This window comes from Neolamprologus brichardi, chromosome 14 (assembly GCF_056152115.1).
Source record: "Neolamprologus brichardi isolate AB-2024 chromosome 14, ASM5615211v1, whole genome shotgun sequence".
Taxonomy (NCBI): Eukaryota; Metazoa; Chordata; class Actinopteri; order Cichliformes; family Cichlidae; genus Neolamprologus; species Neolamprologus brichardi.
Window position 1 is genome coordinate 2554413 of NC_142117.1, and position 72089 is coordinate 2626501.

Here is a 72089-nt window from a genome sequence, read left to right on the forward strand (position 1 = left end):
TGTGGGTGGAATGCGGTGGGGCTGACTGGCTGTGATTAAATCAAATTAATCAAGTAAAACAAAGCAGTGACCATGACTTGCTCATGTTCTCGGGAAGATTACATAAGAGATGATGGGCGCAAGATGATCTTCTCACCTATAATTGCTTAAGGCAAGAAACCAAAGAGCAGTACACAGAATATTTTAAAAGTGTGAGCCACATGAGGCCTTTTTACTCTAAGATGGCCTTAAATTAAATATTTTTACTACTTCTGACGGTCTAAACTTAAGTAACTACATGGCCACTCAGGGTGCTGAGTCAGGATGCCTGACTCACATCCTGTTATTTTTATTATTAGAAATATTTTAAATTATAGTGTTTTTCAGCATATTTCTCCAGCACGCATTGGTCTGCAGAGACAGAAAACCATCTCTAGTTTTTTCTCCATAGTGTCTGACGATTTAGAGCACTCTCTTTTTCAACTGGGAGGGGCGGGGCCATCTGCTGTGATTGGTTGGGCTGAGGGAAGGAAGAAAGGATAAAGACATGCTGTGGAAGAGAGACAGAGGTTAATAACAGACATGAATCAATGCAGAGAGGTCTGTTAACACATAGTGAGTGAAGAAGAAACACCCAGTGCATCATGGGAATCCCCCGGCAGTCTACAACTATTGCAGCATAACTAAGGGAGGATTCAGGGTCACCTGGTCCAGCCCTAACTATATGCTTTAGCAAAAAGGAAAGTTTGAAGCCTAATCTTGAAAGTAGAGATAGTGTCTGTCTCCTGAATCCAAACTGGAAGCTGGTTCCACAGAAGAGGGGCCTGAAAACTGAAGGCTCTCCCTCCCATTCTACTTTTAAATACTCTAGGAACAACAAGTAGGCCTGTAGAGCGAGAGCGAAGTGCTCTAATAGGGTGACATGGTACTACAAGGTCATTAAGATAAGATGGGCCTGATTATTTAAGACCTTGTATGTGAGGAGCAGGATTTTGAATTCTGGATTTGATTTGATTTGATATACCTTTATTAGTCCCACAAGAGGAAATTTCATAAGGCTGCCGACCTATTGCCCGCAATGGCGGCGCCATCTTACCCCCCGACCATACACACATTACACAAAACATCACATGGGGAAGACAGGTCAGAGAGGTATAACAATGGGAAATGCACCACATGAGGAAAGATAAGGAGAAAAAAATAACTCCCCCCAGACTGAGCTCACACAGGGAGATCAGTTTGAGAACAGAAAAACACCTCTGCACATGAAAAACTCTTAATACACCAAAGAAACACATGACAAGCAACAGGGGCGTATCAGTATCAGTATGTGTATGTGTGCGTGTCCATAGTTCAGCTGAGACAGTGTCCTTCGCCCTGCCAGGCTAAGTAAACAGTCTTCCAGCCAACCCAGGATGCCTTGCATAGAATGGGAAGAACAGACTAAACACAGTCGTTATCGGGGTGTTGTTGTTCAGCTCCAGCCTTGCAGCTGGCGCCAAACGGGTATCCGCATAAGTGATGTTGGTTTTTACTTTAGTGCGAAAAGCTCATATGAATTTCAAAGCAGTTCTACAGTCCAACACTGGTCTCTCAATCTCCTGTTGGAGAGCCGCGAGCTTCGCCATACTTGCATTCTGTGATGTTGTCATTTCTTGTGCTCAAGGAGCCGATTCTGAGAACTCACGGCAGTGTGCCTCCCCGAGATGTCATCCAATTTTGCGCCCAGAGATGTTATTCCGGGCTAGCCCTTCCGAGATGTATCCAGTCTGCAGTCAGAGATCTTATTCTGAGTATTCACAGCAGCCGTAGCCTCTCCAAGATCTTATCCCTGCTGACTCAATGAGCCCATTTTGAGAAACTCACGCCTCTCCCATCGTTTCAATCCCAGCGGGCAGCCTTGTGGGGGTTTGAACAGCCGGTTCTGCTTTCTTAGTTCTTCGATAAGTCAGAACCCTGTTACCATGGTTCCGAATAGGTAGATATCTTCAGCACTCAGGCTCACCCAAGCCCAAACTTCTCGTTGAGAAAGGGGTGTCGATTGCATTTAGGGACCAGTTGATCCAATCCATAATTCCTCTTTTAGGTTTTAGAGAACAGACTGTGAGAGAGTGTTCCAGGGAAAAGTAATACAAAAAACACGAGACTGGACACAAGAGGCTAAGCAGGGAAGATAAGGGAGAGGAGGAGGAGGAGGAGAAAAGTGCGACCGCCTTCATCAAGAGCAGGAATTTAACAGGAAGCCAAAACAGGAGAAATCTGCTCTCTCTTTCTAGTCCCTGTCAGTACTCTTGCTGCAGCATTTTGGATTAGCTGAAGGCTTTTCAGGGAGTTTTTAGGACTTCCTGATAATAATGAATTACAGTCGTCCAGCCTGGAAGTAATAAATGCATGAACTAGTTTTTCAGCGTCACTCTGAGACAGGATATTTCTAACTTTAGAGATGTTGCACAAATGGAAGAAATTCCAAATCTTACATATTTGTTTAATATGTGCGTTGAAGGACATGTCCTGGTCAAAAATGACTCCAAGGTTCCTCACAGTGTTAATAGATTATAGATAATACTATCCATACTATCCATCCATTCGCTTCTGCTTCTCCTTTTCAGGGTCGCGGGGGGCGCTGGAGCCTATCCCAGCTGTCATAGGGCGAGAGGCGGGGTACACCCTGGACAGGTCACCAGTCTGTCGCAGGGCCAACACACAGGGACAAACAACCATTCGCACTCACATTCATTCGCACATTCACACCTAGTGACAATTTGGATTATCCAATTAACCTATCCCCACAAGCTGCATGTCTTTGGACAGTGGGAGGAAGTCGGAGTACCCGGAGGGAACCCACGCAAACACGGGGAGAACATGCAAACTCCACACAGAAAGACCCCGGCCTGATGGTGGAATTGAACTCAGGACCTTCTTGCTGTGCGGCAACAGTGCTAACCACCGTGCCACCGTGCTATCCATACTAACAGCTGGAAAAAATAAGATGGAGACAAATGGAGAGAGATCATGTTATTTTGCTCTGAGTTATTTCTGTAATTTTGAAATTTTCTTATCAAAACCATACTATTTTCTATTTCCTGCTTAGTCATAATGCACACTATAAAGTTTATTCATACACTTAATTACTGATAATTATCACTGTTGATAAAGTCTGTTGCCACTAATCAGGAGATCTTTCCCAAATTTCTTTGGGGTTATCAAAAGCTAACCAAGTTTGCTGTTCAGCACCATCTCAGCAGTCAAGAAGAAGCATCGGGGGAAAGTAATGCTTGAGTCTTCAACTAATGTAGTTTACAGGGACTATAGGATTAGTGTCTGTCTGACTGTATAATACTGTCCAGTCAATATTTAGCTGAATCCAAACTCTGTGACGGGGCAGCACAACAGTGGCCAGCAGAATATCTCTCAAGTAATATGCAAAGTTCAGTTAGCCAGCTGAGGTTTTCTTGTGGTTTAACATGAATGAGTTATAACAATAGAATTTAAAACATTTTAACAAAAGCAATAAAGTTAAAAGTTCAATTTAGAATATTCATGTCATAGCCATGAAACTATTCACCTTTGTTTGTCTTACTTCCCTGTGGCTGTCCAACCACCTCAGATGTGCTCACATCTTGGCTAGTCTCTCTAGAAGATGTAAATGTCACATTTAGACATTCATACAACTTTAGCTTCATTAAAATGCCCCAAACTATTCAGACCACGAAAGGAGCAGGTCTTGAACCACCAACCGTGTCTTTGGTTAAAAGAACGGTGCCATAACATCTCATTTTTTGTTTTCCTAATGTTTCTATCTTTAACGTTTCTCAAGCTGCCCAATTCATTTCACACAGCTGTCCCTCTTCTGTATATGCAGTTATTTTGTTTGAACCAAGATGGTTTATTACAGCCATCTAGTGGTATACCTTAAGAACCATGACGTTCCCTTCAGTGTAAATGTATAAATACATACAAGCACTACATTTTCTACATGCATATTTCATGACTTAAGTACATAATGAAGACCTTGGAACATTAACATTACACAGTGTAATTTGTGTTGATTCAAATGGTTGAAGCAGTGTTTACCTGAAATGTGCATATTAAACATTTTTTAACAGTAATGCCATAACAATCATTATGCATCCTGAAGCTACTGTAAATATGAGTTTATTGACCCCAATAAAATGTTTCCAGCATTTAAACTACATTTATATTGATCAGTCCCTTTCCTCTTTTTATGCATTCTACCACAGATGTAATATACATTGGTTAATTCTAAAGGCAGTGGTTACAGGAAGAGGGTGATAGACATTGAAGAAGTTAGAACAAGACAATGCTATTTCACATACAAGGGTCAGTTCTACCGGCAGAAACATGGGTGCACCATGGGTTCCCCAGTTTCACCCATCGTGGCCAATTTGTACATGGAAGAAGTGGAAAAAAGGGCTTTGCTATCCTACCCTGGAACACCACCAAGTCATTGGTTCAGATATGTGGATGACACCTGGGTGAAAATCAAATCTCAGGACGTACCACAACTCACGGATCACATTAACTCGGTGGACCGACACATCAAATTCACCAGGGAGGATATGAAAAGTGGCAGGTTAGCCTTCTTAGACTGTGAGATTTCCATCAGTAATGGGGGACATCTAAAAGCTGACGTGTACAGTAAACCTACACATACGCATCAGTATTTAAGGTTTGACTCTCATCATCCACTGGAGCATAAACTGAGTGTCATCAGGACGCTACAACACAGAGCGAACACCATCCCCACAGACACAGCAGCCAGGGAGGCAGAAGAACATCAAGAAGGCCCTGAGTAAATGTGGTTATCCCAGCTGGACATTTATCAAAGCTGGGAAGAGAATTGTCCTTTAATTGTTCCACAGGGGGAAGTTTGGTTGTAACAGCAGCAAAAAATACATATACAAACTGAACAGGGCACAGGACATAGAACCGAAACACACAAATTTTTACATATTTACATCATGGACAATCGTTACCAAAACAGTACTGTACAGTTATTAAAATGAAAGTACAGATACAGTGGGGCAAAAAAGTATTTAGTCAGCCACCGATTGTGCAAGTTCCCCCACTTAAAATGATGACAGAGGTCAGTAATTTGCACCAGAGGTACACTTCAACTGTGAGAGACAGAATGTGAAAAAAAAAATCCATGAATTCACATGGTAGGATTTGTAAAGAATTTATTCGTAAATCAGGGTGGAAAATAAGTATTTGGTCAATAACAAAAATACAACTCAATACTTTGTAACATAACCTTTGTTGGCAATAACAGAGGTCAAACGTTTACTATAGGTCTTTACCAGGTTTGCACACACAGTAGCTGGTATTTTGGCCCATTCCTCCATGCAGATCTTCTCAAGAGCAGTGATGTTTTGGGGCTGTCGCCGAGCAACACGGACTTTCAACTCCCGCCACAGATTTTCTATGGGGTTGAGGTCTGGAGACTGGCTAGGCCACTCCAGGACTTTCAAATGCTTCTTACGGTTGACCTTTGTTACTTTGGTCCCAGCTCTCTGCAGGTCATTCACCAGGTCCCCCCGTGTGGTTCTGGGATCTTTGCTCACCGTTCTCATGATCATTTTGACCCCACGGGATGAGATCTTGCGTGGAGCCCCAGATCGAGGGAGATTATCAGTGGTCTTGTATGTCTTCCATTTTCTGATGATTGCTCCCACAGTTGATTTTTTCACACCAAGCTGCTTGCCTATTGTAGATTCACTCTTCCCAGTCTGGTGCAGGTCTACAATTCTTTTCCTGGTGTCCTTCAAAAGCTCTTTGGTCTTGGCCATGGCGGAGTTTGGAGTCTGACTGGTTGAGGCTGTGGACAGGTGTCTTTTATACAGATGATGAGGTCAAACAGGTGCCATTCATACAGGTAACGAGTGGGGGACAGAAAAGCTTCTTACAGAAGACGTTACAGGTCTGTGAGAGCCAGGGATTTTCCTTGTTTGAGGTGACCAAATACTTATTTTCCACCCTGATTTACGAATAAATTCTTTACAAATCCTACCATGTGAATTCATGGATTTTTTTTTCACATTCTGTCTCTCACAGTTGAAGTGTACCTCTGGTGCAAATTACTGACCTCTGTCATCATTTTAAGTGGGGGAACTTGCACAATCGGTGGCTGACTAAATACTTTTTTGCCCCACTGTAAGTGGCAAACCCAGGTTGTGTGTGAACAGAGTATGATACTGAAAGATGTTTAAATAGTTAAGAATATTTAGAATAATTAGAAAAGTACAGACTGTGTATTGTACCTGTGCATTAAAAAGTAGACAACTTCCAATAAGTCAGTGTATATACATTGAGAAAAGTAATGTGCAAGTTATGACAGGATAAGTTTTTCGGTTGAGTAGTGCAAGTTACAGCGCAGATGTAAACATCTGTTTGTTGGGAGCAGGTCTGATTGTACAGTCTGACAGCTGCAGGGAGGAAGGACCTGCAGAAACGCTCCTTCATGCATCGAGGATGCAGCAGTCTGTCACTGAAGCAGCTCTGCAGCAACATCTACATGCATGGGTGGGAGGCTCTGTCCATCAGAGATGTTATTTTGGCCTTTCTGTCTCCCACCACCTGCACTGGGTCCAGGGTGCATCCCAGATAGGGCTGGGCAATATGGCCTAAAATCCATATCATGGGTATAATTTGAAGCATTTGCGGTAACAATATATATTGCAATATATTCTTTTCTTCTGTATAACGTGTTTTCCACACTTAAAATCCTTTAATTTTCTCCAAAATCGACACTGTGCCTTATGTATGAATTCTGGTTGTGCTTACTCACCTCGAATTGATTTTATGTAGTATGCGGCACGCAGAAATCTGTCCAAAAATGTTTTAGTACGATTTTGGTATGAAGCCGCACTGCTTGATGGATTGTCGGAGCATTACGGCTACCGTAGTCAGGAGCCTCACTGAGTAATCTGGGTCCAAAACTCCGTGTTCTTCAGGGGCCATTTAATGCTCTGTATGTTAAAATATGAATTTTAAAGCAAATTCTAAACTCTATTGGGAGCCAATGTAAAGAATATAAGATAATGTGAACATGCTTGGTAGAACGAGTTAGTAGTATGGCTGCTGCGTTTTGTATTGCCTGGAGGCGAGAAAGAGTCTTAAATAATCAGGCCCCATCTTATCTTAATGACCTTGTAGTACCATATCACCCTATTAGAGCACTTCGCTCTCGCTCTGCAGGCCTACTTGTTGTTCCTAGAGTATTTAAAAGTAGAATGGGAGGGAGAGCCGATAACGACTGTGTTTAGTCTGTTCCTTCCCATTCTATGCAAGGCATCCTGGGTTGGCTGGAAGACTGTTTACTTAGCCTGGCAGGGCGAAGGACACTGTCTCAGCTGAACTATGGACACGCACACATACACATACTGATACTGATACGCCCCTGTTGCTTGTCATGTGTTTCTTTGGTGTATTAAGAGTTTTTCATGTGCAGAGGTGTTTTTCTGTTCTCAAACTGATCTCCCTGTGTGAGCTCAGTCTGGGAGGAGTTATTTTTTTCTCCTTATCTTTCCTCATGTGGTGCATTTCCCATTGTTATACCTCTCTGACCTGTCTTCCCCATGTGATGTTTTGTGTAATGTGTGTATGGTCGGGGGGTAAGATGGCGCCGCCATTGTGGGCAATAGGTCGGCAGCCTTATGAAATTTCCTCTTGTGGGACTAATAAAGGTATATCAAATCAAATCAAATCCAGAATTCAAAATCCTGCTCCTCACATACAAGGTCTTAAATAATCAGGGCCCATCTTATCTTAATGACCTTGTAGTACCATATCACCCTATTAGAGCACTTCGCTCTCGCTCTACAGGCCTACTTGTTGTTCCTAGAGTATTTAAAAGTAGAATGGGAGGCAGAGCCTTCAGTTTTCAGGCCCCTCTTCTGTGGAACCAGCTTCCAGTTTGGATTCAGGAGACAGACACTATCTCTACTTTCAAGATTAGGCTTCAAACTTTCCTTTTTGCTAAAGCATATAGTTAGGGCTGGACCAGGTGACCCTGAATCCTCCCTTAGTTATGCTGCAACAGGTGTAGCCCAGCAGTCCCCAGTCCCCGGGCCACGGACTGGTACCGGTCTGTGAGTCGTTTGGTAGCAGGCCGCAAAAGTTGAGGATCAGGGGTGAAATTTATGGTTTTCAGGGTTTTCAATCATATTTTTATCATTATTGTTTTTGTCTTTTTTATCGTTAACTCTGTTTCCCTGAGTCTGTTCCCATGTGTTATGAATAAATACTTTTTCTGGGTACCGGTACCAGTTTTATTTTGTTGTATTTATCTGCGACACTGGTCCATGGCACAAAAAAGGTTTGTAGCCTGCTGCGGGATACCCAAGACGTGTTGTGTTTAAACATCACACTGCACTGAATCATACTTATTAATCTCTGTCTCTCTTCCACAGCATGTCTTTATCCTGTCTTCCTTCTCTCACCCCAACCAATCACAGCAGATGGCCCCGCCCCTCCCTGAGCCTGGTTCTGCTGGAGGTTGCTTCCTGTTAAAAGGGAGTTTTTCCTTCCCACTGTCGCCAAAGTGCTGCTCATGGGGGGTCATATGATTGTTGGGTTCTTCTCTGTATGTATTATTGCAGGGTCATCTGTACAATATAAAGCACCTTGAGGCGACTGCTGTTGTGATTTGGTGCTGTATAAATAAAATAAAATTGAGTTGAATCACATATGCTTAATTTTTGTATGTATATATGAAAGAGAGAAAGTCTGAAAGAGCTGCTTTGCTTCTGTGTGTGTTTTCTGTTCGTGGTAGCTGAACTGTAACAATCATGTTTTCCAGCAGATGGCGCTGTTTGACAGAGCATGAATATGGGAGTTCATTGAGATGACTTCGGATACACAACAGGTAAAATGAAGCATAGTGTTGCTGCTTTATTGCACATGTTTGAGTTTATAAATGCAAATTGTTTCCCGACTTTTATTCTGAAATAACCTGGGACAACGCTCTATTTTTGCAACAGTTTTGTTTTAAATGAGATAGCAAAGAGTTAATTGGCCTTGAACAATCAAGACATCACAGTCACATTGATGTGTGTGACTGTACTAGTAATACAGTCACACACATCAATCATTTTCAATGAAGAAGGAGGAACATGAAGTTAGCATTCAAGTAGTTCAGGACCAAAGTTCTGTGAAAAATGTATTCCAAAGTCAGTGCTTTAGGAATTAAAAGGGAAAGTAGCAGCCAGGTGCCGAATGATAATTAAATAAACTTGATTCATGTATCCTCTGCAAGTGTGACCACCTTTATAAAAGCAGACTTTCTTGCTGGTCTGGTGAATTCAGGCATGTGTTGTCAATGCAGTGCCAGATTTTCTCCAGGAGTGGACATCCTAGAAAGTTTACCCCAAGTTCAGATCAAGCAAAGAAGGGGGGGGGACAGCTAAATCTCAGACTCTACGGGCTTTAGTTACCATGATAAATGTGCAGAGTTATGACAGTGCAGTCAGAAAAGTAATGAATAAGTATGGCTTGCTTGGAAGATAAGATAAGATAAGATAAAACTTTATTCATCCCTCGGGTGGGTTCCTCTGGGAAATTTGTTTGGAAGTGTTACAATACAATACAATACAATTTTATTTATATAGCACATTTAAAAAACCACAGGTATGCCAAAGTGCTTCACAGAATGAGTTAAGAGCAATAATAAATACAAATAAAATATACTAACAGGCATGTGACATAACCAATAATACACCAGGCATAGTAGGCACCAGTGAAGTCCACACACAGTGCTGAGGGTTAAAACATTATAAACATTAACAAAGTGATGAAGATAAGTTCCAGTACACTAAAATGTGGGCTCTAGGAGGCGGGAAAACAAGGCTAAACAAATAAGTTTTTAATCGAGATTTAAAAGATTGAATTGAATCAGACAACGATGTTGTGAGAAGAAAGCCTCATCTTTTGAAAAAGAACATGACAGCACAGCTTACATTTCTCTAAAGTTGCATGTGGAGAAACAGCAACCACTTCTGGGACAATGTCATTTGGATGGATGAAGCCAAAGTGATTTGGTCATAGTTTGGTCATAATGCACAGCACCACACTTGGAGCACATTAACTTAAACACGTCATAGCACCTCTCAAGCATGGTGGTGGAGGGGTGATCATTTGGTTTGATTTACTGTCACAGGGCTTGGGCACCTTCTTATTTAGTCGAGTATGAATTCTATTTGGACAAAAGCATCCATGAATGTGAGGCCTGTCTGACAGCTGAAGATTGGGCCAACGGGACAATCATCCCAAGAAAACCAGCTTATCTGAACCAGATCAGCTGAAAAACACTCATGGTGTCACAATGGCCCAGTCAAAGTCCATACCTCAACCTAACTGAAGTGTTGTTGCAGGAAAAGCTGTGCATAAACGAATGCCCCCCAGACTACAATGTACTGAAAAATACTTAAAATTCCTCAACAACAGTGTGAAAGATTAAGTCAGACAGCAAACAATTACTTCAAGTTATTGCTGGTTCTACAAGTTACTGAGTCATGGAATGTAACTAGTTTGTCACAGTACTCTATTTACTCACGTGAGAAACTCCAGGTCCACAAACATGCATCCACTTGAGTAGCAGAAGAATGCAGAGCACTACATCAGCTCAAGACTATCATCTATATTAACTGTATGCTTAAGGTTCTGTATGGTCAGTGTTCATTTGTAATTTTACTGCAGCCTTTGTTACTCACCAGGATTTCATCCTTCCGTGTTTACTAGATCACAAACTATCTGAACTAAGTGACACAAAAATAAAACTGAGGAATGAAAACGAATACTGTTTTTGACTTGGGAAGAAACAAACTACGATATTTAGGGAATATGCTGCCGTTTGTTTCACATTGTTTAAGCTTAAGTTATGTTACTAAAATTATACATAACTAGATATTAATAATGTAACGATGTACAACTTGAAAACTATGAAGGCATTCCTGAATGTTTATGAATATTGAAGTGTCCCAATTAATTTTACCTGATGTAATCAGATTCCACCCACGCAACAGGTCGTGATATTATTTTGAAAAGTCAAACAGGAAGCAAAGTACTATTTGATCACTGACAGCTTAGAACTAAATGACTTGTGAGAGACGAGTGGGGGGGTTTCCAGTACGCGGTATGGAAGCGGCTGTGGCAGCAGTGGCGATTGCTCCCCATCCTTCCACGTCCCTCCTTCAAATCCCGGCACACCGCTGCCAATGAGTCCCGCTGCCGGTACACGCTGCTCCTTCATATCTCCGCCCAGAACTCCTATTCTGACCTGGACCACACTGTCAGTCTTACATCACTTTTAACAGCAATTCGCAAAATCGGAACGTCACTGCCAGCTACAGAGTCACACTTACCCTCAAGTTCTGAATGACGGGCGGTCGATTCGACTTTGATGATGGGGGGACCTACTGCGGAGGGTGGGAGGATGGCAAAGCCCACGGCCACGGTGTGTGCACCGGACCCAAGGGCCAGGGCGAGTACTCTGGCTCCTGGTCGAACGGTTTCGAGGTAGTTGGCGTCTACACCTGGCCCAGTGGGAACACGTATCAGGGTTACTGGGCGCAGGGGAAGAGACACGGGCTCGGGATTGAAACCAAAGGGAGGTGGATTTACCGAGGAGAGTGGACTCATGGGTTAAAGGGCCGTTACGGAGTCAGGCAAAGCGTAAACACGCCGGCCAGGTACGAGGGTACCTGGAATAACGGCCTGCAGGACGGGTACGGCGTGGAGACGTATGGTGATGGAGGTAAGATAAAACAGTGCACAGGTGAGACTGTTCTTCAACCAAACTCCCACCCTTTTCTTCTGTACAGTAGTTTATCTTACACACTATGATAACGAATTAGTGTGTGCGTGCGTGCGCGTGATGTGACAGCACACTCTGGAAATCCCCACCTGGCCTGATCAAAGATACACCAACCAGCCCTCACGTTAAACATAAAAAACAACTAAAATGCTAATTTTTAATTGTTTATGTGGCCATGATGTGTCCTCTGTGATAGGTGGGGCAGTTCCCTGCTCTGAAAATGGGGATTTTAAATGGTGGTTGTTTCATTCTAACCCAAATCAAAGGGTGATTAAAGGATTGCAAGGGGACATCAGGTCACACATAATGTTTTTGTCACCATCAACTAAAATGCTTGTGCTTACTAGTGATGTTCCACTAATTTCTTCGTTGACTAACCTCCCAGTGTAAAACTAGGGAACACTCAGTGAGTTAAATGTGAAAGCTGTTTAATAGAATATGTCAAAAACTAATAACAAAGCCGTTTAAATCATTGATCACGTTCTTCAATAATGAATCATGCCGGTTAACTATGTGGCACCTACACCGTGCCTCATCAACGTTACATGTTATATTTCTGTGAAGGTCCTCAGTCATCCAGGTCATCGTAGTCTAAGGAGCTTGGAGAGAAAAGCATCTGGACTTCTTTAAGTTGCTTGAAGACGTTAGGGGGTCCATTGTCCCTCCCACAGGGCTTAAATCTGGGACTCTCCACCATCTGACCCTAGATCTGAAGAAGCTTCTTAGATGAGAGGTGAAACGTCTTCAAGCAACTTAAAGAAGTCCAGACGCTTTTCTCTCCAAGCTCCTTAGGTTACATGTTATACTCCAGACAATGAAGAAGAAGAACACTTAAAACAAACAGATGTTAAATATGAAAACATGTTACTACAAAAGATGTTCACGTATTACTAAAATATGACAAATTAACCACTGAAAAACTCTGTGACGGAAAAGTGTGCCATGCATTATGAATGATGGACGATGTTTGAAAATCCATGACAACTGTTTTGCTAAAAATCAAAAATAACAACGCAATAAATCATCCAGACATTTTCTCCTGCTTATCTGAAGACAATTATCCCTTTACCACACCTTCTCATTTAATGTTTTTTTACTTTCATGTCTATTTACATTGTAGATTCTCACTGAAGGCTTCAAAACTGTGAATGAACACATGTAGATTTATGTAGTAAACAAAAACCTGCCAGTTTCCCGTCTAAAAATCTGTTTTCTGCATTATTCGCTTGCTTGTTACGCACCGGTCTACCGCTGTTTACAGCGCTGTGGGCCGCTGTGTTTTCCTTTTACTTACTTCTGACAAGAAAGCCTCGTTTCTGCTCTTCAACACTGAACAAATTTAAATTTTTTAAAATTGCAAAACTCTCAGCTGTGTCTCTAATAAAACCTCTGTAACTTTGCTCTGCTTCACTTCAGCAGCACCAGGAAATGTTCATATGGTGATTCTTCATTTTTGATCTACTGCAGAATATTTTTATAAAATCCCAGGCCAGGAAAATCTCCTTCATGTTTTTCTGTGTTTTATCCTCAGTTACTTTGACACAAAGGCATCTGCTGTGATGCTCACACCTTTGGTAAAGTCTCGCAAGTGTCAGCTTTCTTTTTATAGATATAAAAATATGGAAATGTACTGATGCATGATCTGAATTATAATATTTTTGACTGTCTGAGGCGAAATTTCCCCGAATTGAATCGAATCATGGATCGAATCGATTCGAGAAATCAGTGACGATACCCAGCCCTAGTTTCTAGTTTCTAGTCACCCTTGCATTATTTAGTCTACCAGCCTAAATACATGGCTTGGCTTCTGTTTCATGACTATTTACATTGTAGATTCTCACTGAAATTATGTAGTAAACAAAAGTGTGAAACAACTCAAAACATGTTTTATATTTTAGATCCTTCCTAACAGCCGCCCTTTGCTTTGATTCCTGCTTTGCTCACTCTTGGCGTTCTCTCCATGAGCTTCATGAGGTCGTCACCTGAAATGGTTTCCAACAGTCTTGAAGGAGTTCAGAGATGCTGAGCACTTGTTGGTCCTTTGCCTTCACTCTGCGCTCCATCTCATCCCAAACCATCTCCATTGGGTTTATGTCAGGTGACTGTGGAGGCCTCCATCACTCTCCTTCTTGGTCAAACAGCCCTCACACAGCCTGCAGGTGTGTTTGGGGTCATTGTGCTGTTGAACAATACATGATGGGATGTTGCTGCAGGATGCTGTGGTAGCCATGCTGGGTCAGTGTGCCTTCAGTTTAAATAAATCTCCAACAGTGTCACCAGTAAAGCCCCCACACCAGCAAACCATCAACTCCATGCTTCACAGTGGGAACCATGCATGTAGAGACCATCCATACACAAAGTGGAACCAAAGGTCTCAGATTTGGACTCATCAGACCAAAGCACAGATGGTCTAATGTCCACTCCTCGTGTTTCTTGGCCCAAACAAATCTCTTCTTGTTGTTTTTCCTTAGTCGCAGTTTCTTAGCAGCTGTTTGACCATAAAGGCCTGATTCCCACAGTCTGCTCTGAACATGTAGAGATGTGTCTGCTACTGGAGCTCTGTGTGACATTTATCTGGGCTCTAATCTGAGCTGCTGTTAACTTGTGATTTCTGAGGCTGGTGACTCGGATGAATGTATCCTCAGCAGCAGAGGGACTCCTGGTCTTCCTTTCCTGGGGCGTCCTCATGTCAGACAGTTTCATCGTAGTCTTGATGGTTTTTCTGACTGCACTTGGGGACACATTCAAAGTTTTAGCAGTTTTCTGGACTGACTGACCTTCAGTTCTTACAGTAATGATGGGCTGTTGTTTCTCTTTACTTAGCTGATTGGTTCTTGCCATAATATGAACTCTAACAACTGTCAAACATGGCTGTCAGCTGTGCACCAACCTGACTGCTGCACAACACAACTGATGGTCCCAACACCACCAATGAACCCTGACAGGCTCACCTGTGAGGTGAAACCATCTCAGGTGACGACATCATGAAGCTGAGAGAAGGCCGAGGGTTTGCAGCTGCGTGGCTTCTTTCTTGAATCTAAATTATAAAACATATTTCGAGTTATTTGTCTTTTCTTTTTTTGCTACATAATTCCATATATGTTGCTTGATATATTTGATGTAATTAATATATATCAACATATGTACATATATTGTGCATATATAATGTATATGTGTGTGTAATCATCACAGCTGCACAGAAAGATTAAATTGATTAAGTTCTTGCTGCAATCTTGGTGTTGCTGTTTAATGCTAATGCTCTGTGTTAAAACTGATAAAATTAAAAAGCTTGATTTTTGTGTCCACTTCTGACACCATCATGCCACAAAACCAGAGTTGGAAATCCATTAATGTTGTTGCTTAATTTTATTGCTTGAATGGGCATTGGTGATAAATCGCCTACATATGCAACTGAAATCAAATCAGTATAATTTGTCAGCTCAGTCTGTAATTCTTATATGGCACTTTGATATTTCAGAAGGCCTTCTGCTTCTAGATTATGATAGTTTTTTTCTGTAAAGCGGATGTAGGTGGTATTATGAAAGGAATATAATCAAAGACTGGCTGAATAGACCTAAATGACAGAAATCATAACAGTTTTACAGTTATGTATGCAGTTATTCATAGATCTTACAGAAACCAGTCTAATCTGGTGTTTTCAGTCGGAGGCTTATGCCTCATTGCAAAGTAGCTGCTTGGAGTTATGTTTGGCCATCCAACAGACTTCTCAGTGTCTCGAGTTACTTCAGTCTTTTAAAATAGAACATCCTGACATTTTACAGCTGAAAGTACCAGTGCCACAGCTCTCCTAATCAGGCTACAAAGCTAACTGTTTTTTCACTTAATGTCAGACACTGGTCGTCGTTTTAGAATCGCAAAAACTCCCAGCTGTCGAAATCTTTTCTTAGACTCAAACATTTTAAGAGACACATACAGTTATTTGGCTCCAGTTGTGCTTATTGTTCATTTTTTGACTTCAAGACAAGCTCCAATGATTGCAGAGGTGCACAGGGTGTAGGATTTGGAAACTGAGCAGAGGATTGAAAATCAGCATGTATTTGAACTCATAGACAGTTAATACATGCAGCACAATAGCACACTATACTTGGTAAATGCAGGGCAGCACAGTGGTTAACTTTTTTCTTTATTATGATTGTAAAGAAATCTAAAATGGAATTAGGTTGCACTTAACAATGAATATAAAAATATGTTATAATATAAATATATTTCTTTCATTCACGCATATTAAACATGGAAAACAACACAAGACCACCAAAATACATATTTTGATTTATTCCTGTAATTACTGCATGTTTATTATGAGGTGTGCTTTCAGTTCACTGTTTATGATGGTAGTGACTTTAAGGTAAACACTGTTGGTGAATCGTCTGGTGCATGTTCTAATCGATGTTGTCCTGAAGTTAACAACAATTTTTTTCTAACAGCGGGAGATGAAGATGTCTTCCAGGACAGGTAGCTGTTGGTTTGTTTGTCTTTTTGTGTGCTGCAGAGCTGCTCCCTTACTATAACAGAATGGCATAAGTGCAGACACCTCAGTGGAGTTCTGGTAGAAAGACGCCAAGAGATTTACTTCTTGAGCAGTCTAATGGGGGCATTATGCTCACTGTGTCATGGGTGTGTTGTGGTGATTTTGGCCTCACATGTGTCGCCCACAATCTTTGTGGTGCATCGGCGGATCATGCTCCGCTCGCTTTCTGTAACCCGGGTCTTTGTGCTGCATCCACCGCAGTAAGCCGAAGACACGACTGTACAATCGTGTCAGTTTTTACCACCATTTTCTTTCCAAGCTCCTCGGACCACCACGACCTGGGTGACTGTGAATCTACACAAACTGTCACGATCCTGGGTCTTATGACCCAGTATTTTGAGTTTTAGTTCTTTTGATGTTTATAGTATGTTTAAGCTTATTAGGTTTCCTATGTTCATTTGCTTATTAGCTCCCCCTTGTGTTTTCAACCCCTGTGAAGTCTCCCTTGCCCTTCGTGTGTTTCATGTCTGTGTGTCTTATGTTGTCATGTCTGCCTCTCATGTTTCCTGTTTTATTTTGAAGAGATCTCATGTTTTTATATTATGGATTATGTTTTGAGTCCTTTGTTGTACTGTTTCTTGTTTCCCTAGATTTCAGTTATGGTTATCATAGGTTTAGTTCTTTGGCTTTGTAATACGGCTTCCCTGTGTTCAATGTTGTGTCTACTGTGACCTTTTTGTACCATGTTTCTGGTCCCTATGTTCTGTCCTCTCAGTTGCTGTTAAGTTTGCATGTTTAGAGTTCAGTCAGTGTGTTTCCTGTTTTACTTTGAAGGTCTACGTCTCATGTGAGTGTTTCTAGTTTTGCTTCCCTTGTCTCGTCCAGCCTGATTACTCCCAGCTGTGCTCTCCTTCTGTGTCTCATTCCCTCGTTATCCCTCTGTATATTTAAGCCCTGTGTTTCTCTTTGTCAGTGTCGTAGTCTCCCTCATGTTTCCTTGCGTGTAAGTTTAGACATGTCCCAGTTTAGTTTTCCATGCCATTCTGCAATAAAGCAGCTTTTTGAGTTTAATTTCATTGTCGTGAGTTTTGCGTTTGGGTCCTTCTCCTGCCTGTACACAGCCGAAACCTGACACAAACAGTCAGTTTAGATATTGTTTGCAAACTGTGTAGTTTTGTTTTATTAGATTTTTAATTGACTTGAACTTTTTCTTTGTGCTTCACCTTTTTTTTTCTGGAGAAGACTTTTTCAAGAATACAGCTTGGTGTGTGTTTTTTCTGTTTTGCCACCATCATTCAAAGCAAAGGTGCACTTAACAAACAAAGTGGAAGTGACTGGCAACAACAGCAACTCAGCCATAAAGTGTTAGGCCACATGCAAGCTGTTCTACCTGCAAAGGGTGGGCCGACATTCTATTAAATCATCTGGATTAAGAATGGGTTGTTGCTCAGGTTCATATGTGTGTGAATGCCAACAAGGAAATTCTTCTGCAGAATATAGTGTAGATTAGGGAATTTAAATTGATGTCCAATACTGACAAATTGTTGCATCCTAAATGTTATGGGGACATTTGCCTTCAGATGGAGCACTGTTGTTTAAAAACATAAATCTGCTAATTTAGACACGAACACTATTAGAATGAAAGAGCAATTTAGCTTTCTCTGAAGGGTGGATGGGCTGTCCCTCAGCGACACAGTGAGAAGTTCAGTCATTCGGGAGAGGTTCAGAGTGGAGCCCGTACTCCTCCACAACCAAACGATCCAGCTAAGGCTGTCACCTCGTGGGCACTAGTGATGGGTCGGTCGCGAACGAAATGGCTCTTAGAGCCGGATCTTTGACATGAACGATGCGAGCCGGCTCCTTATCGCGAGCCGTGAGGTTTTTTCTCTTTCTTTCTCTCACCCTCACCCTCTCTCTCCCTCTTTTATTTATTTGACTATATATGAATGCTTGTGTATAAATACACAAACAATACACACATGCTTTCAATTGTGTAATTTAAGTGATCTAGGTAGCTCTGTTTTGGAAGTTCAGTTAATGCTAGAAATGTGTTTTGGAGTTTGTACGTGCTTTGTCTCTAGTAGTGATGGGATTTCCGTCTCTTTTTAGTGAGCCGAACCGAAGTCTTTCGGCTCCGAACCGGCTCTTCAGGTTGTTTTGTTGCTTTAATTAATTTATTATTAACAATAATATAAAATTATGCACAAAAGGAATTACTAATGAGAGACAAAACACGTACAAACTCCAAAGCACATTTCTAGCATGAACTAACAGAACTAACAAAAAGAAGATGCATATTCTCTGTCATATGGGCCTGCATGAATAAACTTTCTGAATCCTTTATCATCTGCAACTGAAAATAGTTGTGGATGATTACTATACCTTTCTAATGTGACATTGTTGTTCCTGGCTCTCTCTCTCTCTCCCTCCTACTCTGTTCCTGTGCTACTGAGTGTAACTACCGCCCCTCCCCCCTCTGCCCAGCTTAAAGCACAAGGCTCGCGTGCGGAGCGAAGCGGAAAAAAAGTGCGAGAGAGGGTGAGAGAAAGAAAAAAAAAAACCCCAAAAAAACCCCACGGCTCGCAATAAGGAGCCGGCTCGCATCGTTCACGTCAAAGATCCGGCTCTAAGAGCCATTTCGTTCGTGACCGACCCATCACTAGTCTCTAGGGGCCGCCGCATATATTTATATATAAACATATATAAATAAAACCACTTTTTTTTTTTTACATTAGTAATTCCTTTTGTTCATAATTTTATATTATTGTTAATAATAAATTAATTAAAGCAACAAAACAACCTGAAGAGCTGGTTCGGAGCCGAAAGAGCCGGCTCTTTTTAGTGAGCCGAACCGAAAGAGCCGGATCTCTAAAAAGAGCCAGAAATACCATCACTAGTGGGCACGGTGTTTCAGCCGGGCATGCCAGTTGGACCCAGAACACACTGAAGAAATTGCATCAATCAACTGACCTGGGAAAGGCTCAGGATTTCCTCAGATAAGCTGAAGGAGGTGGGTGAGAGGGAGGCCTGAACTTTCCTCCTTCGGCTGCTACCCAGCAGCCTGACATCAGATAAGTGGAAGAAAAAACGCTGAATGATTTATTGATCTGTTATTTCAGATTTTAACTTTTACTGAAGTGGTTTTAGACCCTTATGAAAAAAACACCGAGGGAACAGTTTACCCTGCCCGGGATAGGGTTACCGGGGCCCCGCCCTGGAGCCAGGCCCGGGGAGGGTGCCCGAGGGCGAGCGTCTGGTGGCCGGGCCTTAGTCCATGGGGCCAGGCCGGGCACAGCCCGAAGAGGAGACATGGGCCCATCCTCCCGCAGGCCCACCACCCGCAGGAGGCGCCATAGGGGTCGGGTGCATTGTGTGCCGGGTGGCGGCCAGGAGCGGAGACCCTGGTGGACTGACCCCCGGCTACCAAGACTGGCAATAGGGACATGGAATGTCACCTCTCTGGTGGGGAAGGAGCCTGAGTTAGTGCGTGAGGTTGAGAGGTACCGGCTAGATATAGTCGGGCTCACCTCTACGCATGGCTTGGGCTCTGGAACCAGTCTCCTGGAGAGGGGCTGGACTCTGTCTCAGTCTGGAGTTGCCCCTGGTGAGAGGCGGCGGGCTGGGGTGGGTATTCTAATATCCCCTCGGCTTGCTGCCAGTACGTTGGGGTTTTTCCCGGTGGACGAGAGGGTTTGTTCCCTGCGCCTTAGGGTCGGGGAACGGGTCCTGACTGTCATCTGCGCTTATGCGCCGAGTGGCAGTTCGGAGTACCCAGCCTTCTTAGAGTCCCTGGGGGGGGTGCTGGAAGGTGCTCCACCTGGAGACTCTGTTGTCCTGCTGGGAGACTTCAATGCTCACGTGGGTAATGACAGCGAGACCTGGAGGGGCGTGATTGGGAGGAACGGCCTCCCTGATCTGAACCCGAGCGGTGCTTTGTTATTGGACTTCTGTGCTAATCACAGTTTGGCGATAACGAACACCTTGTTCGAACATAAGAGTGTCCATAAGTGCACGTGGCACCAGGACGCTCTAGGCCGTAGGTCGATGATCGATTTTGTAATCGTATCACCAGACCTGCGACCATATGTTCTGGACACTCGGGTAAAGAGAGGGGCTGAGCTGTCAACTGATCACCACCTGGTGGTGAGTTGGATCAGGTGGCGGGGGAGGACGCTGGACAGACCTGGTGCACCTAAACGCGCAGTGAGGGTGTGCTGGGAACGACTAGCAGAGGCCCCAGTCCGCGAGATCTTCAACGCACACCTCCGGCAGAGCTTCAACAGCATTCCGAGGGAGGCGGGGGACATTGAGTCCGAATGGACCATGTTCAGCGCCTCCATTGCCGAAGCTGCTACATTGAGCTGCGGCCGCAAGGTGGTTGGTGCCTGCCGTGGTGGTAATCCCCGAACCAAATGGTGGACACCAGAGGTGAAGGGAGCCACCAGGCTGAAGAAGGAGTCCTATCGGGCTTGGTTAGCCTGTGGGACTCCGGAGGCAGCCGACAGGTATCGACAGGCCAAGCGGAATGCGGCTCGGGCAGTGGCTGAAGCAAAAACTCGGGTGTGGGAGGAGTTCGGAGAGGCCATGGAAAAAGACTTTCGGACTGCCTCGAAGAGGTTCTGGCAAACCGTCAGGCGTCTCAGGAGGGGAAAGCGGTGCTCTACCTGCACTGTGTATAGTGCTGGCGGAGCGCTGCTGACGTCGACTGAGAAAATTGTCAGGCGGTGGAAGGAATACTTCGAGGACCTCCTTAATCCCACTGACGCGTCTTCCGAGGAGGAAGCAAAGTCTGGGGATGAGGGGAATGACCCGCCAATTTCCGGGGGCGAGGTCACTGAGGCAGTTAAACAACTCCTTGGTGGCAGAGCCCCTGGTGTTGATGAGGTCCGCCCCGAGTTCATGAAGGCTCTGGACGTTGTAGGGCTGTCCTGGTTGACACGCCTCTGCAATGTTGCGTGGAGATCAGGGGCAGTACCCGTGGATTGGCAGACTGGGGTGGTGGTCCCCATCTTCAAGAAGGGGGACCGGAGGGTGTGTTCCAACTACAGGGGGATCACACTCCTCAGCCTCCCCGGGAAAGTCTATGCCAGGGTGCTGGAAAGGAGAGTTCGTCCGCTAGTCGAACCTCGGATGCAGGAGGAACAATGCGGTTTTCGTCCTGGTCGCGGAACACTGGACCAGCTCTTTATCCTCTCGAGGATACTTGAGGGTGCATGGGAGTTTGCCCAACCAGTCTACATGTGTTTTGTGGACTTGGAGAAGGCATTCGACCGTGTCCCTCGGGGTGTCCTGTGGGAGGTGTTGCGGGAGTATGGGGTGTCTGGCCCATTGCTACGGGCCATTCGATCCCTATACAACCGTTGCAAGAGCTTTGTTCGCACCGGCAATAAGTCGGACTCGTTCCCGGTGGGTGATGGGCTCCGCCAGAGCTGCCCTTTGTCACCGGTTCTGTTCATAATTTTTATGGACAGGATTTCTAGGCGCAGCCAAGTGGCGGAGGGCTTTCGCTTTGGTGGCCTCAGAATCTCATCTCTGATCTTTGCAGATGATGTGGTTCTGTTGGCTTCATCGGGTGAGGGCCTCCAGATCGCACTGGAGCAGTTCGCAGCCGAGTGTGAAGCAGCGGGAATGAGGATCAGCACCTCCAAATCTGAGGCCATGGTTCTCAGCCGGAAAAGGGTGGAGTGCCCACTCCGGGTCGGGGATGAGTTCCTGCCCCAAGTGGAGGAGTTCAAGTATCTCGGGGTCTTGTTCGCGAGTGATGGGAGAAGGGAGCCGGAGATCGACAGACGGATTGGGGCTGCAGCTGCAGTAATGCGGACGCTGCACCGGTCCGTCGTGGTGAAGAGGGAGCTGAGTGTAAAAGCGAAGCTCCCAATTTACCGGTCGATCTACGTCCCTACCCTCACCTATGGCCACGAGCTGTGGGTAGTGACCGAAAGGACGAGATCGCGGATACAAGCGGCGGAAATGAGCTTCCTCCGAAGGGTGGCTGGCCTCTCCCTTAGAGATAGGGTGAGAAGTTCGGCCATCCGGGAGGGGCTCAGAGTAGAGCCGCTGCTGCTCCACATCGAAAGGAGCCAGCTGAGGTGGTTTGGGCTGACAAGGATGCCCCCTGGGCGCCTCCTGGGTGAGGTGTTCCAGGCATGTCCCACCGGGAGGAGGCCCCGGGGCAGACCCAGGACACGCTGGAGAGATTATATCTCTCGGCTGGCCTGGGAACGCCTTGGTGTTCCCCCGGACGAGCTGGAGGAGGTGGCTGGGGAGAGGGAGGTCTGGGCCTCTTTGCTTATGCTGCTGCCCCCGTGACCAGGCCCCGGATAAAGCGGATGAAGATGGATGGATGGATGGATGGATGAAGTGGTTTTAATGAAGTTTCGTACATCATTCATAAAGCATGGCTCAATGTGCTACACTTTTTACTTGCTGTTCAGTTTTTTGGATGTAGATTTGTCATAAGATTTTAGTAATATGTGAACGTCTTTTGTAGCAACATGTTTTTATTTACATGTTTATCACATCATATTCAGTTTAAGTGTTTTTCTTCTTCTTTGTCTGGAGTATAACCTGTAATATTGATGATGCGTGATGCTGCACAGTTAAGCGACTGAAAAATGTGATTAATGGTTTCAAATGCCTTACAGTCTTTGACATTGTCCACAGTTGTCAAATTTAACTTGATGTCTGAGTGTTTCTTAGTTTTAGACTACTCAGCTAGTCTCATTTTCCCCCTCATTCAGTCAACTAAGAAATTCGTTTCCAGGAACATCCCCAGTTTATATACTGTTAATACTCACACCCACACCCCAGAAATCTCTATCAGCATTTGCCGCAGTGATTCTGAACATGAAATAAAGCTTAAAATAGAGATACACAAACTTCTAATTGACTGTTGCGTTAATAAAACCATCCAGTTCAAATATTTTTGTTATTTCCCAAAAATTGGGATATTTTTATTGTCTTGTGGGTGAAAAAAAATTTTCATTTCGGAGTACAAAGAGACCTACAATACAACCGTGTGTTGGAATAAAAACTCTACAACATTAAGCCCAGCACCCAGTTTTAAACATTGCTAACACAACAGCTGCACTGATGATGACGCTGGCACAGTTTAATGTGGAGCCATTAGTGACATGGCGAGCTCAAGTTCAGTAAAAAAAACATAACATGTTTCTAGCGTCCAAGACAGCAGCACTGTTTCTGTAATCACCATTAAAACCTTTACTGTGAAAAAGCTGTTGGGCGTCTTTCATCATAGCAACCATCAACAAACTCGGACATGAAGACTTTGTAGCTGCTCAATCCACCACCGTTTGTTTTACACAGCGAAAAATCTTCCAAGAAAAAGAGTAAAGGTACATTTTTTTTTCATGCCTTAGTTATTTCACTTTGACTAAGATTATTTATATATTTTTTGCATTTAAGAAAACATAACATTTTAGCACGGCACATAAATACAATCACAGGGTTTTGTTTTGTTAACAGATGTTTTTTGCACTTAAACTTAAACGTTGTAATTTCTAAAATAGAAACTAGTGAGCAGTTCATTTTGAAAAACCTGTGTTTTTTCTCTTTTGAATATTCATTACTATTCATTAATAAGACAAAAGTATTTATTATCCGTGGTATTTTACTTTATTAAGTCATGGAATAATCGATAGATTACTTGATTACTAAAGATGACAATATTTGTTGTTATAAATAGGCAGTCTTGTTGTTAAGTGATGACTTATCAACTCAGATAAGTCTGAGCTCAGTCTGGGGGGAGTTCTTTTTTTCTCCTCGTCTTTCCCCATGTTGTGCATTTTCCATTGTTTTTCGGTTCCAGGTCGCTGCTCGTGCGGCTGACCGGCCAGCTACCTAGCCTGACCGGTCTCTCCAATGTGATGTTTGTGTATTGTATGTACGGTCGGCAAGGTCAGTCTCGTAATTGCCCCTTGGGAATAAATAAAGTCTTCTGAATCTGAATCTGAATTTTCAGGTCCAAGCCTTTGCTGTGCTAACTGAGGCATTGTGATTAACTTTTTGTTACGGTTTGTCATGAGGACTCACACGCAGGACTCCGAGATAGGAAGCTTCACAAGCAATTTATTTACACAGTTCACCGAATGTATATACGAATGTGCAGAAATACTGCTATGTACAAAAGTGTGGAGACAGGGCTCCAGGGAAATCCAGGGAAACAGACTCTCGCTCCTCTTCCAATAATCCACAAACACGATCAGGCTAGAGAGACCAGGTTACACTTGTGACACATGGAAGACATTGGGAATCCGCGTATTCCGGGGCAGTCTTAGATGGACAGAAACAGGGTTAATCGGGGTGTCAATTTCAAACGGGCAGATAAAGGTGGGAGATAGTTTTTTGGAATCGGACCTGAGTAGGATGAACCTGGCAGACAGCCAAACCTTCTGTCCGTTTGGCCATTTGTCTGCGGATGGAAACTGGAGGAAAGACTGACCTGACCTCTGACGACGTTACAGAATTCCTTCCAGACGCGGGGCCCCTGTCTGAAACGATGTCTGTGGGGATTCCATGGAGGTGTAAAACGTGGTCAGTCAGGAGCTGGGTGGTCTCTAAAGCAGAGGGGGCCTTGGGGAGGGCGACAAAATGAACAGCTTTAGAAAAGCGATCGATGATTGTGAGAATGACTGAGTTACCTGATGAAGGTGGCTGAACGGTGATGAAGTGGATAGCAATGTGCGACCAGGGGCGGCTTGGCGTAGGCAGTGGTTGGAGTAGGCCGGAAGATGGCTGATGGACGTTGTTGTTTTGGGCACAAGTGGCAATTCCTTCACAGACATCTTTGGCAAGAGAGTGCCACCAGGCGAAGCGCTGAAGGAAGGTAATGGTGCGGTGGACCCCAGGGTGACAGGTGAGCTCAATGTAGCACTCGTGACCTAGCAGAGCTCACGAGTGCTACAAAGAGTAAACCTGGAGGGCCCGTTCCGGGACCCGGTTCTGTTCAACGACCCTCCCTAATGGAAGATTTGATCTCCCAGGTCAGGGTCCCAATAACACACGTGGGAGGGAGAATGGGGGAGTCCTGAGCTGTGTCTTCCAAGGCAGTGAATTGGCGTGAGAGAGCGCCGGGTTTGACGTTATGAGAGCCAGGTCTGTAGGTGATCGTGAACTGGAATCTGGTGAAAAACAGGGCCCACCTGGCTTGCCTGGCATTTGGCTGTTTAGCTGACTGAATATACTCCAAATTCTTGTGGTCCGTCCACACCACGAATGGCTGGGCAGTGTTCTCCAGCCAGTGATGCCACTCCTCCAGGGCGAGCTTGATGGCTAGCAGTTCTCGGTCTCCCATGTCATAATTTCCTTCTGCGAGGGAGAGACGGGAGAGACGGGAGAGACGGCGAGAGAAGTAAGCACAAGGGTGAAGCTTACCACTTTGTTGCCGGGAGAGCACGGCCCCCACTCCGGCATCCGAAGCGTCCACCTCCACGACAAACTGTAGACTGAGTTCTGGTTGGAAAAGGATGGGTGCCGAGGCGAAACGTTGCTTCAGATGAGAGAAGGCTCATCCCAGCAGACAGGAACCTTGGGTGAGTTGAGTTAAGACTCCATAGCGGGTAAAGATTGCTCTGGGGGTTCTGGAGGAGCCGGTGCGGAAGAGGTAGATGGTACAGGCGCCAGAGCTTCGGAAGCCGGTAACTGGAGAGACATGCAGAGGAGGTGTGGATGGGCGTTGAGCGAGGGCTTGGGTGAGCATGGCCAGTTGCTGGTTAGTGTGCTGTAGCATTTGTTTGTGGCGTTCCAGAATTGCTTCCGGGGTGAGGACAGGCTGCAGGGTGGGGGTTGAGTCTGCTGAGTCCATGGTTGGCTGGATCGTTACTGTTACGGTTTCTCGTGAGGACTCATATGCAAGACTCCGAGATAGGAAGCTTCACAAGCAATTTATTTACACAGTTCACTGAATGTATATACGAATGTGCAGAAATAGTGCTATGTACAAAAGTGGGGGGACGGGCCTCCAGGGAAATCCAGGGAAACGGACTCTCGCTTCTCTTCCATTAATCCACAAACATGATCAGGCTCTCTTTCTCCAACTATCACCACACGGGAAACGGGGAAAAGGTCAAGGGAGTCTGTACACAGGAAAATGTTTGTTGCTCAGAAACACAAAGGGGAAACTTAGCTGGCAACTTGACAACACTAACGCGAGTCAAACACAACGTTCCAGCGAAGAACAGCAGTCATCGCCTGGCTTAAATACTGGTTGCGTTAATGAACCTCAGGTGCTTCCTCCTCTGAGGGGTGTGGGCCGAGGGCAAGAACCCACAATGAGGAGAGAGAGAGAGAGAGAATCAGCGCCCTGCTGATCCCCCAGGCCGTGACCTTTTATTGAGATCAAACCAACCCTCTTCTTACATCTTCCCTGTGCTACTGTGATTATATTAGCAAAACCACAGCTCTGTAGCTAGCCACCAGCCACCATCATTACAGTCCATCAGCTAGCTTAACTTCATTAACTGTCTAGTCAGTGTGTTATTTTGTTTCCTGTGTATTCGTTTACTTTCCAAGTTACAGTAGAGCCGTATGATGCCTATTCACTGAGAAACTGTCAGTCACGTGTAGTTAGCCAGTGAGAGTGGATTTCAGTCATATTTGACCCTCCTCATCACATCTTATTGTATTTTTTTTTTTTAAACCAAAGCTTCAAAATGGACTTCAGAAGCCAATGCATGACATCACAGTAGCTCACTACCTACCGTCATATTTTATATCATCTATGGTGGCATTTGATTCTACCAGGCAAACTGTTAAATAATCTACAGGGTGGGCCATTTATATGGATACACCGTAATAACACGGGAATGGTTGGTGATATTAAAGTCCTGTTTGTGGCACATTAGTATATGTGAGGGGGCAAACTCCTCAAGATGGGTGGTGATCATGGTGGCCATTTAGAAGTCGGCCATCTTGGATACAACTTTTGTTTTTTCAGTAGGAAGAGGGCCATGTGACACATCATACGTATTGGTAATGTCACAAGAAAAACAATGGTGTGCTTGGTTTCAACGTAACTTTATTCTTTCATGAGTTATTTACAAGTTTCTGACCACCTATAAAATGTGTTCAATGTGCTGCCCATTGTGTTGGATTGTCAATGCAACCCTCTTCTCCCACTCTTCACACACTGATAGCAACACCGCAGGAGAAATGCTAGCACAGGTATCCAGTATCCATAGTTTCAGGTGCTGCACATCTCGTATCTTCACACCATAGACAATTGCCTTCAGATGACCCCAAAGATAAAAGTCTAAGGGGGTCAGATCGGGAGACCTTGGGAGCCATTCAACTGGCCCACGACGACCAATCCCCTTTCCAGGAAACTGTTCATCTAGGAATGCTCGGACCTGGCACCCATAATGTGGTGGTGCACTATCGTGCTGGTAAAACTCAGGGAACGTGCCAGCTTCAGTGCATAAAGAGGGAAACACATCATCATGTAGCAATTTCAAATATCCAGTGGCCTTGAGGTTTCCATTGATGAAGAATGGACCCACTATCGTTGTACCTCATATACCACACCATCACTTTTGTTGGTCCAGCAGTCTTGGAGGATCCATCCAATGTGGGTTAGTGTCAGACCAATAGCGGTGGTTTTGTTTGTTAACTTCACCATTCACATAAAAGTTTGCCTCATCACTGAACAAAATCTTCTGCGTGAACTGAGGGTCCTGTTCCAATTTTTGTTTTGCCCATTCTATAAATTCTGTGCACCGATCTGGGTCATCCTCGTTGAGATGCTGCAGTAGCTGGAGTTTGCGATTTGCCTTTTTGCCATTTGTGAGTAGCTAATATCCGCCGAAGGGATGTTCGACTAATGCCACTCTCCAGTGACATGCGGCGAGTGCTACGCTGTGGGCTCTTGCTGAATGAAGCGAGGACAGCCACTGATGTTTCTTCATTAGTGACAGTTTTCTTGGGTCCACATTTTGGAAAATCCAACACTGAACCAGTTTTACGAAACTTAGTAAGCAGTTTGCTGACTGTAGCATGGGAGATGGGTGGTCTCTTAGGGTGTCTTGCATTGAAATCTGCTGCAATGACCCGGTTACTGCGTTCACCAGATATCAACACGATTTTGATCCGCTCCTCACGTGTTAACCTCTTCGACATGTCAATGGCTGTGAACAAAGAGAAACTTGTAAATAACTCATGAAAGAATAAAGTTACGTTGAAACCAAGCACACCATTGTTTTTCTTGTGACATTACCAATAAGTTTGATGTGTCACATGGCCCTCTTCCTATTGAAAAAACAAAAGTTGTATCCAAGATGGCCGACTTGTAAATGGCCACCATGGTCACCACCCATCTTGACGAGTTTGCTCCCCTCCCTCACATATACTAATGTGCCACAAACAGGACTTTAATATCACCAACCATTCCCGTGTTATTATGGTGTATCCATATAAATGGCCCACCCTTTACTTAAACATGGAGTCTGCCTCACAGTGTTTTACACTTCACACGTGTCCTGGATATGTCATGCTTAAGCACATCTGTTGAACACTTTTGGATATGGTTATAATCACTGATACATTTACACAATTATATGATAACGACTTTGTAGATGGGCAGCCTGTTTATGGCAGTTGAATGTTGTACAGTCTCCTGACACATTGCTAACATTTCTGTTGGCTAGGAATGTCACCTAAGTTGTCAATAAAATAAAATTATATTTTTACTCTACCTCTGCAGTGACTTTTTTTTTTTTTTAGCTTAGTATCCTACGCCGTCATAAAGTAATGTCGTGTGGTACAGTATTTGTCTTGCTATAAAGATGCATGGCCAAAAGGTTGATTAAAATGACTTTCATTCGACTATATAAAGTAGTTGGTTCATTGATTCATTGTTGGAGCTCTAGTTGCATTCTTCTTTGCATTCTTGATCTTTTTTATTTACTTTGGTAGCCTCTATCACTCACTTTGTATTCTACACTATGAGCTTTTGATCACTGCCTATAATATGTTGAGTTATTCTGTATATGCTTTTTGTTCTGTCTGCTTATTTTTTATGCTTTACTCACAGTCTGTCTTCTCTCTGTGTGTCTCTCTGCTACTGCTGTAGGCACGTATCAGGGTCAGTGGAGTGGTGGCATGCGTCACGGCTATGGAGTACGTCAAAGTGTTCCTTATGGCATGGCTTCTGTCATCCGCTCACCTCTACGAACTTCGCTGTCTTCACTCCGCAGTGAGCAGAGTAATGGTACAGTACTGCGTGACAGCCTATCCGATAGCCCTGCTGGCACACGTGGTGGTTTTGTGCTCAACTTCCAATCAGATGGAGAGGGTTCAGAGAAGAGAAAAGGTCTTTTTCGCCGTGGCTCCTTTTTTGGTAGCCTTCAGCGACTACGCAAATCTGATTCACGCTCATCAATTTCTAGTAAGCGCAGTTCAGCACACAGTGACACTACTATGAGCCGCATCAGTTCAAGTGACGCCAACTCTACCATTAGCTTTGGAGATGGAGACCCTGGTGATGACTACCTGCCTCTTGAGGACAGTGTGGATGCTACCACCACCGAGTCGTATGTGGGCGAGTGGAAAAATGACAAACGCAGTGGCTTTGGTATCTCTGAGCGGTCTAATGGCATGAAATATGAAGGCGAGTGGTTGAATAATAAACGCCATGGCTATGGTTGCACCATCTTTCCTAATGGGACGAAGGAAGAAGGGAAGTACAAGAACAATACGCTGACCCGGGGTATCAGGAAGCAGCTGTTCCCACTAAAGAATACCAAGACCAAACAAAAAGTGGATCGTGCCATTGAGGGAGCAGTGAGAGCAGCAGCCATCGCCAGAACCAAAGTTGAGATTGCCATCTCCAGGTAAAATATCCTGAGAACCATAAGGAAGTTACAACTACTTTTACCCCCTTTTTCTTTACTATATTGGAAGTATATTGGGTAGTATATACTCTACAAAATTTTATCCATATTTTATCTATACTATTGTCAGGGCATATACTGCTCATTATTAAATACTATTAGTAATACTCTTAATACTACTCTGCATATTTTGGCTTGACACAAAGACATTTTATTGCTCATTTTGACACACTGGCTTACAAATGTAATTGAAACTTCATAGTAAGCATATGGTACTTAGTATTTAAGTGGAATGAAAAACTATTTGCTGCTTGTTAGTTTGGGATTTTCTTTCATATTTGTCACACGTGTTTCAGATGATCAAATATATTTTAAAACTGGACAAAGATAACCCAAGTAAATACAAAATACAGTATGGACTGGTTCTTATATAGCGCTTTTCTACTCTGTCCGAGCACTCAAAGCGCTTTATACAGCTAATTCATTCACCCAATCACACCCATTCACACAAGCACTTCTAAGCTTAAGTGCTAAGTATCTAACATTCATACTCCGATGGATGCATCGGAGAGCAATATGGGGTTAGTATCTAAGGATATTTGGCATGCAGACTGGAGCAGCCTGGGATTGAACCACCGACCTTCTGGTTAGTGGCTGATCCGCTCTGCCACCTGAGCTACAGCCACCCAGTATGTAAATGCTCATTTAGTTTATTAAAAGAAAAAAAAGCTATCCAACCCTACCTGCCCTATGTGAAAAAGTAACCGTTAAATCCCCAAAACCTTTGGAAAAATATTCTGTCTAAACTTTTTTTAAAGGGTTGAGTCTGGTTACATCTGGTGTAAAACTAACACACCATTTCAAGCCTGTTTTTCAACAGTTTTAACTGCACATCCCCCATCTCAAATATCATCAGCACCCCTAAATGCCCTCCTCCCACTGCCTCACTGATCTGACCTCCTGTGACACCTGCATATTCACCTGTACTCCTAACCAACCCCTGAAGTCCCCACCGGTCAAGCCAACACCAGCATCACTTCCACCTCAATCTCCTCTGCTGGCATGCATCTCAGCCCCAGAAACCCATTTTAGATGCCATACCTAGAATCTACTGGAGCCACTCACTCAATTTTGGGCACAGTGACCCGAGTATTCTGATTACTACAGGGACAACAGTAGCCTTCAGCTTCCACATATTTTCTATCTCCTCTCTTAGCCCTTGTTATTTCTCAGGTATCTTGTTCCTATTTCCTGATGTTGCTATTGCTACATCTTATCACTACAGCCTTCCTCCTCTGCTTGGACCCAACTACTACGTATGTCTGGCTGGTTAGCCTTGGCACTTCCAGGCCATACTCAGCAACGGTGTTCCTGCATACTATGCCATCCACTTCATTATAGCGTTCCATGTATGATCTGCCAACTAGTATTTATGATCTTTGCTGTTCTTGCTCCTTTTCTCTCTTGGGTTTCTGCTGCCTGAGGTATCACCAAGCACCATCTTTCTGATGTACTGATGAATTGTTGTTGTTGTTCTTACATCCTGGATAGTAATTCTACACTTACTATTCGTTGGCCTGGATTTGGTATGAAACCTTCGATACGTGGTAAAGGCTTTTCTTTTTTTAATGTCAGTGGTTTCTATCTCCTCCCTTGGCTAGCTTATTATTCCAGCTGGGTATCTGGCAGGGCTTAGGTGTTGATTACCTTGTTCTTCCTATTCAGCAGACTCCTCAGGATTTGCCTTGCTCTTTGGTGAAGGCAGCTTCTCTAGTGGCCTCTTCATTGTTCAATTCACCTCTTGTATTCCCATGTAATTCTAGCTATCCTCAATATCTGCAACATTGCATTTGGATAGTGCAGTCTGCTCAGTTCTGACTACTTTCCATCTTCTTGTTGTTCAGGCTTACGTAGAACAGCAGCGGGGACAGGGTAGGGCTGTGTGATATGGCCTAAAATCCGTATCACGGTATAATTTGAAGCAAGTGCGGTAACGATATACATTGCGATATATTCTTTTCTTCCGTATAACGTATTTTACACACTATAAGGCACACTTAAAATCCTTTAATTTTATCAAAAATCGTCAGTGCGCCTTATGTGTGAATTCTGGTTGTGCTTACTGACCTCGAACCGATTTTATGTGGTACATGGCACGCAGAAATCTGTCAAAAATGTTTCAGTACGACTTTGGTAAGCTATGAAGCCGCACCGCTTGATGGATTGCCGGAGCATTACGGCTGCCGTATTCAGGAGCCTCGCGGAGTGATCTGGGTCCTAAACTCCGTCTCCTTCAGGTCCCAAAGTCAAACGATCACTGAGAGTTACAAACTCTCTAAATTCTTTCCAGTGTTGCCAACTTAGCGACTTTGTCGCTATATTTAGCGAGTTTTCAGACCCCCTTAGTGACTTTTTTTCTAAAAAGCGACTAGCAACAAATCTGGCAACGGCAAATGAAGGCCGCATGAGCGAAGCCGCTGCTCCAGCACTGACTGTAACGCAGTCAGTTCTTCTTTTACTGTTATGCTGTTTTGTGGATCACAAGGTTTAAAACTACTTATAAACATATACACACACCCACACACAAAGTAACTCCACCAGAGTGCCAATTTCGGGTCATTTTGCAGGTGTTCTGGGAATCCATCCTACCTCAAAAAACATCCTACCCAATGTTTCTGCGCAGACGCGGCGCATGTGCACAACACCAAAGCCGAATTAACTTCTTTTTCCTCTCACCCATCTGAAATACTTCTTAAGGCATACTTCTCAAATGTTGCATCACTTTGACCTTCAGATACTAACCCCAAGTTGCTCTCCGATACATCCATCAGAGTATGCATGTGTGTGAATGCTTAGATAGAATGCACTTAAAGTGTAGAAGAAAGTGCTTGTGTGCATGGCTGTGAATGGGTGAATGTGATCTATATAAGTGCGCTATATAAGAATCAGTCCATTCACCATTTTAAGTCTGGATGTGCTGAATAGTGTTCATTAAAATTGATGCATATTTCTAATCAAATGCGATACCCATGTAACCCTCTACATAATTTTAATGTTTTTTTTTCTATACTGTTCCATTTTAATCACCCTTTGGTTTTTACCTCTTTAGCCAGTTTGGCAGAAATACTTTGTTAGATTGACAGAGAAACCACATTCCTCAGTACAGCACCAAGAAAGCTCTTAGGGGTTTATACCCCATCTCTAAGACACCTGGGAAGCTCTTGGGGGGGTAAACAAACATATGTGTTAGTTTCCTCATAATTTCATCATTAAGGAGATAAAAGAAGTGAAGTTTATTCGAAGTGTTGAACAAAAAATCTGATATATTTTCACTGAACCTTTTAATATGAAATCAAAAGAAATGAGTGAAGAGGGCAGGAAAAATAAATAAAATGTACCAATTGGAGAGATAACAAAAACAGTCTGGTCCATTCCTTTAGAAAAATATCAAATCAAATCAAATAAATTCAGCAACACTAAAAGCCCTGAAAGACCCCTCAAGGCAACGAAAGTAGATATTTACAAAATCCTTTCCTTGATTAAGAGAAAAACTCGTCAGTTACTAGCCAAGTCAAAAACACACAAAGATGAAGGCTTATCGTTGTCAAAGTCTTCAATTAAGAGAAATGTCCAGCGTCACATTTCTTCACAGCTGCCTTGCATATCAATGCTTTTTAGAAGCCCCAGACGGCAGCCCCATGGAAACTATTGAAACACTTCCAAATAAACCAGACAGCACACTATGCTGTGAGTATGTTAGTTACTAATGAGTATATGGATTCTTGCAGGACGTCCCATGCCCGGGTCAAAGCAGAGTGTGCAGATCAGGCTTCACAATCAGCCTGCCAGGATTCTGATATTGCCCGAGCTGTGGCCAGGGAGCTCTCCCCATCTTTCCATCAGCCAGGTACTGTAACACCTGCACATGTTGTAGAGCTGTTGCTTGTAAACATGCGATGTTGAACTTCTGTTGTTAGGTTTAATTTGTGACCTTCTGTATGATTGAAATGCCTAAAAGGTTATGAAAGGATTTAGAACAACTGTTTGAAGGTTGGGTTTGAAACCCTGAGGTATCTTGGTCCTCCCCTATGTTCTTCAAATTTTGCTATCAAGGAGCCAGATCATATTGCAATGTTTTTTTAAAATGGTCTTTAGCAATAGTTCTCCATGCCTTCTGAAGGTTCTTCCAAAAGTTTGGATATCGGCTGCTTTTTCCACAAATTTTCAGTCCGGTCTTTGTACCTGATCATTTTCAGTGGAATGTTTTTTGTTAACATTAACCTGTGAACTTAAGACAAAAAAAGGCGTGAAACTGTTGTATCTGCACACATTTTAAATTGTATCTTCAGGCACAAAAAAAACTATTTTGATTGTATGATAAATGCCAAATATAACACAGTTTGACAGGCATAAGAGCATTTTTACATCGAAAAGTGATTCCCAAAGAGCTTTTAGTTGAAACCTTGGCATATCTTGGAATGGTGTGTTCTTTAAAAAATTAAGAACCGGGGTGGCAGGAAGTAGAGCAGATCATCTACTGACTGAAAGTTTGGTGGTTCAATCCCTGGCTCCCCCTAGTCTGCATGCCAAATATCCTTGGGCAAGATATTAACCCCAAGTTGCTCTCTGGTACATAGTAGTAGTTTTTGCTAAAGCATATAGTTAGGGCTGGACCAGGTGACCCTGAATCCTCCCTTAGTTATGCTACAATAGGTCTAGGCTGCTGGGGGTTTGCCTGATGCACTTCTTCTTCTTCACTCACCTCTTTTATTTATAGTGTGTTTATACAACAACGATTCAATCATTGGTTTTAATTAATCATTAGTTATTGTTAATCTCTTTCCGTCTTCCTCCACTCACCCAACCCCTCATGCCAGATTACCACCCCTCCCTGACCTTAGTGCTGCAGGAGGTTTCTTCCTGTTAAAAGGGTTTTTTTCTTCCTACTGTCGCCAAGTGCTTACTTATAAGGGTTCATCTGATTGTTGATCTTTTCTCTGTGTTATTGTAGGGTACCTTACAAAATGAAGAGACTTAAATTGAAGTGTACAGAGTGCTTTCGGTTCAGCACCCACGTCACTCAGCTCTCTAGCTGACTGCACTAAAAAAGGAAAAACGCTCATTGGAGAAACTATCATCACCTGCTGGTTAATGTTTTAATTACACAGGTGGGTTGCACCTGAGACATTTGTTGGTTTTGAAGTCTCTTCATGTTCAGTGCATTGTCAAGAATTGCCGAGACTTTGATAGAGGGACAGGCATCGGGTGACATGGACTGCTGTGGTACAGGAGAGTAGTGGATAGGCCAGGCACTACCTGTGGGTCACCCCACAGGAACTAGATAGATCCAGTGTGGTGACTGTGGGTGCTGTTGTTGACCAGGACACCAAGTGGTGGTGATAGTACCAATTATCTCCATGAACACTTGATGTTTTGCTTGTTGCTGGCCTTGCATAGACTGGAATCTCCTTTTCTCTGCCTCTGCTGCGCTTTCAAAATCTATCAAATGCTTCATTTTCCTGTTTTAGACATTTCTGCTCAGCTTCATATAGTTCCTCCAGCTTCCTTCTCTGTTATGTATGACTGTGACAGATTCAAAGTTGTATTAGCTTTGGCCTCGTTTGCTCACATGAGCCTCAGGAATGGCCAGCCTTTCACAGCTTCGTCCACTCTCACCATCGTAGTCTGGATTGTTTTGACTTTACCGGGGATGTGTGCTGAAATGCAACAACAGGGCCACTTTTTTTCTCCATAACTCGGTGTCCTAATGGACGTTTCTCCTCTAAAAAATAACAGTTATCTGAATATTCAAACAGTTATATGCAACGTACTGTATACATGGCATTCCTATTTCACTGTAGTCTGTGCCTTACCATTTGGTCATTGCCATTTACTGCAGCATTGAAATATATCGTACATATGCAGTTAACACTAGCCACCAACTTTACTCCTATAAAAATTAATATCAGATTTGAATAACAACCTTATGATAACCTCCCCAATGTGTGTAGCTTTGCTCTCAAGTCCAGAACGCATTGAATATAGTTTCTAGTTGTGCTTGGACCTTCCTCCCTGTTTCCTTCAGTCAGCTCCAAGACCCCCTTCCTGCCGAGCAGCAAATCAAAGGGAGAAAATTCTGGGGCACTAGGGCACCTCCCACCTTGCAAACAACAGGGGGTCTAACCAGAGAGCCCGGTGGCATTCATCCTTTTAATAATCCATTTTAGGAATCATGGATTAATTAGATGTTCCAATTCAATTTCAATTCAATTCAATTTTATTTATATAGCGCCAAATCACAACAAAAGTCGCCTCAAGGCGCTTCATAGATACAGAGAAAACCCCAACAATCATATGACCCCCTATGAGCAAGCACTTTGGCGACAGTGGGAAGGAAAAACTCACTTTTAACAGGAAGAAACCTCCGGCAGAACCAGGCTCAGGGAGGGGCGGCCATCTGCTGTGATTGGTTGGGGTGAGAGAAGGAAGACAGGATAAAGACATGCTGTGGAAGAGAGACAGAGGTTAATAACAGATATGATTCAATGCAGAGAGGTCTGTTAATACATAGTGAGTGAGAAAGGTGACTGGAAAGGAAAAACTCAATGCATCATGGGAATCCCCCGGCAGCCTACGTCTATTGCAGCATAACTAAGGGAGGATTCAGGGTCACCTGGTCCAGCCCTAACTATATGCTTTAGCAAAAAGGAAAGTTTGAAGCCTAATCTTGAAAGTAGAGATAGTGTCTGTCTCCCGAATCCAAACTGGAAGCTGGTTCCACAGAAGAGGGGCCTGAAAACTGAAGGCTCTGCCTCCCATTCTACTTTTAAATACTCTAGGAACAACAAGTAGGCCTGCAGTGTGAGAGCGAAGTGCTCTAATAGGGTGATATGGTACTACAAGGTCATTAAGATAAGATGGGGCCTGATTATTTAAGACCTTGTATGTGAGGAGCAGGATTTTGAATTCAATTCTGGATTTAACAGGAAGCAAATGAAGGGAAGCCAAAACAGGAGAAATCTGCTCTCTCTTTCTAGTCCCTGTCAGGACTCTTGCTGCAGCATTTTGGATTAGCTGAAGGCTTTTCAGGGAGTTTTTTTGGAAATCCTGATAATAATGAATTACAGGCATCCAGCCTGGAAGTAATAAATGCATGAACTAGTTTTTCAGCGTCACTCTGAGACAGGATATTTCTAATTTTAGAGATGTTGCACAAATGGAAGAAAGCAGTCTTACATATTTGTTTAATATGTGCGTTGAAGGACATGTCCTGGTCAAAAATGACTCCAAGGTTCCTCACAGTGTTACTGGAGGCCAAGGTAATGCCATCCAGAGTAAGAATCTGGTTAGATACCGTATTTCTAAGATTTTCAGCGCCGAGTACAATAACCTCAGTTTGATCTGAATTAAGAAGCAGAAAGTTAGCGGCCATCCAGGTCTTTATGTCTTTAAGACATTCCTGCAGTTTAACTAATTGGTGTGTGTTGTCTGGCTTCATGGACAGATAGAGCTGGGTGTCATCTGCATAGCAGTGAAAATGTATGCTATGTCTTCTAATGATGCTGCCTAAGGGAAGCATGTATAATGTAAACAGAATTGGTCCTAGCACTGAACCCTGTGGAACTCCATAATTAACCTCAGTGTGTGAAGAGGACTCTCCATTTACATGCACAAACTGGAGTCTTAAGATAGATATGATACAAACCACTGCAGCACACTACCTGTAATACCTACAGCATGTTCTAATCGCTCTAATAGGATATTATGGTCAACAGTATCGAACGCTGCACAGAGGTCTAGCAGGACAAGCACAGAGATGAGTCCACTGTCAGAGGCCATAAGAAGATCATTTGTAACCTTCACTAAAGCTGTTTCTGTGCTGTGATGAGCTCTGAAACCTGACTGAAACTCTTCAAATAAACCATTCCTCTGCAGATGATCTGTTAGCTGTTTGACAACTACTCTTTCAAGGATGTTTGATATGAAAGGAAGGTTGGAGATTGGCCTATAATTAGCTAAGACTGCTGGGTCTAGAGATGGCTTTTTGAGTAAAGGTTTAACTACAGCCAGCTTGAAGGCCTGTGGTACATAGCTGATTATTAGAGATAGGTTGATCATATTTAACCACCTAAGACCCGAACTCTTCCACGGCATGCATTTTTAATTTCTATTTGGTATTTGGGCTGATTGGGTCCTGATGAATGTAAAAACAAAGATTTACCAGATTTTTTTTTTTAACTGATTTTTGTTTCTGAGAAAAATGAGAGCCACATATGAGGATATTAATTTAAAATTTCGATAGAACAGTAGCAGTATAATGTCCTCGTAAGTGGATATCAGGCCCTTATAGAGCAAAATTGAGTATTTTGGTCTAAATAACCCAAAATGTGATGTCCACATATGTGGACGCCAGGTCCTAGGAGGTTAAGATCAAAGAATTAATTAATGGCAGGACTTATTTGAGCAGTTTTGTAGGAATGGGGTCTAAAAGACACGTTGATGGTTTGGAGGAAGTAATTATTGAAGTTAACTCAGAAAGATCGATTGGAGAAAAAGAGTCTAACTTAACATCAATGGTACTAAGAGTAGCTGTAGATAATATTACATCTGTGGGATGATTATTGGTAATTTTTTCTCTAATGATAAAAACTTTATTTGTGAAGAAGTTCATGAAGTCATTACTAGTTAACGTTAAAGGGATGGATGGCTCAACAGAGCTCTGACTGTTTGTCAGCCTGGCTACAGTGCTGAAGAGAAACCTGGGGTTGTTCTTATTTTCTTCAATCAGTAACGAATAGTGAGATGTTCTGGCTTCGCGGAGGGCTTTCTTATAAAGCAATAAACTATTTATCCAGGCTAAATGATGATCCTCTAAATTTGTGACACGCCATTTGCTCTCCAGCTTACGAGTCATCTGCTTTAGGCTACGTGTTTGAAAATTATACCACGGAGTCAGGTACTTCTGATTAGAGACCTTAGTTTTCACAGGAGCTACAGTATCCAGAGTCGTACACAATAATTATTTTATCTGAGCTGAGAACTAAATCAGATAAAAAGTCTGAGCAATCAGAAAGAAACTCTGTGGCCCAGGTGGACGATAGATGATAACAAGTAAGACTGGTTTCTGAGTTTCACAGCTGGGGTGGACGAGGCTAAGCATCAGGCTTTCAAATGAATTAAAAGTCTGTCTGGGTCTTTGGTTGATTAATAGGCTGGTGTGAAAAATTGCTGCCACACCTCCCCCTCGGCCTGTGCTTCAAAGTTGCAGGAGGAGAGAAGCTGCAGAGAGGCGTGTAAGACTGCAACTCTGCTTCCTGGTCCCAACTCTGGATACTCATTTTTTGCGGGGTTTAATAAATTTGTCCATGTTTCTAGAAATGAGAGCTGCTCCATCCAAAGTGGGATGGATGCCGTCTCTCCTAACAAGACCAGGTTTCCTTCAGAAGGTTTGCCAATTATCTATGAAGCCCACATGCTCCACCAACCTGGCTGTCTGAAAGTGGTCCAAATAAATTGCATCTCTAATAATTTGCACATTTCTTTCAGTGTGAAAGACATGAGCGATGTGCACTAGTCAGTCAGTCAGTATCGCTTTCAAGAGATACTCACCCACTCTGACTCCAACCCTGGGTTAGATCAGAGTTTGGGGGACCAGGTTCTGGATGCAGCCCAAATCCACCATATAGCCTTGTGTATACCCCCTTGGTAACTTACCGGTGCGCTGTACGTCCCTCTCAGATGGATAGAGGGTGTTGGAGGGCCTGCAACATGGAACACCTGTCTGACCTCCATCCATAGGCATTCCCAGCAGATGTGTCCTTATCACCTGCACCTCCAACACTCCTGCCCAAAGCTCATGTGGGTCCTGGTGCAGTGCCTGGGAAGGCAGAACAGGGAGATGTGATTGCAGCACAGAAGGGAAACTAGCATCTCGGAGCTGAGACTGGCCTCATCCCACTCGCTAGGCGGCCGCGTCTCTTAGTCTCCTCCAGCCATGCTCCTTGTGGATCTCTGCCAGCATGACTACCACCTCCAGGCTCACTGGTCGAGGGCAGTGGACCCATTGCGCTGTCTCCCCAGGGAACCCCTCCACAAATTGTTCAAGGTCCACCAGCTCAAACTGCCACGCTTCCCCCTCTGATGCCCCGGGCTGCAGCCACCACATCAGAGAACCGCTGGGCCCATGAACTGCTGAGTGAAGGGCCAATCCTCTGCCGACATTGCACTTTTCCAGAATTGCCAGCGGTCCAGCATGGCCCGGCAGATGTTGGGAAAGCACCGCAATGCCGGCAGCAACCTCAGGGCCACCATCTAAGCCTTCCTCGATAGCAGCAGCAACCACTCGTCCATAGGCCACTGACACCCCTCTGCTGTGGCCAGGAGTGTCTTCAGTTTCCTCTTATGCACCACCATGTACTGTTTGTGCACGGCTGTGAGCTCTGCCGCCATCTGACCCAGCAGCTGGGCCAGCTGTACAGGCTATAGATCTGACATGCGTCCTGCGTTTTCGGGACAACTGTGATAGACAGACCCAGTAAGCAGCGTTTTCAGGTAAGTGACCATTTATTTAAAGACTTCTTTGAGTTTTGTTGTGGCAGCTTTCCAGCTGACATGTCTCAGCTTGGCAACAACAACCCTCTGCCAGGTCCCTGTGTCAGTAAAAAGGAAGAGCCTGATTAGCAGACTGGCCCCAGCTGCACTGCCAGCCTCTCTGGCACTGTGCTCTGAGCCCACTGTGCCACCCCTCTTCTGTAGCGAAGCCACAGACCACATCTCCACCACAGTGGTGTTAATACATGGTGTCCAAATTTGTAACTGTTCCAACTGTAATTATTTTTCGTTTTTTAGGGGTTTTTTTAAGGCAGCTGTGTCCGATCTGACACGTCTTTCAAACTAAGTGAACAAAAAGTCTTTGTGTGTGTGTGTATTTCTAGGACCTGACTACACACTGCAGAAGTACAGTGACTCGCAAGTTGTAACGGAGAAGCCCAGAGAGGAGACAAAAGAGAAATCTCCTCCGGGGAGCCCACATTTCTACAGGAAAGGCACAACACCAAACCAGTCTCCATCTGCAAGCCCAGGTCCCAGCCCTAGTCCTTCACCTACTGCTGCTAAAAAGGCTTTTTACAGCAGTAAAACTCTTGCCTCTGATGCAGCAGCGGAGGCTTTGACAGCAGGTAAGCAACTTTATTGAATGTTTGTCTATCAGATATTAGCTGTAGTAGTAATACAGCTAATTTCTACATATTTACTGCAACAGGTTTCCCAACAGTCTGGAGGAAGTTCTCCTGAAAGCTGTTATTTTTTCTTTGACTCTGTAGTTAATCTCATCCTGAACCATCTGCGTTTGGCGGGTTTAGGTTGGATTAGGTTATAGAGACTCATGGTTTGCCAATTAGGAAGCTGGAGGGTCTTTTTGCTTATTGTCTTGCTGAAAATTAAAAGCATCCCGCAGATACTGTGAAGCTGAACTGAGATGTGACGCTTGACTGAAAACTTGAAATTCTACCTCCAGAGCTCAAGTTGCCTGAACCAGTATATTGTATACGCATTATTCATTTGGTTAACTGTGGTCTCCATTACCCCTGTCTTTTTTTATTGTACAGGCATAACAAAAGCAGCGTCAAAACTTCCTCTGAGACAGCAAGTAAGGCAACAAGAGGCTTCTCCAGCAGTCAAACAGTCTGCTACCACAACAGTCAGCAGTAACTCAAGCAATGGACAGATTCACTCCCAGTACCCTGGTTACCATGTTAAAGCAACTCTTAAGATTCAACCCCCTGAAGAACCAATTGGTGTAGTGGGTGATCTTCACCCATCTGACCTTGTACACTTGCTGCCATCACCTGTCAAACAAATTCAACCACCAGCACCAAAACCCCTGCCAGCCCCTATGCCTTCACAAGTTCCAGCAAAAGATGGCACCAAAGCACAAGAGCCTCCCAAGGAATCACAAAAAAAGGAATCAAGCAAATCAAGGAACCTTGCAGAAACCAAGAAAGCCAGTATGGAAATTGATCCTGAAATTTTAGAGGACAAATCGGTGAGTTGAGTTGCCACACATATTTTTATAACATAGTATTCTAACAATCAGGGAGAATCGAACGCACAGTGAGTGTGCGTGTTCAGATTGACTTATACTTTCTAGAATTTCCCACCAATGTTACAATAACTATAATCGGAATATGGATATATGTCCAGAATTAGGGCTGTGGCCATATCATGGTGCCCACGATAATACCACATTACATTTTTACCTCATATAAAAGTGCCATATTTTGATATTAATGATATAACAATGCTATACATTTACATTCCCTAGCACACACACACAGACAGACATGTTTAGCAGTGAGGCCCACATGTCAGCCTTCAGTGGGATCTGATTATTCCAGATGTTGTGTGCGATGAGATGGATTTTAAATTTGAGTCTGGATTTAACAGGAAGCCAATAAAAGGAAGCCAATACAGGAGAAATCTGCTCTGTCTCTCTAGCCTCTGTCAGGACTCTTGCTGCAGCATTTTGGATTATTTGAAGGCTTTTCAGGGAGTTTTTAGGACATCCTGATAATAATGAATCTTTGAGCTCAGAGATGAAATTCGGCTGTTTTTACAAGAGGAAGACATGCTTGAAGTTGCAAGCAAGTTTAATGATGAAGATGTTTTTTAATTGTATTTGTAAAAAAGCCTATTTCTATGGAAGAAAGTGAAAAACATATTTTCTATCATTTCATTGTTTATTGCTTTATTACCTTGTGTAGTATGAACAGCTATACGGCAGGTTCTTATCCATAGGAAATGCTGTAAAACTTGTGAAAATCCAGTTAAAAGTCCAAAGTTACTGGTTGTACTTGTTTGCGGTGAGCAGCAGATCAAACAAGTTAACAATTATAAATGGTTTTAAACACACATCCAGGCCTGTGAGACTCATTTAGACACTCAGACACTGAGCCGTGGCTCTCTGGTACATGCAGACATTTCTGCAGACGCTTTGTATATTTGATGTAATATTCAATAATGAACTGTAAATTTGGACTTTTTCAAGGAAGCATTTTTTTATTCAGTGTTTTCATTTTTTAATGAATTTACTCCTACTGGGGAGAACACACATGAGGTTTAAGGCCTGGACAATGATGAAACCTGGAAAATGGTTGCAAATAAATATGGGTATCACTTTAGGCAGCTCCTAATTTTATGGATTCAACACCCAGCTTTGCAGTCTCTAATATCATTTCTGCTTGTTTCTTCACGTTTTCCCTACGCGATTGCATTTAATTCCTGCTCGTCTCTTTCTGTAGCTAGCCTGTATCACTACACTAGCTGTCTTGAAAGCGTCACCCCCTCCCTTCTTTCACATAACAGTATGATTACAGTCAGTCTTGTGATTTGCTGCATGGTGTGCCCATCAAAATAAAGTCCTTCCTACATGGATTCTCAGCAGCTGCCACATACCGACAGGCCATTAATATTGACATATGAAATTATATCGCGGGCCGGATGTGGCCTTCAGACCGAGCAGTGCTCTCTCACACAGGGTTTAGTGGGGGTGGGGTGCTGCTGACTTCAACTGTGGATATAGTCGGACAGCAGGAAGAATACTTTGAGGACCTGCTTCTGTAGAGGACACAGAGTGTGTGGATGAGGGGCACGATTTGCCTGTCACCAGGGGCAAGATCAACAAAGTAGTTAAACAACTACTTGGTAGCAGCAGGGCCTCTGGGGTGGATGAGTTGCTCTGACTTCCTTAAGGCTCTTGTTGTTCTAGGTCTGTCTTGAAGATCTGGCCAGGTGCTTCTGGATTGGTAGACTGGGGTGGTGGTTCCCATCTTTAAGAAGAGTTTCTGGAAGGTTATAGGGGGATCACACTACTCAGCTTCCCTGGGAAGATAGACTGTACCAGGGTACTGGAAACTTTATCCGTTAATCAAATCTCAAATTGAGGACTGTTGCAAGAGCTACAGTTGTACACTGCCAGCAGTCAGTGTTGGACTCAGTCACCAATCCTGCTCATTATTTTTATGAACAGACATTTTAGGCATAGCCTCGTGCCTGAAGGCTTCCAGTTTGGTGGCTTCAGAATCTCACGTCTGCTGTTTGCGGATGATGTGGTTCTGTTGGCTTCAGTAGGTGGTGGCCTGTTTGACAAGTATTTGTCTTGCAAAATTTAAATAAAAATTTGCAGTTCAGATTTATTAACAAAATTCATAAATGGTATAATAAAGGTTGTTTGCAAACGAGCAAAAAAGAAAAGAGCGACAAACACACAAACAGGGTGATATGAATCTATACAAGAGCAAAAGGTGATACTGTAAAGTGTGTGGCTGTATCAAAATGCTAAGCAACAAAAGGATTATAAGAAGATGACAAACAAATGTTACCAAAGACCTTCTGCAGAAGAAGAAAGTGGGAACTCTGAACTAGACAGCTGTCTTGGACAACTACTATTTTCTGTGGCCATCTCCCTGTACAACTCCTTCATGTAATACACTGTAAACACTGCAATAGTTACACACTGTTGCTCTACAGTAAAAAGTTCACAGGTTAGAATTAAATGTCAATCATATATATTTCACCTCTGTAATACTCTTCATATTTATAATTGAGCGATTTGTGCCAGCTCTTAAAGTGGTAAACTCTGTAACATATTGTATTATTTAAATAGTTTAGTCTGTTACTTTCTTTGGGCAACTGTAATCCACACAATTTCCTGAGGGATTAATAAAGTATTCTGATCTCCACTGAACTGAATTCAAGAGGATATCTTTACTAGTTTCCACTACATACTGTATGCTGTCAGTGGGGCCCACTGCTTGTCTTGTTGACTTTGATAGCGTCAGTAATCATAATGTTGCAAAATAAATGAAATAACTTAAAGAGCTTTCTTGTGTGTCTCCACAGGGCCCTAACTCGATCTTGGTGGTTCTTGTGATGCTGTTGAATGTAGGTCTAGCAATCATTTTTGTCCATTTCCTCACCTGACCAAATCTGGGCTCGGGTAAGAATTTTCAGCTGTATTTCACAACTGAAACTGGTTTGCTGTTGTGTTTATCATCAGGAAAGATTGGTCATTTAGAATACAACCTCAATACAAACTGTATATAAAAACAGAAGTGCAGCGATCTGCAAAGCTATAATTTATTCACAACAGAAAACAGAAAGAGAAGCAAATGTTTACAATAAGACTGTACCCCTTTAAGAAAATATTACTTTATGAAAAAGTTAAGACTGTGGCAATAAAAGACTGGAAACTGTAAGTGGTACTAAAAAGAGGAACGTTTTACTAATACATACTAATTATTATCATTTTACAAGTAATCAAAAAGGAGTTATCTTTAAAATCCTTCTATTACTTTATACAGGTCCCAATGCTTTTCCCTGCTTTGTCCCCTCTCCACTACAGTGTCAGACCTCTCAGGTCATCAGGTGCACGTCTTTAAACTGTTCCCAGAATTAGATCCGAGTGTGGTGAGGGGGCTTTGAGTTACTGTGGTCCTTGTTTTTGGAACATGAGTCCCTCTTTAGTCCAGACATGTTTTCCATGAACGATCTAAAGAAGGAGCATCTTGCTTTGTTACCTGTGCTCAGTTCAAAAGTCTGCATATCTGATGCGTTGGGATGCATTAGTGCTTATGGAATTGGCAACGCCATCATCAAAAGTGTTTAATATGTGGATCCAGCTATATGACGCCTGAAGTTCTTGCACATTTTTAATTTGTTGGTGTAAACATGATATTTTCTGTTGTGAATAAAATATGGCTTTATAATATGTGCAAATTATTGCATTTTACACATTTTTGGATTAAAGGCTCATCAGTCCGAGTCAAACATGGCTGCTGATTAAATTCAAAACTGTATTCACTCCACTGACATGACTGTTGTATCATTAACACATTTTTGTTCTATCCCTGCATGGCACCTTCACAGTGGTACAGTTCTACAGTTCTGCTGTGGTAATTCTTCTGTTTTCAGTTAGCCTGGAACGTTTGTGCTCCAATTAGCAAAACTGACCCCTGGACCTGGTTTGAATATATGTTTGACACTGACGGATGCACAGGACACGATGGAGTATCCATGGAGACTCCATCCTTGCCTCATCCTCTGGTGAAAGGACTACGAGGAAGAGAGAAATTAATAATTCAGTCATTTTTTCTAATCATTGTATTTTTTCAGGTTTCAGTGTATTGCACATCAAGTGTTACTGTGATGCTGTGGAAAGCCAAGTGAATAACTGGAACTGAGTGCCTGAGTAGACTGAGGGAAAGGGAAGCTTAGTTGGTTGTTTAAAGGGTAACACTGGTCTCTTTTTTTTTTAATTGTTACTACTATTGTCCTACAAAAGGATGATAAACAGCTACTAACAGTGATCTAGCCCTTTTCTCCCGTTTTTACAGAACCTAAAACAGAGCACTGTCCCACTGGGTGGCGTTCCTTTAAAACAATGAGTTATAGTTGGTCTAACAGTTACAGACGACCAAAGCTGTTGTCATGTTCAGACACAGTCCTGTTTACGCTGCTTTGAATTCAATTCAATTCAATTCAATTCAATTTTATTTATATAGCGCCAAATTACAACAAAAGTCGCCTCAAGGCGCTTCATAGATACAGAGAAAAACCCAACAATCATATGACCCCCTATGAGCAGCACTTTGGCGACAGTGGGAAGGAAAAACTCCCTTTTAACAGGAAGAAACCTCCGGCAACCCCTAACCCTTTGCTTGCTTCTTGGCCCACAGTCATGACCTATAAACTTTAGGCCAAGGAGGTCTCGATCAGTCGTCCAGGTAAGTAAATCCATCTGGATGTAGCGTAATTATGTGATTACGCTACATCCAGATGAACAGAATCAACCTTTTGGGATTTAGGATCTTTGAGAAATTTAAGATGTGGGGTAAAAAGTCCTGACAGTCCTGACTGACACACAAGAGCAAACTATATTAGTATCAGCGAGAGTATTCAGAATTGTGAGGGCAGCTTTGGATATTATTAATTTCATGAACTGTTTGTAAACAAACTGTAGTTTTTAAATGGTTCATAAAGAAAGGAGACTTTACCAGGTGTTGCTTTGTTATGTGCTTTTAATAAACTAATAGGTGTTGGTAGAAATAATTAATTGTTCACATGAAAGTTGTAAGAAAGATTCTGTAAAGCAGACATGGGATCCCTCTGATTTATACACAGGTTTCTTTTCTTTTGTGGCTTAATTTGGAAACCTTAATTCAAGTACACATTATAGCATTCAGTTGAAGGAAGTCTTCTGTCTCGCCAGCCAGACAGACATAAAAACTACAAACATCACAAAGCTTTGCTGGTAGCAGGTCGATGCTCCAGGAAGCAGAATAAGTACATTTGAGTCTATTGTATAATGGATTTACCTTAACCATCAAGTTCTGCTGCTATTTTAAGAGCACTCCACTTTCCTTCTGCTTATGAAACTGATGTGAACAGTATATTATTCAGTGTGTCACAATGATGACAACACTTTAACTTGAACTTTGTTTGGGGACGGGGATGAACATGAATGGAGTACGATGGGGTGGTAAGCAAAGGCTGTGTTGGTCCCATGGATGTGCACACAACAGCATGCAAGAGGTTGTTTGCAGTGAATGAATCTCCTGTGATGATGCTCAGTTTATTAGAAGATTTGCTTCTTCCACAAATTTGAGATCACATAAAAGTGGTTTCAGTGGAACTCTGAGCCATCTAAAATAGCAGTTGTACTGGAAGTGATCCAGAGATACCCACATATGTATAAACCAGTGCTGTGTCTACACATAAGACAGTTTAGCAAAGAACCAGTTTTAAAATGTATCTTTGCTACCAGCAGTCTGGGGCGGGGGGGGAACAAACATGATTTGCTTCTAATTTCTTAGTTGAATTTAAAATGCCAAATATAAAACAGTGTCACATTTATAAAACTAAAATTTTGATTCAAAATGAAACATTTTAAATTGTTGGTTCAAAGTATCATCAATCTGTAGGAGGGGGTAAGATAAAGGCCCCAGGGTGGGTGTTGACAGCCATCTGTAAAACACAGTGGATGCTCTGCCATAGTTTGGGGCTGACGTCACTAATGTCATTGATCTCGTCAGTATTAATGGAATTATGAGCAAAGAGAAGTACTGTGACATCATCCAGCCTCCCCACAGTCTGGACCTCAACATTATAAAACTATGAATCCCACTGACAGAGACTGGAACAAAAGGTGCTTCAGAGAGTTCAGACTGTATTGAGTAGGGATGCACCGATACTAATACTGGTATCGGGTATCGGGGCCGATACTGTAAAATGTGTGTGTACTCATACTCGTAAAAGTTAACCGATACCAACTTATTTCATTAATCAGAGGGTGGCTTGTCATTTCTGTTGTAGTTTTTTAGATTGGCCACTAAGGAGCCAATTATTATTTTATTTATTATTTATTTAATAATTATTATTTTGTTTGTTTGTTTACAATATGGACACTCTGCAATAATTTACAAGTTTATTTTATTTTCAAACCTAATTTGTATTTATTTTATTCTAAACAGAAGTGTTTATTTATTATTCTGAAAGCTCGAGACAGTGCCAATAGTTCAGTGATATTTTGTAAAATTACAATGTGGAGACTCTGCAATAATTTAACAGAAGTGCTTATTTTTCACTTGAAATTTTTTTGTGGTCATTTTTATTAAGATATTATTTACTATTGGCAGAGAATAAAATAAAACCTGTCTTCCAATTAATTGTATTTTTGTGTGTGTGTGTGTGTGTGTGTGTGTGTGTGTGGTAGAAGTATCGTTTTTGTACTCTGTATCGGCAAGTACTCAGATCCAAGTATCGGTATCGTATCGGTTTGAAAAAATTGGTATCGTTGCATCCCTAGTATTGAGTAAAAGTCACTTTAAGCTTGTCAGAATTTTTTTCTGTTTTTAACCTAATATACTGTATTTACATATATATCTGTGTGTTTTTAAGGTAAATGTAATTTTTAAAAAGGAGTGACTTTACACTCTTTATGCTCCTTGGAGAGTGAGTGTGTTTGTTGATCTGTTCACATCCATTGCATATAAAACTTGATAACTTGTTCTCTGCAGCAGTGACCGGACTCCTGAATGACTTTACTCTAACAGCTACTTTTGTGACCTTGCAGTGGATCCATCCAGACTAGTCAGAGGGGCCTTTTTAAAAAACGACAGCAGACAGAACAGCAGACACAGACAAAACGGAGGCCTGAAAATAGCCGGGTGGAGGAGAGGATAAAAACACACGGAGGAATGAGGGGGGTGGCAAGGGAGAAAGATGAAACCATCACCACCCCTGGACTGTGTGAAAGTCTTTGGTGCCCAAGTCCAGCCTGATTGGACTGTTGATGACGTGTGACTTCAGAGTGCAGTGAAAGCTGAAGCTGGCAGTAGCTAGTTGGAAACCAGGCCTTTACCCTCAGCGAGATGAGCCAATGGGAGCAGAGTGGATTTGAGTGTCGGGCCTAGCATCTAGACTGCCCATAAAAACCTGGAGTATGTGCCTGTTTACCAGTCAGTCCGACTGCTGAGTAAATATTCACGTTTTGAAATGCTGCAATAAAAAGTTTGTGCCTTGTCCAGCTGAGATGTAAAGAGTTTGTTTTGTATATGATCAGTGAACAATAGCACGGACATTCAGTCGTTATGTTGCTCTTCTGTTCAGTTAGTTAGCCATCATTTACTGTGCACCAAGCATACATTGTCTAGAAGATAACTTTGCACTGATGCCCACTCTGCATCGCATGGAGTGATTTTTACTTCAGTTCAACAAGAACAACTCACCTTTTCTCTCACATGTAAGTTCTCATAAGACTGTTGTGATCTAGCTTGTGCACAGATTTCATCACATATGTGTGTGCGTCAGCAGTTTGTGTATGAGAGTGTGAGAGGATGGGCAGGTGTTGGGCTGGATAAGTTCAGAGATGCACTTTGAGTTGATGGAAGCCAACAGCTGCCTTACCGTTTTACAGAGTGACATGGTAGTGGGGAAGAATGGCTGGGCAGGAATGTGAAGCACCAAGCTGCTTCCCTGTGCCAGCTCCTAGGAGAGCGGCTCTATTTCTATTGGTCTGTTTATTGATCTGTTCACATCCATTTTTATCTGATTCTGTCTCAGTGCCTGCTTTTTTACTTTATTAAAACTTAACCATAGACGATATTTTCATTCACTGTCCACATTATTTCATTTAAAACTGGTTTATTGCACTTATAGTTTTGATCATTATGATGGCTGAATACCAGTCTGTGTATGTTGAATGTTAATATTTTAGTTGACAAATGAATCTGTCTTCCAGTGGGCTGAAAATGCACTCGAACCTCCACCGAAGCAGCTCACTCTTTGGACGATATTTACTTTTAAAGGAATATTATTGTATTTTGTATGTATCAATTTGTTTTCTTTGTTCTTTTTAAACCTTAGTTTATAGTGCAGTAAAAACAAGTGCAAAGTGCAGGCTTTTGTTTGCCTTGTTAAAATCTATGTTAATATAAATGACAGAACTTTGAGTATAATTATTTTGTATTTATGTGGATATGAAACATGCACCATTCATTTTATTGTATAATGAGTTTAAATGTGTGGTTCACTTGATGGTTATTACTCTGTTGACCTTGAAGGAGAGGTCACAGGTCAAATATGACATAATATTTGAAATATGGTCGTTTTTGACAATGCACTCTTTCACATTGTGGTTTCTAAGTTATGAGGTTTTTTGTCAATTTTCAACCAATAAATCATTAAGTTGACCTTGAAGACCTGGATGGATGTAGCCCAAACTTTAACATGACCCCACTCTGGACCCTACAAAGTTTTATCAAAATGTGCTCAACACTTTTTTAGCTATTGTATTTTCAGACAGAACAGTACACACATACATACACATGCAAACATGACAAACAAACATAACCACCTTGGAAAATTTAAAGTCTTATTGAAATTCTGGATTTTCCCCCAGAATCCTGGACTGGCTGGTGGAGCGACGGAATAAGACTTTGAAGCCCATGATTCATAGGTTTATTCATGGGGATGAAAGCAATCGGCATCACTGGTTAGAACCTTTGTTGCTTGCAGTGCGGGAGGTGCCCCAGGCCTCCATGGGATTTTCTTTCTTTGAGCTGCTGTTCGGCAGGAAGCTTGATTAAGGAAAACTGGGAGGAAGGTCCAAGCCCAGCTAAGAAGGACATTCAGTATGTTCTGGACCTGAGAGCAAAGACACACACTGGGAAGGTTATCACGAGAAAATTGTCTCCAGGCTCAGGAACTTCAGGAGTGCCTGTACGGCAGAGCGGCTAGAGGGAGACAAAGTGCTTGCATTACTCCCTTCTTTCATTTCAAAGTTGCTCAGCAGGTTGTAAGGAGCCTTCATGGTCACACAGTGAATGAGTAATAGGTGTTGACTATGCAGTGGTGCGGTCAGACAGGAGAGGAGCCACACAGGTATATCACCTTATCATATATATCACACTCTCAGGCTCAAATTAAACTTTTTGCTTCTAATGCACAACCAAGTCCTGCAGTCGTACTTCTGAGTAAAAAAAACTCATAAAATATGTATGTAGAGTAATCAGGTTGTTAGTTTTTAACTGTTGCAAATCGGCAAGGCCTGCCTCGAGAGGGTTAACCTTCTCAAAATATGGAGAGAGGCCAAACCCACATCTCTGGTGAGGGAGAGAGATGAGTTTGTCCAGAGGTGCCCAGTTCCTCCCTCCCTCCATTATGATCACACTCAGGCTGAGCGAGTGAATGTTGCTGCGTTGCAACAGCATTTTGCAGATGTTCTCCCCATGCCCAGCCGTACCTCTCTGATAGAGCTCCATTTTGAAACGTGTCCTGGTGTGACAGTGCACTCACAGCCCTACAGGTTACCTACAGGTTACCTGAAGAACAAATTGTTCAGAAAGAATTGGCTGAGGTGCTAACGATGTGGGAGTATTTCACTAGCAGGGACCACTCCCTTGGTAACGATGAGCAATGAGGGATGAGGGAGTGTGATTAGTGCTGCGGTTTGGGGAAGGCCTTGAAGGGGACTGGCAATGGCTCTCGGGCTGGGCAGAACCCCCAAAGACAGCATCCCCTGCAGAAGCAATACTGGGCATAACGGAGGCTTTGGAGAATGTTGTGAATGTATACCAGGTAGGCTTGTGATGACCATTGACAGAGGAGCTTGATTAAGTGGTCAGGGATTCCTTTGCAGGAGGCAGAAGTCGCGACGCCGGTGAGGAAGGGATGGCCAGGGATGTGATTTGGAGGAATCCCGGAAGACGAGGGCGCTTGGGGAACGTGTGAGAGGAGCCATGTCCTGATTGAGGCGTGGCCAGATTTGGTGATGAACAGAGGATCCGAAGGTAAGGCGTGCTGAGATTTTCTGAGGTCAAGGTAAAGGGTTAGTGGAGGGTCTTAAACGAGAGTTTATTTTGAAGTAGTATGTAGGCGTGGTGCTGCCCGATTGATTGGTTTGCTTCGTTTGAGGATGAAAATGAAGCAGTCTTTGGAGGCTGGGTGGATGACACTCATGCACGGGTGAAGAGAGGTGAAGAGATGGAACTTCGAGGATGAGGAGGTGAATTCAGAACAGCATAAGCTGAAGAAGGCGAGTAGGAACGTGGCCTCGAGTGTGCACGCCAGGAAGTAATCGCTATGCTTCAGCTGGAGGGTAGAGATGCAGCGATGTTGTAGATCTGAAGTTAGGGGTAAGCAGTATAGGGTCGTGGCAGGTGACTGATGCTGGAGACTGTTGATGAGTAGTGATATCTGGGGTGACGTAATGGTTGGGCATGGTGGACCTGTGAGCAGTTCGGCGAAGAAATTGATGCCGCTGAAGTACGTCTTTATGGAGGGAATTTTGATGCTCAGAAACTGGAAGGCATGAGATATGAAGCTGGAAACTGTTGTGATGGCAAGTGACGGAAAGGGCAGGTTGAAGTTGTGATGCGATGAATGGAACGTGTTCCGAGCGGTCCAATAGGAGGACAATGTGCTTGCTGCAAGGCTATTTTATAATCGCTTCTTGGGAGATGCTGATGAGTTCTGCGATGCTGGAGTTTAGATCTCGAAAGACGTGGCTGAAAATGGAGGACCTGGGGTCGGAGCTGCCTCTGCGTGGGGCGCCAAGGCTCTGAATGTCTTCGGCCGTAATAACCCCCAAAGCCGGCAGAAGGGGCGGCATCTGTGAAATGCAGGACGTCGTCGGGGCGGGGCAGCCGATCGTTGTAGAAGAAGGTGTTGCCGTTCCAGTTGGCGGGAAGTTGCCAGAGACGCGGTTCGGCCCTGGGAGAGCTATGCAGCATGGCGGAGTCGAGGAGTGGCGGTTTGGATGCAGCGGGTGAAAGCAAGTGAGGGATAAGTTTAAGCATCCCAACGGGGGGAGCAGTGGTCGTCTGAAGCAAGAGAGAGCGAGGAGGAAGCTTTGGGGGAGAAGGGTGATGCGATTGGGCAGGGGAGCCTGGAAGCGTTCAGTGTCGAGGGTTATCCCAAGGAAGTCCGGGGCTGTTAACGGTCCCACATTTTCTCTTCCAATGAAGGGGCGCCGAGTTCGGAGAAGACTGACCTCGGAGTAGATAATCCGTGAGCTGGTGGTGACGTGGGAGGGGGTAAGACTGGGAGCCATCAAGGGGGTGAAGCACCTTTTTTTTTTTTTTTAAATGAGGCAACTTCTGGTGCCGGAATGTGGACAGGGGTGGAGGCTGGTGGGGTTGAGGGGTCATGCGGGGCGGGAATGGCCGCCGCCGCAAACGGAGCAGCAGTGAAGATAGCGGCATTGAGGCAAGGAACAGCTGGAGTCGTTGAAGTCATGGCAAATGGTGCGGCCTCCGAGGTGCGTGATGGGCCTGCCCCGCCTGTCTGAACCGTGAGGCAAATGCATGCTGGGGTGGAGATTGCGTGTTTAGAGGTTCTGGTACGGGAGCTGGGGTCAAGCGGGAGAGAACAGAAGGACGGCACGAGGGCTGAATCGTTTTGGGCTGAGGCTATACAGGTGGAAGCGGGAAGTGACGGAGCGCCATGCAACTTGCGGGAGAGAGAAGACGGGCGGTGAAGACGGCAGTAGATTTCCTGATCGGGACTGCCCCGGAAGGTGTCTTGGTTAAATTGCTGAAGGTGAGCAGCTGCCTGAGAAGCGAACTGAATAAGGTACTGACAGAATCCGGTGCGGCCAAATCGTAACACGAGGTTGAGAATAATGGTCAGATGGAGTCGAAGTCTGGTCTTCGGGAGGGAAAAGCGATGCGGAGGACGTCTCTATATAACGAGAAGGCTAGAGCAAACTCAGCCGGAAGAGCTCTTTCAACTGAGAAGGGGCCGCACCACGTATAATAATGGAACCACCGTGGCCATTGATGACCTAGGAAGAGCAGGTTGCGTGAGAGGATGAGGAATGAACTCGGCCAAATCCACATGTTTACCGGCGGTGATTAGTTAGCGAAGGTTAGTAGATACAGAAGAAGGCTTTGGGGCCGGTGGGTTGAGAGGAAGAATTGCTGTGGCCAGCAAAAACTGGGTGGTGTTAGCTTGGAGAAATGGGGCCTGGGCGAAAAGGCTAGGCCAGGTGGGGCTCTGAACTGGAGGTAGGAGCAGTCAGACGGCTGGTTTGAGGAATGTTAGCTGAAATACAGTGGGAAGTAGCGTGGTGAGAGGACCCGGCAACGCTGTGCAGATGTTAGCTGTGGCGTTTGACGGGGGAGGAATGAGTAGCTGAGAACCTAGCATCCCAGTGCTGAGGTTACCTGTGGTGTTTAGCAGAGGCGGAAAGGGTGGCTGAAAACCTGGCATCCCAGTGCCAAGGTTGGAGGCAAAGTTTAGCAAAGGAGGAATACGTGGCTGAGGGTTTGGCAACTCTGTGCCGAGAGGGTTTGTGGGGCGAGCTGCGAAGGGGGAATAGAGGCACGCAGAACTGGCAACCCTGGCCGTGTGTCACGCTGGGTGAGAGGAGCAGCTGGGGAGGGAGCATGTGGAGTGGTGGCGAGCTGCGGCTATAGCTGGCTGGGTGAGGCTTGTCACTACCTGATCCGTACCGGAAACCCGATCCGTACCCCGCATGCGCAAATCTTACATCACATCATCTTACGTCACTTCCTCTCTTTGCCAACATTGCGACATTCAATATATTTGAATGACACGGTTAGCGCCCAGTTAGCTCCTAGCATTTCTCAACAGCTCTGCCTCCTTTTCGACTGCCGGGACATTTAAACAATGGATAATCCGTATACAAACAAATTCATGCTTTTCTCCTCAGCAAAGAGCGTTCCCCGATTGAACAACAGCGCCGTAAAATAAGAAGAATGGCGCCTAATTACAGAGTTAATAATACAGACTTTGTAATATGTCACGTGTAGATTCATCAGCCAGATGAAGTGTTTACTGACAATTGACAGTGATAGCGGACATCATCATCACTATTCCAATCAATCCTCTCCACACAGACAAGCATAAACACACTCGACTATCACTAAATCAAATTTATAATAGGGTTCATTTGCTCGATCAGCAGGTGGCAGTATCCTCGTACTCTGGGGAGTAAACTGCCATTAAACGAACACAGGAAGAAGAAAAACCCTGCACATGCGCGGTACAGATCGGGTAGACCCGATTTGTACGGTCCGACTTTGTACATGCGCAGTGAGGATCGGGAGTCCTGATCCGTAACTATCTTTTTATTTTTCGTTTTTGTCTACATTATATTAAATGTTTCATTATTGGAAACATTTTAAGAGATACTTGTTATTCTTAACATCTTAACAGATACTCTGACCCGTAACTATCGTAAAACGGTCCAATGGGCTGAGCGACGGGGAATTCGTGGTGATGAGCCGAAGGGTGAGTAGGAATCGAGCTCTTAGGATTTGCGAGGCGTCTGACAACGGCGAGTGTTCGCATGAAAATGAGAACAGTGGGTATTGGAAAACGGGGGGCTTTTATAGCCTGAGGCCAGAGGGGGCGTGAAGGAGGAGTGGTCCCACTCCTGAAATTCAGATGATATCTCCACTAGAAGAGTCTTACAGCACTTTGTGTAGCCCCATAGTTCGTGTGGAAAACAAAGATGGGTCTATGTGGTTCTGTGCTGACCATCGTAAGGTGAATGAGGTGTCACTTATCCCAGGGCCTGGGTCGACAAGCTCCTGGACCGGTTAGGCACTGCTCATTGAACCAAGGGATAGTGGCAGATTCTTTTTGTCCAGAGTTCCGTAAGGAAAAATACGGCGTTCTCCTCTCAGTACGGTTTGTACCAATTTGTCACACTTCTGTTCGGCTTGTTTGGAGCCTCAGTCAATTTCTAGCTTCTCATGGACCAAGTGCTGCGTCCGCATGCTGCATGTGCTGCCACCTATCTGTTTGGCTCGGTAGGCTCGGCCAGATGGCCTCAGGGGGGCGGAGGTCTGTGGTAGGAGTGGTCTGCGGCTGTGCTGCAGAAGAATGGAGAGGCAGTGGGCTGGGACTGCTTTGGGGAGAACTGTGCCAGGAACAAGTCGGCTGAAAAGCTGCTCAGAGTGATCTTTGGAGGGTGGGGTGCAAATAAAACATTACTAGTACTGCAACAGCGTGTAGTACATTTTATTCCTGTTTCTGTACATTTTTCACAGTACTGTGTGAAACTTTTCTAGTCTAAAATAGGTGCGGTGTTATTGAGCTGTGCAATATACATGAAAATACAGTCCATAAGGCAAAAGTAGAGTTTGCACAATTATAACAAGGTTTAAAGTCAATATTTGGTAGGACCAACACAGCTTGAACTCTCTTCAAGAAGCTGTTTGGTAATATTTTTAAAAATAGCCATCAGAAATAGTTCTTCGGGTTTGTCGAAGGATATTTAAAACTCTTTGGATGTTGGCTGACTTTTTTCTGTTCTCTGTCCAGGTGACCACACACTGCTTCAATAAATAACGCTGTGGAGAGATCCAGCCATACGCTCTGAATCATTGCTGAGCTAAAATTGAGCCACTGAGTAATTCCACCTGAAATGAACATAGGCCTTCTGCTCCAACAGTCTCCAATTTGCACAAAATATATAAAGATTGACATGAAATTTAATCTTCATATATCAAATACCTGATCTTTTTTGTTCAAGGTCAAACAAAGGTCCATCCTGCAATTTTCAGTCCTTTTGGTTTCTGCACATTGAAATTTGAGGCAATATTTGGACATATCTCAAAAACTCTTTACTGCTGTTTCTTACCATCGGAATTAATCAGGAGCTGTAATTTGGGTCAAAGTATTGGTCTTGCTGACCTGTAAACAACTTAACTTTGCAAAATATTAATGATAATGTCCGAATGGTATATAGTTATATGTCACATAAATCCAGAATAAAATATGTCCAATATTTTTTTTAACATGAAATTCTTATTTAACAAAATGAAGAAAATATTTTCAATGAACTTTGAATTGTTGAGCACATATGACAAAAATAGTGACATCATCAGAAAGTCATATGTGAATGGCACAAAGTTTGGCTCTGTGTGTCAGATACTGTTTGTCTGATGTAGATTTTAGATAAAATTTGATTCTTGTCAATACTCTGTCGCCTTTGGAAACGTTTGGTAGATTCAGACCTTGGAAATCCCAGCGTCTTGCTCCTTGGAAGAAACATATGTAAAAAAGAGGGATGTAATTCTGAAACTGTTTGCTCTTCCAGTTTTTTACAGAGTGCTGAATCCTTCCACATCTTTACTTTTGGAAGTTGCATTGAATCCTTTTTGGAAATCAGGTTGTAGACGACCGGATTCTGATTCAAAACTTGACCTGATGAAATCGTCTGTTCTACTATTTCCTTCATGCTTCTCGCTACAGACTATAAATGATCCCGTTAACTTTCTTAGATGTCAGCTCCCGTCTCAGGAGTACCATGCAGTGTTGGAGCATCTGACAGGCTGATTACTGTATAGTATGTCATCTTCTCAATATAGCAACAGGCCCACACATAACAGGCCCTCCTGCTTTTTTAGTGCTGTGCTATTTTAAGCCTGAACACTTGCTTATTAGGAATAAAGTCTGTGTCTTTCCATGGTCGAGGTTTATGGCAGGCAGTGCGTTATGAAACATAATATTTTACTCAGGTCTGATTTTTTCTTTTCTTTTTTAGAGTCCAAGCAAAACTGTTGATATAGAAAGAAGTTGTATGAGTAGCAAAGAGACGGAGACAGCCCAGGACTGACAGTTTGATCATATGCTGTTTGTGACGACAGACTGGGAGAGTTTCTTTATGGAAAATAAATGTCTGTAATGTGTAAATGATATTTTGTCTGAGCTAGATTTCAGCCTTTGTGACAAATAAAAGTATGTGATTGGATTAAGCATTAATATCTCTCCTGTGAAGTCTATTTTAGTATTGATTTCACACCAACATGACAGTCTGCTCTTTTCTAGGGTTTGTACTTGACTCTATGCTGTGTGTGTTTTAAGAGTCTATATTTTAACCCTTTCATGCATTAATTACTTTTTTCTTAAGTATTTTTATTCATCTTTAGACATGAAAAAAACGATTTTTGAATTTAATTTTGTTAACTTTTCAAAGAGTTTTTTACATGTAAAATGTCCATGTAGTCAGGCCACTGGCTGACCACATCAGTGTAGTGATTTCAATTCAATTCAATTCAATTCAATTTTATTTATATAGCGCCAAATCACAACAAATGTCACCTCAAGGTGCTTCATAGATACAGAGAAAAGCCCAACAATCATATGACCCCCTATGAGCAAGCACTTTGGCAACAGTGGGAAGGAAAAACTCCCTTTTAACAGGAAGAAACCTCCGGCAGAACCAGGCTCAGGGAGGGGCGGGGCCATCTGCTGTGATTGGTTGGGGTGAGAGAAGGAAGACAGGATAAAGACATGCTGTGGAAGAGAGACAGAGATTAATAACAGATATGATTCAACACAGAGAGGTCTATTAACACATAGTGAGTGAGAAAGGTGACTGGAAAGGAAAAACTCAATGCATCATGGGAATCCCCCGGCAGCCTACATCTATTGCAGCATAACTAAGGGAGGATTCAGGGTCACCTGGTCCAGCCCTAACTATATGCTTTAGCAAAAAGGAAAGTTTTAAGCCTAATCTTAAAAGTAGAGATAGTGTCTGTCTCCCGAATCCAAACTGGAAGCTGGTTCCACAGAAGAGGGGCCTGAAAACTGAAGGCTCTCCCTCCCATTCTACTTTTAAATACTCTAGGAACAACAAGTAGGCCTGCAGAGCGAGAGCGAAGTGCTCTAATAGGGTAATATGGTACTACAAGGTCATTAAGATAAGATGGGGCCTGATTATTTAAGACCTTGTATGTGAGGAGCATGATTTTGAATTCAATTCTGGATTTAACAGGAAGCCAATGAAGGGAAGCCAAAACAGGAGAAATATGCTCTCTCTTTCTAGTCCCTGTCAGTACTCTTGCTGCAGCATTTTGGATTAACTGAAGGCTTTTCAGTGAGTTTTTTGGACATCCTGATAATAATGAATTGCAGTAGTCCAGCCTGGAAGTAATAAATGCATGAACTAGTTTTTCAGCGTCACTCTGAGACAGGATATTTCTAATTTTAGAGATGTTGCGCAAATGGAAGAACGCAGTCTTACATATTTGTTTAATATGTGCGTTGAAGGACATATCCTGGTCAAAAATGACTCCAAGGTTCCTCACAGTGTTACTGGAGGCCAAGGTAATGCCATCCAGAGTAAGAATCTGGTTAGATACCATATTTCTAAGCTTTTCAGCGCCGAGAACAATGACCTCAGTTTTATCTGAGTTAAGAAGCAGAAAGTTAGTGGCCATCCAAGTCTTTATGTCTTTAAGACATTCCTGCAGTTTAACTAATTGGTGTGTGTTATCTGGCTTCATGGACAGATAGAGCTGGGTGTCATCTGCATAGCAGTGAAAATGTATGCTATGTCTTCTAATGATGCTGCCTAGGGGAAGCATGTATAATGTAAACAGAATTGGTCTTAGCACTGAACCCTGTGGAACTCCATAATTAACCTCAGTGTGTGAAGAGGACTCTCCATTTACATGCACAAATTGGAGTCTATTAGATAGATATGATACAAACCACTGCAGTGCAGTACCTGTAATACCTACAGCATGTTCTAATCGCTCTAATAGGATATTATGGTCAACAGTATCGAACGCTGCACTAAGGTCAAGAAGGACAAGCACAGAGATGAGTCCACTGTCAGAGGCCATAAGAAGATCATTTGTAACCTTCACTAAAGCTGTTTCTGTGCTGTGATGAACTCTGAAACCTGACTGAAAATAAACCATTCCTCTGCAGATGATCTGTTAGCTGTTTGACAACTACTCTTTCAAGGATGTTTGATATGAAAGGAAGGTTGGAGATTGGCCTATAATTAGCTAAGACTGCTGGTTCTAGAGATGGCTTTTTGAGTAAAGGTTTAACTGCAGCCACCTTGAAGGCCTGTGGTACATAGCCGATTATTAGAGATAGGTTGATCATATATAAGATCGAAGAATTAATCAATGGCAGGACTTCTTTGAGCAGTTTTGTAGGAATGGGGTCTAAAAGACACGTTGATGGTTTGGAGGAAGTAATTATTGAAGTTAACTCAGAAAGATCGATTGGAGAAAAAGAGTCTAACTTAACATCAATGGAACTAAGAAATGATTCACACAACTCATTGATTGCAGCTCCACTACAAAAGCAGTAAACTGTGTCTTCAGTCTAAGATTCAGAGCCCACAAATGAAAATGTTCCAACATTTTGAAAAACGTTTAACACTAAAACCACCAAGTGGTCATTAGGAATCAAAACAACTACTGTGGCGTGCTAGGTTGACTAGCAACACTTATTGTTTACAGACACATAAAGGCTCTGTAACATAAGCTAAATGTGAAAAACAAATGCATAATAAACTGGAGTTAAAAAAAAGACTACTGTAGACCTGAATGGGTATTTAAACCATTGTAAATGGCTTGTTGTCCTATAGTCTGCCAAACATATCTGTCATGAATGGTATCGAGTCATTTTGAGATGGAAGAACATTTCTGTCACAAGGTAGAAGCTGCAATCAGTTTTGGCACAGTGCCTTTTTTCTATCCTTCATTTAACCAGGTATAAATGTTTACTGAGATTAAAAATGTTTTTCTCATGAAAGATCAAAAGGAAAGCATACATTGCAGAAACAAAGATAACATTTCATTAGGGAGTTTTGAGGGTCCAGCGCAGCATCTTAGCTGTTCCTAGGACTGCGCTCTTCTGGACAGAGATCTTGATGTTGTTCCCGGGATCTGCTGGAGTCACTGCACCGAGCGCTCCGATTACCACTGGGACCAGTGTTACCTTCACCCTCCACATCTTCTCAAGTTTTTCTTTTGACTCTTGGTACTTCTTGTGTTCCTTCTTCCTAATGTTGCTGTCATTTGGTATCGTTACATCGATCACTACAGCCATCTTTCTTTGCTTGCCCAACACCACTATATCCATTTGTTTAGCCATCGCCATTTTGTCCGTCTGTATCTGGAAGTCCCACAAGATCTTAGCTCGGTCATTCTCCGTCACCCTTGGGGGCGTCTCCCATTTTGACCAGGCCGTATTCGGCACTGATGTTCCTGTACACTATGTCGGCCACTTGGTTATGGCGTTCCATGTATGCCCTACCTGCTAGCATCTTGCACCCTGCTGTTATGTGCTGGATTGTCTCATCTTTACACAGCCTGCAGGTGCAGGTTGATCACAATAGTAATGTTAACTGTCGTCACTTTTGGTTTGTCTGGCCAGTTGGCCTAGCGACGAGCAGCAACAACAAAGAGTGAAGTGTGTGGAATTGCCGTTGTGCTACATCCACAATTTAATGGCCGTTATTGTTTTTCTTGTGACATTACCAATAAGTTTGATGTGTCACATGGCCCTCTTCCTATTGAAAAAACAAAGGTGGTATCCAAGATGGCCGACTTCTAAATGGCCACCATGGTCACCACCCATCTTGAGGAGTTTGCCCCCTCACATATACTAATGTGCCACAAACAGGACTTTAATATCACCAACCATTCCCATGTTATTATGGTGTATCCATATAAATGCTCCCACTGTAGATCCTGTAGATCCTTCCCACTGTCGCCAAAGTGCTCATAGGGGGTCATGTGATTGTTGGGTTTTCTCTGTATGTATTATTGTAGGGTCTACCTTACAATATAAAGCACCTTGAGGCGACTGTTGTTGTGCTTTGGCGCTGTGTAAATAAAAATGAATGTAATTGAATATATGAACTGTTGTTTTGACCATTTCTGCACAATGAATAAAAACGAGCAAAAACATATCAAACACATAAAGCTCAGACTTCAAAAAGATCTCGTCCAGGAACTCCAAGTAGTTTGGATAACTCACCTACATTCCCTGCTGATCCAAGTCCTTCAGAGGTGAGTGACATTTTATTGTCCATTGAACAAAAACTGAATTCAACAATAGACTTTCTTTGATCAAGCTATTATACAAAGAACTTCAAGCTCTGCGTGAAAGCTTCGAATTGTATCGACTTTGTATCGATTTTCTCCAGCATCAAAGAACAAATAAACAAAGACCCTGAACAGCTGATCAAGGACTTATAACATTGAAACTTTCAGCAATATGTACATAGACTCAGTCAGAAGAAATCATCAAACAATGGCCCTCTACCCATAATCACAAAATTTGAAAGATTTAAGCATAAACAAATGGTACAGCAACAAGGGAAAGAACTGAGAGGAACAAATTACGGACTAAATGAACATTTTCCACAGGAAATATATGAAAGGTGCAAGAAACTTATCCCAGTGAGAAAGCTGAAGATGACAGAAGGAAAGAAAGCCGTGATAATAGCAGACAAACTGTACATGGACAGTAGATTGTACTGGGACAAACTGGCTGTCTTCACCAAAGAACCCTCTCTCACTGTTATTTTTGCCTTTATTTGTTTGTTTCCTCACTTGTCATTGTCGCCTGTCACATGCTTTTCTTTCATTTTCTTTGACATTGTTTACTTTACTATGTAAATGTCACAATCTGTGGAAGCAGACTGTGTGGAGTGAGGAGGCGGACACGCAAAACGAAACTTGATTTTAACAAAGGGTGAGCCGTTTATTGGAGGCTGATAAAACGGTACAAAAACAAAGGCGACACAAAACAATGACCTATACTGGAAGAACAAAGTTTAAACATAAAAAACCCTGACACATAAACATGAACATAGAAACCTGAAACATGAAGACTTCATAAACCTGGAAACGTGGCGTGACATAGCAGGTAATCAGGCAAAACAGATGAAGGGACAAAGAATGACAGGAGCTCAGAGTTTACATACTCACAGGAGGTGATCAGGGGAAGTGGAAACACACAATCAGCTGATTCAAATAAACATGATGGGAAGTGAAACTAAACACACTGAACATGGAACAAATGACCTCTTCAAAATTAAAATAGGAAACATTACAGGACGCAGACATGACCACACAAGCCTGAGGACATCGAACATGCAGACATGAAACACATGACGGGCTAAGACTTAATATGACAAGCTGACGAGGAACACACACACTGTAAATACACACACAGGAAAAAGGGAATTGGAGATGAGACAGACGAGGTAACCTAGGGAAAATAGAAGGAGCTGAACTTAAACATGAAAAGATAACACTCAAAACGCTGGGTCACATGACCCACGATCATGACAGTAAAACAATACAATCACTACATGTCATTAGCTGGAATATTAAGGGTTTTGGCTCTCATAAAAAAGAATGAAAACATTTAAACATCTATCTGACCTGCATGCTGATACATATCTCCTTCAGCAAACACATCTCTCTGAGAGCGATGATATTGATCTTAAAACAACCAAATATAATCAAGTATTTTATTCAAATTATAATTCAAGACAAAGAATTTTGATCAATAAAAATATACAAGCAATATAAAACCACTGTAGATCCTGAAGGTTTTGCACATACACACCTACACTCTGCCGATAGATAGATAGATAGATAGATAGATAGATAGATAGATAGATAGATAGATAGATAGATAGATAGATAGATAGATACCCTACTGGGATAATAAGCTGCCCTAGGAAGTGATAGAAACAGCTGATATCAAGACAACAAAGCTCCTGACCATGTATGGAGGGTTTCACCCCAAATCCAGCACCCTGAGATTGTACGTCAAGCAGAAGAAAGGAGGCCCAAGACTACTGTGTCCCCTATCCAGGATGAAACAACATGAATGTCCATGAATGCATCAGGAACACCAGTGCTTAGTGAATACCTCAGGCAGAAGAAACCAAAGAAAGAAGACGAGCAAGTGGAAAAACCACCATGGAAGAACAGGCGCCCGCAGGATTTGTACTGAAGGCAGAAAAAGTGACTGACATCCAGAAATCCTACCAGTGGCTGGTGAGAGACAGCACAGAAGCACTACTCATGGCAGCACAAGAACAAGCCCTTAAGCACACGATCAATAGAGGCTGGGGTCTATCACACGAGACAAGACCCCAGACACAGGCTGTGCAAAGACGCCCCTGAGACAACCAACACCTAAGAGCAAGGATCATGCTGCTAGCAGGCAGGCCATACATGGAATGCCATTACCAAGTTGCTGTCGTAGTATGCAGGAATATCTGTGTCGAGACGACCTAGAGACTCCGAGGGGACTGACCGAATTAAAATCCTGTGTAACTTCCAAAAACAGACAGACAAGCTGGTGATGGCTCACCAAAAGGATACAGTCGTGGTGGACAAGCAGAGGAAGACAGCTGCAGTGATAGACGTAGCTATACCGAATGATAGCAACAACAGGAAAAGGAACCCAGGAAGATGTAGAGGGTGAAGGCAACAGTAGTCCCTGTAGTAATGGGAGCACTCGGGGCAATGACCCTCCAAACTGGGCGAGTGGCTCCACAAGATTCAGAAGACTCCAGCGCCCTGATGCACTGGTGCTGAGACAGCCATCTCACCCTCCATGTCACAAAGACAAAGAAGTTGATAGTGGACTTCCAGAGGTGCAGCACACATGCCCATCACCATCAATGGAGCTGCTGTGGAGAGAGTGAGCAGCTTCCAGTTCCTAGGTGTACATCTGGCTGAGGATCTTACGTGGTCAGGACACACAAACAAAACAGTGAAGAAGCCGCAGCAGCGCCTCTTCTTTCTCAGGAGACTGAAAACATTTGGCATGAGCCCCCGCATCCTCAGGACCTTCTATCGCTGTGCCATTCAGAGCATCCTCACTGGATGCATCAGCACCTGGTACGGCAACAGCACCGCTTACGACCCCAAAGCTCTCCAGAGAGTAGTGCGGTGCTCTGAACGGATAATTGGAGGTGAGCTTCCCTCCCTCCAGTTGTGCTGTCCTCGCCCTTTGTTTTCACTGGCTGGACAGTAAGATAATGCTCCAGTAAGCAGACTTATTTTCTTTTTTTGTGCTGATTTATTGAAGAATGGCCTCTGATCATCGCCTTCTCTTTGACTATTGTAAAACTGAAAACATACAAATTATTGCATTAGCAAACTACTATCGCAAACTAGCTTGTTACACGCTTACTGCGAGCTGACAAGAAAAACTTTCATAACTCACACGTACAAATTATTATACAATTTGTAAATAAAACAAAGAGACAATTATTATTTCATGATCACTCATACTTTTGGACAAATCTCGTCCAAAGCAACATTTTAAGGTCCACGTCAGCTTAAAACAGTAATACTTTGGCGTTCAGCCATCTTGGATTTTCCGCTTTGTCTATTTTTCTTTTTCCAAAGTAATCAAAAGAATATTACAAAGCAGCCACCAGAGGGAGCTCTAGGGCAGTTTATAAAACTGTATAAGCCAGTGTAAGTTATAAAGTCAGAACAAGCGTAGTCCTTGGAGAATCAAAGATACCTTGAAGGACCCCCAAGACCTCAGGCCATGTGAGAAAGGGCTAATGATAGATGTAACTGAAGTAAAACTGCATCAACTGAATTAAACATGAAGAGAATTGCATTCATATGTGACTGAATGTTCATAAGTATTGGAACTTCCTAACATAGAAAAGAAAAATAAACGCCTCATCTCTGCATCCAGGAGGGCCACGAGTCTCAGACCTTTAATACTCCTGGATTAACAAATGTGTCTGCTGTGTTTCAGGCTCTGGAAAAGAAGATCTTAGGAGACATTTGGTCTCACCAATTTTTGCTGTAATTTTCACCTTTATTGTTGAATACACCAGTTTTCAGTTGGGTGTTTCTAAGATAAGATAAGATAAGATCACTTTTATTAGTCCCACACGTGGGAAATTGGTTTTGTCACAGCAGGAAGTGGACAGTGCAAAAGTTATATAGCAAAAATTAGAATATAATACGAATAATATACTTCATACTGTATTCTGTTTTCTTCAGTGCACTCAGTTCTTTGTAATGTAGTTTTGTACCCACTGTTGTCCCCACACATAATTTGCATGCAGGCAATGTCAGTAACTGCATCCCAAAGCACTGTCACAAGGATTCCTGCCTCACTCTTTGGTTACAGACGGAGGGATTACACTCTTCACCTTTATCTGTGTCAGTTATCTTGACTTGCTCACCTTTGTGGACAGTCTTTAACCCAGTGAAAAACAGACGGATAAACTGCACATTTAGTACTGCAGCCAAACAGTGGGTTTCTTCCGGATCCCTGTGTGCCAGTGGCCAGCCTTTCTGTCACTTTTGCTTTGGGATATTTACCATTTCTTGGTTAATTCCCCTACTTGAGACTCTGATTTTCCTCCAAATATCCTTTTTAGAGTCGACTTCATAAATGTAAAAGTCAGATCTGAACATGCTGTAAAGACTTTAGCATCCAAACATGCAGCATCTAATGATTTAAAAGCCAAGACTGCATTGGGAAGCTCCATCTTGTACGTCCACGTATGACTGTATCATTGTTCAAAGTCCATGGTAGAGTTTGTCACAGTTACACTGGGGTCTGTCGTTATCTTCTCAAGGCAAAAAACATCATAGGTCTGGTCTTTTTCTTCAAGAAACACACTGTCGAGATTCGTGAGTAATGTGTCCGTACCAGGGTCCTTGTTCAAGTCATCAACCAGTGTTTCCACCACTGTTTCTCTCATCCAATTGGAAACCATGAAAACACCAGTTGCTTGCTTATCTCTGTTGAGCTGTGACTCGTATCCAGATAGCACCTTCATTCTTTCAGCTTTCATCCGTCAAAGTCTGGAGGAAGTCTGTCATTGCGAGCCATCCTCTCCTACCAATATTGATCTATAATGAAGTCAGACTTTAAGGTGGTTTAATATTTACTTTATTTGTGTACATCACCATCCTGTTGACTTCCCAAAACAACTGGGATGTCCCCACTGGAATAAGCTTGCAAGTCAATAATGTCATAAATGCAGGTTAAAATTATGTCGTGCAAAGAAGAAGCCAAATGATTAAAGCAACTCTTTTTGGGAATCATGGATGGCACATGGAAAGGGTTGTTGTCAGCACTCAGTTCAAAAGAAGAGTTCTTTGAATTCTCTATCACACAACAATGGGACGACATTCCTCTGCTACAAACGCAGCATTCCTCACTTCCCAGATATTTATGAAGGTTGTTGTTTTATTGTGAATAAACTGAGGATACGTCCACACGTACGTATTTTTGAAAACGCAGATTTTTTTATGCGTTTGCACCTTTCGTCCACACGTAAACGGCGTTTTTGGTCACTCAAAACGGAGATTTTTAAAAACTCCGGCCTGGGTGGATATTTTTGAAAACTCAGTTTTTGCGTTTACGTGTGGACGAGAAAAACGCAGAAAACGCAGAAAACGCAGCGTCAAAGGTGTGCGCCTTTTTTGACGTCACACTGTGCGCCACGTTATTGTTTTGGTGAAATGAATTTCTACAATACTGTTACTGTTACTTGTCTCTGCAGTGTTTAAATGCTTACATATACACACAGTTACTGTCCCTCCACAAATACGACTCGGTTCTGCTTCTATGCCCCAGCTTTGTTTACTCTTTCCCGCCGAGGCTTCTAGACTTCTGATTGGCCAACATTTCTACACGGTTAGGAATATATCGCCACCTGTTGCCAGTGTTGGTCAAGTTACTTGAAAAAAGTAATCAGTAACTAATTACTGATTACTTCCCCAAAAAAGTAATCCCGTTACTTTACTGATTACTTATTTTCAAAAGTAATTAATTACTTAGTTACTTAGTTACTTTTTAAAAACACGATTTACAACCTGAATAGGTGATAAAGTGATAGATCTTTCAGCCCAATTCTACTTTTTCTGCATAATCATCATACAAAATGTAATCAAATGGAAAAGTCTCTTTTTAAAACTTGTTTTATTAGTTTTAATCTTTTAACTTTATGCATCAAGCAAAACTTTAATTATCTGCAACATTCTGACTGGAAGAAATTTGTTTAACATTTAAACCTATTTTCTGCACATTCCAGCACATAAAATAAAATATTTTTTGTGTTTACACTCAGTCTTTCAAATAGATGCAAGTAAAACACAGCAGAAAATAAATAAAGTCAAAGACTAGCGGTCCTGTTGCTCTATTTTCACCTGTAAAGCAGGAGTGGGGTAGGCGGAGGTTTATCCTGGTGCAGGTGTGCAGCGGTCAGTGGAAGAATCCGCGAGTTTCTCTGTGAGTTTCCCATTACGTCGTAGCTACTCGGTGCTTGTTTGGAAGTTTAGGGGTTTTTTTCGCTGTAAAAAGAAGTTTTCTTCCCACGCACAACGGACACTAATGTTTTTGTCACTTTTTATGGAATCAAACTCAAAGTAAGGTCAGTACTTCCACGCTTTAAACGCTGCACGCTCATACTCTCTCTGCACTCGATATATGATCCATTGTTGATCTGCACACAGCTGTTGTCACGAACGTCGCACTCGCTTACGTCACTGTCATGAGACATTCTCCAAAAAAATCACGGTTTTAGTAACGCAGTAACACAGCGTTCCTACGGGAAAGTAACGGTAATCTAATTACCGTTTTTGCAATAGTAATCCCTTACTTTACTCGTTACTTGAAAAAAGTAATCGGATTACAGTAACACGTTACAAGTTACAAGTAACGCGTTACTGCCCATCTCTGCCTGTTGCTTTGGCATGTTCCTAGCAGCGTTTTCCTTCATTTCTGCGTTTACGTGTGGACGGGATTATTTTTTAAAACGAAAACGGAAAATCTCCGTTTTCAAAAATACCCGTGTACGTGTGGACGTAGCCTATAAACATATGAGACTTTCAAATCACTGCATTTTATTTTATCCACACAGCATAACAAATGTTTTTGAAACAGGGGTATAAATGTAACTATCATCCAATGAGATCAAGGAGCTTCCCTTTAACCTTGGCAAAGCTCTTGTATTTTGCCTGCCAGTTCCAGGCAGTGCAGGACCCTGACTCTCTCTCTCTGGAGCTCTTCAGGACTCACTTGGCCGGCCAGCTTAGCAGAGAAATGGATCAGGTCTTGCATAAAAAGGCCCACGCTCCCTCTTGGTGCCGGAGGAATCTGAGTCAGAGCCCCTGAATCAAACTGAAAGTTGATGTTTTTTGCTCGGGGGAGGCCTGGTTGCCGTTCCTCAATCCATGTCAGAGATCTGGATGGACATAAGATGAAACGATTACACGTCATTTACGCCTCTCATCTGTCCTTTCGTCATGACAACCAAACGACTGGGACATATTCTCACTCAGTGGCTACTCCAATGGCTTTCTCACTTTAAAAATACTTTTATTTATTCCAGCTAGGTGAAATGAAGTCATGACGCATGTACTGCAAACTATACATTTAACCAATCACATCGCAGCACAACTGACAACAGCAAAGAGTGATGTTTCAAACAGACTTTTGGCTATGATTTTGAAATATTATCCGCATGTACATTCCTGTTGTTTGGGGTTTAGTTAGTCTGTTTGGTACAGCCCTGCTCTGACGTTGGCCCTAGCCCCCAGTCTTGTGTGCTGACATGTGGGATAAGGTGGGTATAGTCCTCCTCTTGTTCTTCATTCAGATGGATCTCTCCTCCGTACCTGCTGTCAGATGTTCGCAGCTTTGCAGTCATCTTGCTGTAGCTGTTAGCAGGGTCCTCCTCCAGTGTTGCTGCAGATACTGAGAGCTCACCAAACAACTCAACCAACCAGGTAAGGCGGGCGATGCCGCTGAATGATGGGAAACCAAATCCAGGCTTTAAAGCTCCACCTTGAAGAAATGACAGCACGTACATTACTAAGAGTTTCCTGACGTTTGAATTCGAGTCGCTGAGAACTGTCGTGTGTTTAAAGCATCGTACGGATGAATTATTAGACCTCACATCAAATTTTTGTCAAAAATTCCCCTAATACTGTTTCTAAGATTGCAAAGGATAGCATTTTTAAAGATAAGAGTTTTCTTTAGAAAGCATAAATTTCTATATTTCTGTTTGTATAGAATAATAAATGGCCTGTATTTGTATAGCACTTTACTAGTCCCTAAGGACCCCAAAGCGCTTTACACAACCAGTCACCCACCCATTCACACACTGGTGATGGCAGCTACATTGTAGCCACAGCCACCCTGGGGCGCACTGACAGAGGCGAGGCTGCCGGACACTGGCGCCACCGGGCCCTCTGACCACCACCAGTAGGCAACGGGTGTCTGTCGGAGCCGGGGCTCGAACCGGCAACAAGGCGAACTCCCAACTCTTGAGCCACGATCGCCTAGAATAATAATTGTTTCTGAAAAATACCAGGGTCAACGTTACTACCTCTAAACTTAGAGTAACAGCACACACCACTCCTACGCTTTAACTCTGTAATGCTCAAAGTTTGTAAAATCTAGTTGTGGTTATCTTCCAGTTTACACACAGTATAAAAACGTCAGCAAGGGTTTGAGCTGTCACTCAACAAATCGTCATAATAAAACAAAAGAACCGAGTTTAACCTGGAGAAAAATAAACGATGATCCCTACAAAGCAGGATATGAATATACAAAGTTATTCTGTGTGTTTCCAAATGTCAAGAAGTGCAGTAAGAAGTAAATGGACTGGTTCTTATATAGCACCATAAGTCTGGCACAGACAGGAACTGACAGAGTTCAAACAACACTCCACAGGACTCGCCAAAGAAGTTTTCATATTCATCTGGTTTTCACTGGTCATTGTGCTTCTGCCTCGCGTGCAGGGACTGTAAACTAAGCCTCGTTCATCCTCCAAATATTCCCTTCCCTGGGTAACGTTCTGCTGGTGGAAACGTGATCTGATTTTAAACCCAAGGGTTATTTAAAAAGACACTCTTTAGCTTCTGTCTCTTACCAGTAAAATGAAGAGTACCTTCCTGCAGGGTTTTTCCCTCTACCTCTCTCTTCAGCTGTTTGTATTCCTCTGACAGCAGCTCAATGTGTTCTTCATGCAGAATCACTCCTGACAAACAGACACAAACTTTTACAAACCAAAAAAGAAGGCATGCTGCACAAAATGCAAACAGGCGATGCGATCATGTGTGCCCATATTTTATTCTCAGCAGAATATAGAAAACATCAAACGTTTAAACTGAGAAAATTTACCATTTATGAAAAATGTTGTGAAAATATTAGCTCAACTTGGATTTGAAGACAGCGTGTCTCAAAAAGATGCCAGCCACTGCGTAGCATCTCATTTCCTCCTGTGCTAAATTTTGTTGTCTTACTCAGGTATGCAAAGACCCTCCCCGAGTACAACCTGGAAGAAACGTTGCCCTAAAGCCTCTGAAGCCTGTTCCTGTCTGATGCACCTCCATGATGATCCCTCTCGTCTTTATATTTTGGGGAAGGAATTTCAAATTATGATTCAGCTTCAGAGGTTTGGACCACAGCAGATTTCAGATGGCTTCTTCTTTGCAGCTTTAACCTGCTAACCGGTATCCGGTGCCATGATGGCATAAACGGTAGTAACCAGACCGAAAAGCAGCGCACATTTCGGTGCTTTTTTTTCTGAGCTGTCATACACTTTAGATTCTAGCCAATCATTTTACGTTTCCGAGGATAG

At 43.1% G+C, this 72089-nt stretch overlaps 2 protein-coding genes across 3 annotated transcripts in view; one reads left to right on the forward strand and one right to left on the reverse strand.

Moving 5' to 3' along the window:
• Window positions 1-11120: 11120 nt before the first annotated feature.
• On the forward strand, window positions 11121-50899 carry LOC102788964 (junctophilin-1-like). The gene is made up of 7 exons (XM_087850616.1): window positions 11121-11752; window positions 29386-30145; window positions 33934-34052; window positions 41080-41322; window positions 41752-42188; window positions 45044-45140; window positions 49275-50899. The coding sequence occupies exons 1-6, from the start codon at window positions 11374-11376 to the stop codon at window positions 45122-45124; spliced, it is 2019 nt and encodes a 672-aa protein (XP_087706742.1). The 5' UTR covers window positions 11121-11373; the 3' UTR covers window positions 45125-45140; window positions 49275-50899.
• Window positions 50900-67370: 16471 nt separating this feature from the next.
• blvra (biliverdin reductase A) overlaps window positions 67371-72089 on the reverse strand; it is a 22725-nt gene continuing 18006 nt past the window's right edge. For both annotated transcript variants that reach the window (XM_087850622.1, XM_087850623.1), the window contains 3 exons: window positions 71379-71486; window positions 70120-70288; window positions 67371-69686 (listed from right to left, as the gene is read on the reverse strand). In XM_087850622.1, coding sequence (XP_087706748.1) covers window positions 69431-69686; window positions 70120-70288; window positions 71379-71486 — 533 coding nt within the window. In that variant the 3' untranslated portion in view covers window positions 67371-69430. The remainder of the gene's footprint in view (window positions 69687-70119; window positions 70289-71378; window positions 71487-72089) is intronic.

Excerpts from the sequence above, each read along its gene's own strand:
- LOC102788964 (XM_087850616.1), top strand. The coding sequence starts at position 11,374 with ATGACGGGCGGTCGATTCGACTTTGATGATGGGGGGACCTACTGCGGA. Across the intron at positions 11,753-29,385 it reads GGAGACGTATGGTGATGGAG|GCACGTATCAGGGTCAGTGG; the intron begins GTAAGATAAAAC and ends CTACTGCTGTAG. Across the intron at positions 41,323-41,751 it reads AGCGGAGGCTTTGACAGCAG|GCATAACAAAAGCAGCGTCA; the intron begins GTAAGCAACTTT and ends TTTATTGTACAG.